Here is a 61,969-nt window from a genome sequence, read left to right as displayed (position 1 = left end):
AATTTCCCTCTTAACACTGCTTTTGTCGTGTCCCAGAGATTCTGGTACATTTTGTCTTTGTTCTCATTGGTTTCAAAGAACTTCTTTATTTCTGCCTTAATTTCATTATTTACCCAGTAGTCATCAAGAGCAGGTTGTTCCATTTCCATGCAGTTGTGTGGTTTTGAGTGAGTTTCTTAATCCTGAGTTCTAATTTGATTGCACTGTGGTCTGAGAGACTGTTCATAATTTCCATTCTTTTGCATTTGCTGAGGAGTGTTTTACTTCTTATTATTTGGTCAATTTTAGAATAAGTGCATATTCTGTTGATCTGGAGTGGAGAGTTCTGTAGATGTCTATTAGGTCTACTTGGTCCACAGCTGAGTTCAAGTCCTGAATATCCTTGTTAATTTTCTGTCTCGTTGATCTGTCTAATATTGACAGTGGGGTGTTAAAGTGTCCCACTATTATTGTGTGGTAGTCTAAGTCTCTTTGTGAGTCTCTAAGAACTTGCTTGATGAATCTGGGTGCTCCTGTATTGGGTGCATATATATTTAAGACAGTTCTTCTTGTTGCATTGATCCCTTTACCATTATGTAATGCCCTTCTTTGTCTTTTTTTATCTTTGTTGGTTTAAAGTCTGTTTTATCAGAGACTAGGATTGCATCCTCTGCTTTTTTTTGCTTTCCATTTGCTTGGTAAATCTTCCTCCATCCCTTTATTTTGAGCCTGTGTGTATCTTTTTTTCTTTTTTTGTAGACTGAGTCTCACTCTGTCACCAGACTGAAGTGCAGTGGCACAATCTCAGCTCATTGCAACCTCCACCTCCTGTGTTCAAGCAATTCTCCTGCCTCAGCTTCCCAAGTAGCTGGGAATACAGGCGTGCACCACCATGCCCAGCTAATTTTTATATTTTTAGTAAAGATGGGGTTTCATCATGTTGGCCAGGATGGTCTCGATCTCTTGACCTTGTGATCTGCCCACCTCAGCCTTCCAAAGTGCTGGGATTACAGGCGTGAACCACTGTGCCTTGCCCTGTATGTTTCTCTTTGCATGTGAGATGGGTCTCCTGAATACAGCACACAAATGGGTCTTGACTATCCAATTTGCCAGTCTGTGCCTTTTAATTGGGGCATTTAGCCCATTTACATTTAAGGTTAATATTGCTATGTGTGAATTTGATCCTGTCATTATGATGCTAGCTGGTTATTTTGCCCATTAGTTGATGCAGTTTCTTCATAGTTTCAATGCTCTTTACATTTTGGTTTGTTCTTGCAGTGGCTGGTATCAGTTTTTCCTTTCCATATTTAGTGCTTTTTTCAGGAGCTCTAGTAAGGCAGGCCTGGTGGTGACAAAGTTCCGCAGCATTTGCTTGTAAAGGATTTTCTTTCTTTTTCACTTCTGAAGCTTAGTTTGGCTGGATATGAAATTCTGGGTTGAAAATTCTTTTTGTTAAAAATGTTGAATATTGGCCCACACTCTCTTTTGGCTTGTAGGGTTTCTGCAGAGAGATCCACTGTTAGCCTGATGTGCTTCCCTTTGCGGGTAACCCGACCTTTCTCTCTGGCTGCCCTTAACATTTTTTCCTTAATTTCAATCTTGGCGAATCTTCCAATTATGTGTCTTGTTGTTGCTCTTCTCAAGGAGTATCTTTGTGGTGTTCTCTGTATTTCCTGAATTTGAATGTTGGCCTATCATGCTAAGTTGGAGAAGTTCTCCTGGATAATAACCTGAAGTGTGTTTTCTAACTTGTTTCCATTGTCCCCATCAGTTTCAGGTACACCAATCAAAGGTATGTTCGGTCTTCTCACATAGTCTTATATTTCTTTCTTTCTTTCTTTTTCTTTCTTTCTTTCTTTCTTTCTTTCTTTCTTTCTTTCCTTTTTGAGAAGGAGTCTCACTGTGTCACCCATGCTGGAGTGCAGTGGCATGATCTCGGCTCACTGCAACCTCCAACTCCCAGGTTCAAGCAATTCTCCTGCCTCAGCCTCCTGAGTAGCTAGGATTACAGGCACGCACCACCATGCCTGGCTAATTTTTTGTATTTTTTTAGTAGAGATGGGGTATCATCATGACAGCCAGGCTGGTTTCGAACTCCTGACCTCATGATCCACCTGCCTCAGCCTCCCAAAGTGCTGGGAGTACAGGCATGAGCCTCCACACCCAGCCACAGTCCCATATTTCTTGGAAGCTTTGTTCATTCCTTTTCATTCTTTTTTCTCTAATTTTGTTTTCATGCTTTATTTCATTAAGTTGACCTTCAATCTCTGATACCCTTTTTTCCACTTGATCGATTCAACTATTGCTACTTGCATGTGCTTCACGAAGTTCCCATGTTGTGTTTTTCAGCTCCATCAGGTCATTTATGTTCTTCTCTAAAGTGTTTATTCTAGTTAGCAATTCTTCTAACCTTTTATCAAGGTTCTTAACTTCCTTGCATTGGGTTAGAACATGCTCCTTTAGCTTGGAGGAGTTTGTTATTACCCGCCTTCTGAAGCCTGCTTCTGTCAATTCGTCAAACTAATTCTCCATCCAGTTTTGTTTCCTTGCTAGCAAGGAGTTGTGATCCTTTGGAGAAGAGGTGTTCTTGCTTTTGGAATTTTCAGCCTTATCTACCTTTGGTCTTTGCTGTTGGTGACCTTTGGATGGAGTATTTGTGTGATCTTCCTTTTTGTTGATGTTGATGCTATTGATTTGTGTTTGTTAGTTTTACATCTAATGGTTAGGACCCTCTCTTCTGCAGATCTGCTGGAGTTTGCTGGAGTCCCACTCCAGACCCTGTTTGCCTGCATATCGCCAGCAGAGGCTGCAGAATAGCAAAGACTGTTGTCTGCTCCCTCCTCTGGAAGCTTCATTCCAGAGGGGCACCCACCAGATGCCAGCCAGAGCTTTTTTGTATGAGGTGTCCATTGACCCCTGCTGGGGGGTGTCTCCCCGTCAGGAAGCACAGTGATCACGGACCCACTTGAGGAGGCAGTCTGTCCCTAACCAGAGCTCGAGCACTGTGCTGGGAGATCTGCTGCTGTCTTCAGAGCTGGCAGGCAGGAATGTTTTAAGTCTGCTGAAGCTGCGCCCACAGCCACCCCCTCTCCTAGGTGCTCTGTCCTAGAGAGATGGGAGTTTTATCTATAAGCCCCTGACTGGGGCTGCTGCCTTTCTTTCAGAGATGCCCTTCCCAGAGAGGAGGAATCTAGAGAGGCAGTCTGGCTACCGTGGATTTGCAGTGCTACGGTGGGCTCTGCCCAGTCTGAACTTCCTGATGGCTTTGTTTACACTGTGAGGGCAAAACTGCCTACTCAAGCCTCAGTAATAGTGGATGCCCCTTCCCCCACCAAGCTCAAGCATCCCAGGTTGGCTTCAGACTGCTGTGCTGGCTGTGAGGATTTCAAGCCAGTGGGTCTTAGCTTGCTGGGCTCCCGGGGGGTGGGATCCACTGAGCTAGACCGCTTGGCTCCCTGGCTTCAGCCCTCTTTCCATGGGAGTGAACAGTTCTGTCTCACTGCCATTCCAGGTGCCACTGAGGTATGAAACAAAACTCCTGCAGCTAGCTCGGTGTCTGTCCCAAATGGTTGCCCAGTTTTGTGCTTGAAACTTAGGGCCCTTGTGGTGTAGGCACCTGAGGGAATCTCCTGGTCTGCGGGTTGTGAAAACCATAGGAAAAACGTAGTGTCTGGGCCAGAATGCACCATCCCTCATGGCACGGTCCTTCACAGCTTCCCTTGGCTAGGGGAGGGAGTTCCCCAGCCCCTTGCACTTCCCATGTGAGGCAACACCCCACCCTGCTTCGGCTCATCCTCTGTGGGCTGTACCCACTGTCTAACTCATCCCAGTGAGATGAACCATGTACCTCAGTTGGAAATGCAGAAATCATCCACCTTCTGCATTGGCCTCGCTGGGAGCTGCAGACCAGAGCTGTTCCTATTCAGCCATCTTGCTGGGGAATTCTCTATGCTTCTTTTAATAGGCATATTTGACCATTAATTACACCCCTCCCCCCACAAAGAGAATGAGAAATCCACTGGTCCTGGTTTGTAACTGATATTTTCAGTGTGTTCTCAGCCTCTTTTAAGAACTGAGAGTGCCAACTACATCTTTGGTTTCCCAGGGGCGTTAGTTTTATCTGATATATATTAACTTTGATCAAATTTAATGCCTTTTGTCATTACCTTGGGAATCTTCCATCTTTATTCTGATGGACTCACCACTGCATGTGGCCACTTCTTGTTTGACCAAGTCCCCTACTTCATTTCTCATTTGGCTGGCATGATAAAAAACCTCTATTTTTCTTTACTCAAAACATGTAAATATTGCTGTTACAATCAGCATAAATATTTAATCTTTTTATTTTATATCATATTATCTATTAGGCACTTGAATCTGCATGTGACATTTTAGAAATGACAATAAAGACCATATGTTCATGCTGGCAAAGAACCAGAAAGATTATGTGATTTATCAAAAACCAATTATAATACTGTAAATCACATTCTAATGTTTAACTTTTAAATTTTTAATTATTAAATATTTTGTAGCATATAATTGTACAGGAAATAATATGAAGAAACCAATTGCTGAGGTGTTTAATAGGTGATAATAGTTCGTCAATTTGTTTCAGACCTCAGTCTTTAAGGAGAAAAGAAAAGAGAAAGAGAAAGAATACTGATTTTTCAGCTCAATATTCTTTTTATTAATACCCTGCTGCCTGTCTCACAGCTTGCAATTATTGCTGATTTTATTTTTGTAGAAGGTTAGTAGTAAGTTTACTTTTCAAAGGGCTTTTATCTATTGGCACATTTGTTTCTCCTCGTATACTTGGGAGACAGTTAGGGCATGTATTACAACATGCACTTTATAAACCAGTGAGGCATAAAAATGTTAACTGATTTGCCTAAGATATCAAAATGGTTCAAAGGGAACTGGCTAACCCCTGACTGCCAACCTGCATGAGCCCTGGTGTCCCCTGCTGCGTAAGTCATAAAGTCACAACTTAGTATCAGAATATGAGAACACTATAAGGAGAAACATATTTTGAGGCACAGTTAGAATCCAAATTAAAAAAAAATTAAATTCAAATCTATCAGTATTTTACCATTATCAAAGTTGCAAACTCATCGAGAATACCATGCAGACATAAAAAAGAATGAGACCACATTCTTTGCGGGACATGGATGGAGCTGAAGGCCATTATCTTTAGCAAACTAACACAGGGACAGAAAACCACATACCACATGTTCTCACTTATAAGTGAGAGATAAATTATGAGAACACATGGACACACAGGAGGGGAACAACACACTGGGGCCTTTCTGATAGTGGAGAATGGGAGGTGGAAGAGCGTCAGGAAAAATAACTAATGGGTACTAGGCTTAATACCTGCGTGATGAAATAATCTGTACAACAAACCCCCATGACACACATTTACTCATGTAAGAAACCTGCACTTGTACTCCTGTACTTAAAATAAAAGTTAAAAAAAGAAAATTTTAATAATCCTTTCAGAGTCCCCCAAACTACTAAGTGTTTCTTTGTCTTTAAATATAATCACTTCAGGAATCCTACCAAGCAGGAGTTTGTTAGTGATTCTTTTAAAATGAGAAAGTTGAATAGCTGAAAAGTCATGTCGATGTCGGCTTAAACCAGTTGCCCTCGGTTTTTGTTGTATGTTTTGATTTTCTCTTTTGTGTTGGAATTATCTAAAAATCTGTGTACCATCATCACTATCACACACACATTCACACACTAGAAATTTCACAACTGACTTTCAGAAATATGGACACAACATATGCCCTTAATCTGGAAAATTCTTAGGCTCAGGTCACATCATATACCAGAAATATTGAAATCTCTGGGGATGAGTCCTAGACATCAATCTTTTAATGAATATCAGGTAATTCCAGATTTCCAGTTTGTAAAGCACTAGTTTAAGCAGCGGCTACATGACAGTTACCTGGTCCTCCTAGTCTAGAGTTTCTTTCTCCACAGTACAAAAGTGCATCACAGCTAATCTTCTATCTTTCCTTGGTATATCAACTACAAGCAGATAAGAAACTATTTTATAGGTAAGAAACTACTTGCCTTTAATTTTGATTATTCAGCCTATGTGTGGTTAGAAAAAGATCCTTATAAAAGACGTAATTACCATGACATTTTTTATCCTATATCAAGCTTCAAATGAAGTGCCAAGGTAACTGTGTAAGGTGCTGATCTTTAGTAAGTTAGATTCTACAGTTAGCGCACCTGGTTTATGGCCTATGAATTTATTCCTGTTACACACACACACACAGAAACTCCCCTCTCTTTTTAATTTGGATTTTGAATCAAATATAAAAACCTGGAACTCTCTCTGTACTTTGAAGATGGAAATAAGAAAGTTGTGAACCAAAGTAATAAACCTTGCTTTATCTACAAGCTACGGATACCAATAGAGTCTCAGATGAGTTCAGGAAACCACGGTACTTTCAGTTGCTGTACTATGATGTGTCCCAGGAAGTACTTCAGTACCTCCCAGGGCCAATCTCTAGATTGCTTATTAACAGTATTCTGAGAAACCTCAGCCCATGTGGCTCTCTCTCTCATTCTTGGATCATGAAAAGTGATTGGAAACCACATAACCTGGGCATTGTGTTCAAGAGACTGTAGCATCATCACTATCATACACACATTCACACACTAGAAATTTCACAACTGACTTTCAGAAACATAGACACACCACACTCCCTTAATCTGGAACAAGAAATTATGGCTAAGAAGATCTCCACTCTAGTCCTTCACCTCCTCGGATAATATAGGTCTAGAAATGAGAAGCTGCTAAACTTGAATACCTTTATTGATTATCTACTATTACTATTACTGAGGATCTCTGGTAGTAAACACAGAATTTAGGAATCTCAAGAAGCTTCTTAGGTTTACAGCGGCTTGAGAAAGAAGGTCAGATATTTTACCAAAACAAATAAAGAAACAATTTTACCACAGGCATTTCAGAATAATTTGCCCTACTTTACCAGTTGGTATGTTTTGGCTGTTATATATTTGAAGGCTTCTCTTTTCTCATGATGCAAATGTCATCCTTAAGATCATCATGTGCCTCACTGAACTTTCATTTCTACATTGGATAAGTCAATCTTTAGATTATCTAGTACTGAATTAATTTGCCACAGGGATTAACAGTAAAGTTATTGAAAAGTGCTTTAAATAATTTAACAATGCAAACAAATGGATCCCCTAATTTTGATATCATAGATCTTATGAATTGTAATCAATATAACATTGTCATGAGTCCAATACTCTGCATCGGGAGAAAATTTTAAATGAAAATCATAAAAATTATATTATTTAATGAAACTAGTACCAATATCCTCCTTTATAAAAGCTCATTTCTGGCCAGGTGCAGTGGCTTACACCTGTAATCCTAGCACTTTGGGAGGCTGAGGTAGGCAGATCACTTGAGGTCAGGAGTTTGAGACCAGATTGGCCAACATGGTGAAACCCTGTCTCTACTAAAATTACAAAAACTAGCCTAGTATGGTGATGCATGCCTATAATCCCAGCTACTCGGGAGGCTGAGGCAGGAGCATCACTTCAACCCAGGAGGCAGAGGTTGCAGTGAGCTGAGATCACACCACTGCACTGCAGCCTGGGTGACAGAATGAGATTCTGTCAAAAAAAAAAAAAGGAAGTCACTTATTACAGACTAGTATATAGACAAATGATTATGCATAAATAATATTTAAAATACATTTAAAATAAAATCCAGGTTTTCTGCATGGCATTTAATGCCCAAGTCCTTTTGCACATAGTCCATTTGCCACTTGGTTCTCAAATGCCCCATATTAAGTAATCCATACAATGCTCAGAGAGCTTTGATTTTCTCTTTCATTGTTTTCATAGTATTTATTAAAAGACAAAAGATATTATCAGATTTTAAAAGGTTATGTTATAAATATACTATATTAACCATGCAAATTAACTAGTTTATAAACTAATTAATATTGTCGATTATGATAGGGCCCTACATTTCCTTGCCCCCCCAAAAAAAGATAATTTTAATATGATAAATCCAGTGCATAGTAGAAGAACAGTAAATAGTTTCACTAAGGCATAGAAATTTTATAAGGTCTTTGAAAGGTAGAAAATACAGAGGTACCAAATCTAGGGAGAAATAAAATGAGAATAAGTATCTGAAACAAGTGCTGAAGAAACCTGTTTTTAAAGCTTGGAATGGCGTGTGGAGAAGCTTAAGGTCCAGAATCAGTGGCTGAAAGAAGTGGGGATGATGCTGGAAAATTTGTCATGATTAAGTGGAGGCTGCATTAAGAGAAGCTAGGTCATCTTACATACATGGGAAATTATACAAGTGAGCACTTGTAGGAGCTTTCATGCTAAGCAGCAAATAGTGGTGCAGTTACCTTCTGGTTATAACACAAGTGCAGGAACCAAAACCGAGATACAAGACAATTCCTCAGATAATCACTGGTCTCAGAAGGGGCAGCACAATGCAAAGGACCCAAGTCCCATCTTTCAGTTACCAATTTAGACTAAAGTAAACATAACAGGAAGGTTAAAAGAAACGGCCACATACAAATGTTAGTAGACCACCCAAATCCACAACACTGGAAAAAAAGTCACCACCACGTGAGATGACGGATACCCCATTTTCCTTGATGTTACTATTACACATTGCATGCCTGTATTACAATATTTCGTGTATCCCATAAATATAGAAACCTACTATGTACCCACAGAAATTAAAAACTAACAACAACAAAGCAAATTAACACCATAAAAAGAAGTTGTCAATTTCTACAGAAGGACTAATACTCAATGAAACAAAGTCAATAGAGACTTGAGGAAAAGTATCAATAAATGTGTTGCGTCTTTAGAAATATACAACAGGCTTTTTTCCCCATAATAAAAAATCAACATGACATGTTTTGGAAATCAAAATCTTTATTTTTTTATGCTGGGCACAGTGGGTCATGCCTGTAATCCCAGCACTTTGGGAGGCTGAGACGAGTGGATCACCTGAGGTCAGGAGTTCGAGACCAGCCTGGCCAAGATAGTGAAACCCCATCTCTACTAAAAAAAAAAAAAAAGAAAAAAAGAAAAAGAAATAATGCAAAAAAATTAGCCAGGCGTGGTGGTGTGCACCTGTAATCCCAGCTACTCAGGAGCCTGAGGCAGAAGAATCACTTGAACCCAGGAGGTGGAGATTGCAGTAGGCCAAGATTGTGCCACTGCGCTCCAGCCTGGGCAGCGAGACTCTCTCTCTCTCTCTCTCTCTCTCTCTCTCTCTCTCTCTCTCTCTCTATATATATATATATATATATATATATATATATATATATATATTTTAAAGCTCCACAGATGGAGTAAATACCAGCAGAATGGACAATCCAGAACACAAAATTAGTCAGCCAAAATGATTAAATTTAAGAATTATTTTAGGCAAAAGGTGAAAGAAAAGAAGTATGTAAGTGATAGTTAAGGGACATAGAAGCTATATCCAGAAAGCTAACAATCTCTCTGATATTTGGGAAGAGAAAATATAAAGAATATCGGAGGATGTGCAGGAAAGAAGTAAGAGAAGGAAATATATAATCCAAATCCTTTACCTTTTCCCTTTTAGTTTATTCTAAACATTGTCCTCTCTTTATTAACATCTTCAGCATAGTGTGAAAACTTCAAATAATACTAATTTATATTTCTGATTTTTAGTAGTTTTGTAAAATGGTAAAATTACACAATATTAAAGCTGATATTTAATTAAATGTCAGCATTTTATCTGCCTTGAGTTGACATTGTTCTCTTGGTCTCAAAGAGCTAAATGTAAAAGCTAAGTTCTCTTTAGCCAACATAGGAATTTTCATAAATTTTCTCCAATATAATCAAAAACTTAAGATTTCAGGCAAAAAAATACATGATGAATGGAATAGAATGACTGGATTCCATCAACCAAACATAACCAACGTACTGGGTAGAAAAAATTACATGCTGTATATGTGCCACAATTTCTTAATCCAGTCTATCATTGTTGGACATTTGGGTTGGTTCCAAGTCTTTGCTATTGTGAATAATGCCGCAATAAACATACGTGTGCATGTGTCTTTATAGCAGCATGATTTATAGTCCTTTAGGTATATACCCAGTAATGGGATAGCTGGGTCAAATGGTATTTCTAGTTCTAGATCCCTACACCATGGAATACTATGCAGGCATAAAAAATGATGAGTTCATGTCCTTTGTAGGGACATGGATGAAATTGGAAATCATTATTCTCAGTAAACTATCGCAAGAACAAAAAACCAAACACCACATATTCTCACTCTTAGGTGGGAATTGAACAATGAGAACACATGGACACAGGAAGGGGAACATCGCACTCTGGGGACTGTGGTGGGGTGGGGGGAGGGGGGAGGGATAGCATTGGGAGATATACCTAATGCTAAATGACGAGTTAATGGGTGCAGCACACCAGCATGGCACATGTATACATATGTAACTAACCTGCACATTGTGCACATGTACCCTAAAACTTAAAGTATAATAAAAAAAATTACATGCTATAAGGAGTGAAGACTTTCATATCTTAGCAAATTCTTCTCTTTCCCCAACATGTGATCTCATATTCTCATAAAATTAACGAATTAGTTTTTGCCTAAGGTAGGCAAGCCTTCTTTATGACTCTTAAAACTATTCTAAATATTTGTAAATAATAGATATCAAACTTCTTTGTCCTATCTCAATGATAAATAATTTGTTGTGCTTTTTTCTTATTACCTAAATTATGCTTAATATTTTATGGACTCTATGGCAAATACTCCATATAGCAGCAAAGATCCATTCCTGCATTTGTGTTGTTAGGACTGGAAATGCCATGTCAAGTATGTGCACTAATGTTCACAGCATAATCATGATTTATTAAAACTCCCCCACAGAGCCACATTGTATAGAATTTATAAACTGTAAAACAGCTATAAAGGTCACTTGAGATGCAAAAGTTTGACTCGGAATATCATGTTATGGTACAGAATCGCTGCATTCAATACTTGTTAATATAGAGAGCTTATGGATATTGAAATTTATGAACTCCAAAAAAAGTTTCATATTATCTAATATTTTACATATCTTTGGTTTCTTTAAGGTTTGTTCAGAAATCCATAATTTATCCTATGTATAAAACAGTGAAAAAAAGATATAAATTTGGTCTCGCTTTCAAAATTCACTGTTGTTTCATAGAGCATATTACTTTATTACTTAGCTAACTTCCAACATTTACCATTTCATACAACCATCTGTTTATTTATCTTCCAATACTAAGAGCCTAAGGAATGGATAACTTCTCCAGAGATATCACAAAAAGGAACAAGTTACTGAGTTTTTGTAACAGGAACATTTAGGAAGTCTTTCCTAAATGAGATTATGCATTATTTCCTAACTGGTGATTTTATTTTTGTATATAGACAGATATATGCAAAATTATATCAACCCAGGCAAATACAAAATAAAAATATCAACTATATAGAGAATTATAATTATGTAGTAGGATAAATATCATAAAATAAAAGTATAATAAAATAAAAAGACAGCATAAATAATAACGAACATTTTCAATGGATTTCTTCTAGCAAGATTTGTATTGAGAGGCAGTATAAAATGATTTCTCTATGTTTTGCTTATACATCAGAACCAATATCTATTACCAAAGTTTCAAAATATAGAATTGGAATATTATTTAATGTACATGAAATTTCTGAATAGCAAGGTGACAAAGCATAACTTTATCCATGGTGTTTACATTACAAACGTTCAGCTATAAAATTTTTTGCTCATTGCCTCATCAGTTAAAACATTGAAAATAATTGTTTCATTTACTGTGAAACACAAAATTGTCATGACCTCATATGACTAGATTCTTCCATGTTTGAGATAAAGATGGTAGAGATAACATGTCCCAAAAATAGCCAGAACCAGAACTTTCTGCCACCATGAAAAAAGTGTAGCTAAAATGTTTTGCATACTTATGATTTACTGAGCATTTTGCTAAATAATTCTTTGGACTTATTATTTTTCTTTCAATAACACTTTCTCAGAGATACTGAGAAAGTGTTTTCCATGTGGAAAGAACTGAACCTTAGTGGGTTTAAATAATGTGCATAAGGTGACACAGGCACACAATAGTGGAACTGACATTCAAACCATTGAATAAACCACAAAGCCTATGTTTTTAATAATGTATTGTACTCTATTTTACTGTATTTATGCTAGGGGTCAATTAGAACAGGCCTTGAGGATGCATGTAGACAACATAATCACAGGTTTTTATGGAAAATAGAAATGTTTCGATTGGAGAATTTTCTGTTCCCAAATATTCTGGGCATGTGTCTACCTGAAGTTGCAGATAATGTATTAAAGAATGGCAGATCAAAATCTGCCTCCAGTTCTGATGCCCACTGCACATTCTCCCCCTCTCACACAGTTGAGTGCACGCAGTGTCTTTGTGCTTTTGTGGTTCTCCCTATGTTTCTTCAGCTTCCTATACTAGGGTCACGCTTCTCCATCGAACATAACCAACCCAACAACACCTACCTTTTTGTTTTGAGAAATTTAGAATATATATATATATATATATATATATATATATATATTTACTAAGAGGTTCATGACTCATGTCAAAAACCCATCAGGATTATACTTTTTTCCTAGAATCTTCTCTATGCTACATCATTATGGATTGCAGTCTATCCCCTCCCATACACCAAGTTTCTGCTCTCTTTGCAATCTGATCCCATCTAATATTTGTACTAATTTCTAGAAGATACTTTTTGCTCCTTTTTGAACTGTAAAATTGTATATAATTTTTCTCACTAAAGCGCAAAACAATATTCACATACATTGGTAAATGGAGCACATTTTTATGCCCTCTTTGTATGCTCATTCTCACTAACATCACCTGAAGTACAGAGCTGTATAATGACACACAGAAATGCATGGAGATAAGGCAGTTAAATTAGGTGTATTAAGATTATCTGAGACAGATCATCTATATAATTTAAATGATGAGCTTTAAAAAATTCTAGATAGAAGGCAGAACTAACTGTTAGCAATTAGTATACTTGTTCTGATACAAGAAAATGCATTTAACCCAAATATTCATAAATCAAAGAGGAGTTAAAAGGTTGTGGCATAAAAGCAGAATGACATAGGAGGACTAACCCAATCGTGACCAGGAGAGAAGTTCTCTAGCTTCTGTCAAGTAACACTTCACCCTCACCCTAGGAGACAGATGCCAAGGATATGCTCGGTGTATTGCTGTTATTATGTACAATTCGTAGTGGATGGAGAACTTTATGACACACTGTAAATGTGACCATACTTATTCTCTATGAATATATTTATTTTCAAGTAGCCTTTGAATTACATTTTTAAAGTTTGGGTTAAAAAAGGAAACTTTAAAATGTGTCAGAGTGAGGTACCAAATCTCTGGAAGCTAATCAATGATTTTGAAATGCGACTGGATTTGGCTGACTCTGCAGCAACACTCTGGATTGGTGGTTTGCAGAGAAATTCCAACTTGAGGGTGAGGGAGGGAGTGATTGTGTATACGTGTGTATGTGTGTGAGTTGAGTTAGGGTGTGAGTGATTGCATGTATGTATGTGTGTGAGGGTGTGTGTGGGGGGGTATGAGTGATTGTGTGTATGTGAGGGTGTGAGTGATTGTATGTGTAAAGGTGTGTGTAAGGGTGTGAGTGGTTGTGAGTGTGATTGTGTGGGTGTACTTTTGTATGTGTGAGGGTGTGAGTGACTATGTGAGTGATGGTGTAAATGTGTGTGAGTGAAGGTGTGATTGTGTGTGAGGTGTGATTGTGTGTGTGAGTGTGGCTGTGAGTGATTATGTGTGAGTGTGATTGCATAAGGATATGAGTGATTATGTGTATGTGTGTGAGTGAGGGATGAATGATTGTGTGGGAGTGTGTGTGTGAGTGATTGTGTTAGTGAAGGTGTAATTGTGTGTGAATAAGGAGGTGAGTAAGTGTATGTGTATGAGTGAGGGTGTGTGAGAAGGGGTATTGCTGGGGAAAGGAGATGAATGTGAAAAGGAAGGGCAAGAACATTGGTGCCCCGATTGTTTTCCCTGAAACAGAAAGGCAAGAGACTGGTGACATAAACTGTCACCGTGGATTAAATGGAGTGGAATCAAAGCTTTTTGAACGACAGACACACATTGAGCAAGCAAGTCTCTGCGCTGGCAGTTCAAATGCGAGTCAACTCAAGGTGTAAAGCTTCAGTCAGGAAAAACCTTCAGGTTCTCAGTGTCCCGAGCCTGAGAAGACTCCCTCCCTCAAGTGAAAAATAAGCACAAGACCCAATTTCGCACTTCCCCAGGCTTGGACCAACCCCTAAATCAACTCAACTGCCAGTTCCCACTGCTAGTGGCTTCTATGACACTCTCAGCTCCTAGACTATGGGCCTGTAAAAGGAGAAAGACAAGAGGAAGTACTTTGGGGACCTTATGTACTTATTCTTACAATCTAGCAAGAAAATGTTTTCCTTTTAGTAAATTACCTTAAATGGGAAGATAAAATGCAGGCACCATTTTTAAGGCAATATGAAATCTGATTTCTGTACACTATTCATCACATTAATTTTTTCTTTTTTTGAGACAGAGTTTCACTCTGTTACCCAGGCTGAAGTGCAGTGGCACGATCACTGCCATGCCTTGAACTCCCAGACTCAGGCGATCCTCCCACCTCAGCTTCCTGAGTAGCTGGGACTACAGGCACGTACCACCACACCTGGCTAATTTTTTTGTATTTTTTGTAGAGATGGGGTTTTACTATGTTACCCAGGCTGGTCTCAAACTCATGAACTCAAGTGATCTGCTTACTTTGGCCTCCCAAAAATGTGGGGATTACAGGTGTGAGCTACCATGCCCAGCCTGAATTTTCAAATGAAGACAGATACTCACTTGGAAAACACTGATAAGGTGTGTAATACTGTCTGCATCAACAGCCAATTCTGCCAAATAAATGATCGACTAGTGACTGTGATTTCAGAAATAACATTTTGGAGAAACTTTTACCCTAAGATTACACAACTCAACATTTCTCATGTACCTGGCATACCTCCAAAGTACAATGTTACCAGCTATGAATTGCTAAGATTAGCTTTAAGAATTAAACTTTTAAAAGATTCAAAGCTCAGTTTCGGGTGAGGTATTAGGATTGACTGGGAGGAACAATGACAAATAGAAGGCCATGCTGATGAGTAATCTACAAGAGGAAGCACACCCAGGTTTCCATTGTCAACCATGACAGGAAGAAGCCTGAGTGAGGAATGCTAGTCCTGCCACAGTCCCCACCTCTCAGTCCACATTTCCCTCTACTTGCAGGGACACCTGCAGGGAGCCCTGAGTACTGAGCCACAACTCTGCTTCCTACAGTGCACTTCATTCCTACAAAACCCTCCCCCGTGCCCTCCTCACTCATCTAGCACCTAGGTGTTGTCTTTGACTCCTCTGCCGCCACCCAGTCCTGCTGCATACAACTCAACAACTTCCAGGTTTTGACCTATCTATGCATGCCAGTCCTCCAACATCCCCTCTGTGCCATTCTCATGTCTGCTGCCACAGTTGGGCTTCATTGCCTGTCTCTAGACTAAGGCTATAGCTTTCCCTGCTCCCTGCCACCATCTCTGTCTCTCCTAGGCGATGCCTCCTACTCAGCTCTGGAAGACTTATCTGGGGTTGTGTTCCTAATAAAGACTAAACTTCTTATTCCTGCATCTCCACAATCCATCCTTATTTGCCATGTTTCATCTTCATATTTGTCCAACCTGAATTCTCTCCTTCCCTGATGCTACGCTTATGCTAAATGTATTCTATTGGACTGAAACATCTTCTCTTATCTCTGTTGTTCAAAATCTTTCCATCCATCAAGAGTTGCTCACATGCCACCTTCTCCACCAAGCATCCCAGCAGAAAATGATCCCTTTCTCCCCAAACTCCTCCAATATTTTCCTTTTTCTAAACTTCTTATGGCACTTGGCAGGCTTTCCCCTCACTTATCTTACCAATTTCACACACTAAGTTCTAAAGGGCGGTATCCATCTTTATTACATTCTATGTTCCCCAAAGCTCTTAGCAGAGGGCTTGGCCCAGAATAGATGCTTGAAAAACACTGGTGGAATAAATCAGTACACTTATTCTTCTGAGCATCTAATACATGAAAGACAGAATCTACGGAGCTTCAATTACAACCATTTCTATTAACACCTTTAAACCAAGCATAATATAGCAAATACACATGAAAATTCATTCATTCATTCATTCATTCATTCATTCAGGTGTATTTATTAAGCATCTATTTAGCAGGCAGCAACAATGGGCTGCAAAGTTAAGTGAAACACAATTCCTGCCCTTTCAGAGGAAGAATAAGTACATACACACCAAGAATTAAAAACTCTAAGACATACTGCATAGCAGCATATTTCACACTGTACAGATACCAATGGCTCCTCATTGATGAAGGGTGATGAAATAGTGACTTTGATTTTAAGCAGTCAGACAGGGTGATCTGGGCTTGGGAAGAAGGGTTACTGTCCCAGTTACTGATACTTGAGATGCTGACTGCTCATTCAACTACACGATCACACAAAACCATAATCAGAGTCTCTAGCACAGGTCAATTTGCTCCTGAACACTGCCTGGCTGTGAGCCAAAACTGTTCCATCTTAGACAAGGCACATGCAAGAAACAGGGAGGCAAAAAAAGGCCAGAGGGGAGGATCAGAGCTGCTCAGGGTGGCAGGCTGAGCCAAAGGCACTAGAACCACCCAGTTATAAGATGAGTTGGGGCAAAATGAGTTAAAGTGCCCACAAGGTAAAATTCATATTTCTAGGAGGAATCCTAGTAGGTTTTTCATGAAGGAGATGTGTGTGCATGGATATACAAATAAGTAAGTGGGAAAAACAAGATTCTCTGCATCAGGGAAAAAGAACATCACCACAATTTCATTTATCCATTTTGAGATTATTTGTTATTTAATTCAAATAAGAACTTAGATACTGATAACATATTAGGGTGATAAGAGATTAAATATGCTTTGGTACCTATTAGATATAATGAACAAAATCATTATGCTAATTTCACAGCTGATTAGCAAACAAAGATAGACAAGAAGACACAGAGGGGGAAATAGACCCAGTTAAATAGACATCTCTTCACGTTGTACTTTCTAATTTTTTTTTCTGTCTTAAAATTCCTTGCCTCTAGCTCTGTCACTTCCCACTTTCTCTGTCCCCCAGTTCAAAGGTCACCCTCTCCCCTGATCTCTGGCCACTGATCACCAGATGCTGATCAAGCCAAAGTGTGGTGGAGCCTCACCCCAGGGAACTGCGATGCTGCCTTCTCTTTGACTTAAGCAGTGAGTAAGTCTGCTTTGCCAAATGATCTTGCCCACATGGATCCATCTAGAAGCCTGAAGCCAGACAGAATTTTTACACCATAGCTATTTTTCAGGAGCAGCCAAACGTCAATGGGCAGAATCTTTCAAGTTCCAGCCTCACAGATCTAGAAAAGAACAGGTCTTCCCAAGACTTGCCTCCAAAACCCTTAATAGAATTCAACTCACTTCAAAGATAATCAGCTTTTCCTTAAAAAAAAAAAAAAAATATATATATATATATATATATAATGTATATATCACTATATAATATAAAACATGACCAAAGGGTCTTACCTGAGACTTGCCTATATCATGTCATCTATTTGAATATGCCCAATTTATGAGAAACTTGAGAGGTAGAAGAGATGAAACTTTGAGATCTGGGGAGTTTTTCTTTTTAATTTGAAGAAATGCTGCTCAATCACAGAGTTAAATAGGAAAACTCAAGGCTCCAAAGAAAGCAAGCCACCTGTTCACCTTCTGCACAGCCACCTTGTCAAAGATTGGACAGTTGCAGAAAGACCTCACACCTCATTGTTTCAACTGAGGGCATTCTTAGCAGAGGTTGCAGCATTAACAAGGATATGCAAGTGTGAGGTAGCCTGCCAGTGCTGGAAGCTTCCAGCCACCTCTAGGAACTGGAGTCCAAGGCCTAGGACACGTGTATGAGGCAGTGTTGATGAGCAGGCATTCAAGAATGGAAAGTAAGATTTGGACCTGTGATGTCCCATAGGATAGACACTGTTCACATTTAAATTGATTAGACTTAAATAAAGTTAAACACTGAGTTCCTCAGTTGCATTAGCCTCCTTTCAAGAGCAATAGTCACATGTGTCTAGAGACTTACTGTATTCAGCAAAGCAGATATGCCCCTCTTCCATCAATGCAAAAAGTTCTATTGGGCAACATTTTAAATGGCTTTTTAAAAGTTTTCAGCAGCTTTATTTAAGTGTAATTGACATACAATATACCACACACATTTAAAGTATATAACTTGATACACTATGACATATGGATACACTTACAAAACTATCACTAAAATCCAGATTTTGAATGTACCCTGTCAACCTCAAATGTTTCCTTTTGCCCTTTTTGCAATCTCAGCTCCCTACTGCCAAATCTTGAGCAATCACTGATGTGCTTCTTTACCACAGAACATTGCATATTCTATAATTTTATATAGAGTGTATGGAATCTTCCAATTATACTCCTTTCCATTGGGTTTCTTGTGTAACTATTTTGAGACTGAGAGTAATTACTTTGAGATTCATTCATGTAGTTGTGTGTGTCAGTAGTTCACTTCTATTTCTTGCCATATACTGTTCCATCATATGGACATGCTATCGTTTGTTTAGCCAGACACCTGTTGATGAGCGTTTGAGTTGTTTCCAGTTTGGAAGATGCTATAGATGTGACAAATAAATATCCCATAATCATTTGTGGGGCTCTTTCAGATAATGCTCAGGAAGGCCTTTTTATAAGATGGCGTTGGAGCAGAGTGCAAAGGAAGCGAGGCAGAGAGCCATGTGAAGATCTGGGGATAGCGTACTCTGGGCGGATGGGCTCTAACACAAAGATCCTGGGACAGAAGTGTGCCTGACGTGTTCAAATGACAGCTCTCTGTGTTCTTTCTGAAGGCTGCTTATCTGAAATAATGGATACCCAGTCAGAAACTATTTTGGAAAATCAAAAGGTACTAAGTCAAATGGCCTGAATAAACCACCAAATGGCACAAAACCATTTTATTTCATTTAATCCTTACAATTACTCTGAAAAGTAGGTGCTGTGACCCCCATTTTGCAGGCATGGGAACAAAGAGAGGTGTGAGTCACCCACTTTGCCTCCAAATCACACAACTATTGTTGTCAGTTGGCTGAGAACTCTGAAACCAGAGCTCTTCCTATCAGTTCATTATTAAAGATGGTTGGACTTAAAGAGTCTTCTGCCCTCACAGGGCCAGATGACTTACATCTCCCATGAGGTCAGATCAGGATAAGCTGGGGCTGGGTACCTGCTGCCATCCCAAGTGCTATCTCCATCAAAAAGTCCTTCTATTCCCTTTACACAGAGTCCTTTGTCAGATTTGTATGAGGGAGCTTTAAACAGGCAAACCATCTTGGCCAAGTTTATTTTTGGTTTAAGTGAAGACACTTCCATTGGCCTATAAGCAGTGTTGCATTAATGTCTATCACAAATATACACACACCACATGTGCACACATATACACATGAATACAAGCACACAGATACACATGCATACAGGTACACATGCATACGTGCACATGAACACACGTGCACACACATGCAAACAAGCACACACACAAGCACACATGCACACACACACACTCCCAACTACGCACTCTCACAGAGGGCCCTCCTGAACAGATGTGCCCAACCCTACTGATGTAGGGTGCCAGGGTCTGTGGCAGCAGAGTCACTGATAGTTTGTTTAATTAAAAAGGAGAGTGGGGAAGCCCATACTGATCTTGAGTGTTTAACACCAACTGAAAGATCAAAACCAAGGAGCTGCCAAAAACACATTGGCAACTTCCACGCCAGAACAAGGAAGGGTATTGCTGGCCTGATTTCTCCTCTTAGTGTTGCATCTCTGTCAGTCAACTTTTCTGCTTTCAGACTCTAAGTGGAGAGAAAACTGGGCCCTGGGCCTCCTACTCCACTAGAATAAATGATGAGCTTGGACATATCAGTCAGCTATCTACAACCATGTTGACACTGCTGAAGGCTGATTCTGTGAGCCGAGGGGCAGCACCAGAGAATGCAGGACTCAGGCACCCACAAGTACTTCTCTTTTTTTGAGGTAGGGACTTGCTTTGTCACCCAGGTGGGACTGAAGTGGCCTGACCACAACTCACTGCAGCCTCAACCTCCTGGGCTCAACTCCCGAGTTCTGCTGGTGCTGCTGGCCCAGAGGCCACACTTTGAGAATCTCTGTTTCAAAGCACTGTTACTCAAGCATCCCTGTGCCCACTATCTCCTGGAGTTCTTACTGAAGATTCTGACTCAGCAGGCCTAGGGGAGGCTGAATTTCTAAGAAGCCCCAGGCAATTCCAATGATGCTCTGAGGGTGCAAGGCCAGGGGCCCTGGGGCGCCAGTGGAACAAACCCTGTCCAAACGCTTTGTGAGTTAGAACCTGGAATATATGGGCGCTGATGTAGGGTGCCAGGGTCAGGTTTTAAGGAATGATTAACAAACAGCTGAATGTTCCCAAGAAAGGGGAATGCACACAAACAAGCACATATTGAACTAATCTTTATAAATTTGCTGACAATTCCATCAGTGAGGCAGAGGCTTGACTCCTGGCTGAGCCCATCATCCAAGGACAAAGGGACTCAGGGTCTCCACAGCTCACAGCCCCTTGTCTTCCTTCCCATCAAGCTCTTTCAGCTTCCAGTTTCTTCACTGGGGCCCAGAAACAGGCTCAAACCCCTCTCCCACTAGAAGCCCTTGCCACTTGGCTTTTGTTTTCTGTTATCAACTTTCTTAGAACAGTAAACATGTAAGGTCCCCACGCCTTCACCTACAGCTGCTCTTCTGCCTTTAAGAAAGTCTGGGAAATGTCCCTGTCACCTCACAGGCACCCAAGCCAACAGGGCTGCTCTTCTGCACCCCTGCTGTGCACACAGCCCCCCCACCTCCTTCACCCATATTTCCAACTACTACAGCCCCTCCACCTCATACCTACATTCCGACTACAGCCCACCCACCCCATATCTACACCCTCCCTAAAGCCCCTCCGCCCCATATTTATACCCCCCTACAGCCCTCTCACCCATATCCATGCCCTCACTACAGCGCTTCCACCCTGTATCTATACCTCCTGTGTCAGTAGAGCCTCACCACCCTGGATCTACGCCTTCACTACAGCCCCTCCACACTGCATCTGCACCCCCAGGACATCCTGTCCATTCTGTGTGTACACCTCCACTACAGCCTTTCCAACCTGTATATACACTCCCCCAAAGCCTCTCCACCCCCTATTCACAGCCCCACTACAGCTCTCCTACCCATATCTACATCCCTTATAGCCCTCCCAACCCATGTCTACACCCCCACTACAGCCCCAGAACCCCATATCTGCATCTGTACTACAACCCTTTCATCCTGCCTGTGTACCCTCACTGCAGTCTCTCCACATCAACTTGTACCCCCACTACAGCCTCTCTAACTTGTGTCTATACCCCTCCTACAGCACTTAACCCTGTTTCTATACCCTGACTACACGCTCTTAACCTCATATCCACACCCCCCCCCATAGCCATTCCAATCCATATATACACCCCCACTACAGCCCTTCCACATAGTATCTTGCAGATTTAATAAACAATTTTTTGAAAGTTTGCAGTCCCCTGCATTGTGGCAGTTGTCCTTTCAATAGCCAGCAATTGAAAAACACACAATGACAAAAATGAAAACAAACCCTGATTTAGGTTCATTAATACTTTCAAACAGAAACGGCATGCCCTACATACATTTGAGCAATTTCGAAGACATTTGTTTCTAAACCTTGCAAGCATGCTTGTGTGCAGATGGATGCTTGGAATAGCACCATGCCTTTCCACCCCCAGGGATCCGGGGAACCAGGGATCCAAGGCCTGGGTTAAGGAGTCACTGCTCCCTGCTACCAATGCTATACCCTCAGGTCTCCGTGGGCTGCCAGTGGCTGTCACACACCACACCGCATTCTAAGAAAGGCATTTGTGTCTCCTGCCCAGGCTGGAGTTACAAGAGCTTGCTGCCCTGTACAGCACCAGGAGGCACACAGTATTCATTTCTCTGAGATCTCCCTCTCATGTCCAAGGCCTTGCTATTCTATATTTGCCCACTATGGATTTTCCCAATTTATCTGACCTCTAGAAGTCAGTGGACCATGGGGGTTACAATGGCATAGCATTGCCCCAACCCCCAAAAGAAATAGTGTCTAAGTCCAATGTAAACCTATTAATTACATGGCTGTGCTACAATCAAAACATAGATCTCTGACGTCAGCCTTATTGTTCTTCATTGTGTTGATCAAGGTAAGCATGTGCTTTCATCTTTAGTTAAGAGATTCATGAGTATAGGACACAGCTTAGTGTTTAAGTCTTTTGAGTCTTAGACAAGGTATTTCCAATTATAAATGAAGCCGTACTAAAACATAAATGGCAGAGGTTTCTGGGTATCCTGGGTGTCCAAAGTGACTGTCAGCAAGTTTATTCATGTTCTGTCTCTCTCTTCCTATAGAAGTGCCCTAGCCCTCAAGTCCTCCTCACTCGAAGCCTATGGACTCCTAATTTGCACACAAGTCTAACAAGCCACATCATCTTGTTTTTCAGGTCATAGCACTGTGAAACAGGAGACATGAGAGGCAAGCATTGATAGCAGTAAAAAGGGCAACCATTAGGAAAGAGTCAGAATATTAACAAACAAATGTCAGAAATGGAAGTCAAATAGTCCAGGACTAATCTAAGGGCAGATATTACCATATACAATAAGCCATTGGGATGTCTCTAGATTTCAGCATAGTTCATTAGTTTATGCCCAAAACAGTGACTTAAATCTTCCTCCCAAAAAGATGAACTTGTGATTATTGTTCAATATAAAATGTAATACATTAAAAAATATGAGACTTTTTTTTGAGACAGAGTCCCACTCTGTCGCCAAGGCTGGAGTGCAATGGTGAGATCTCGGCTTACTGCAACTTCCCCCTCCTGGGTTCAAGCAATTCTCCTGTCTCAGCCTCCCAAGTAGCTGGGATTACAGGTGCCCACCACCACGCCCGGCTAATTTTTTGTATTTTTAGTAGAGATGGGGTTTCACCATGTTGGCCAGGCTGGTCTCAAACTCCTGACCTCAGATGATCCACCTGCCTCGGCCTCCCAAAGTGCTGGGATTACAGCCGTGAGTCCCCGTGCCTGGCTCGGTGCAGCTGCCAGTATGGGGCTGAATGGCCTTTTATTAAAAATATAAGACATTTTTAATAAAAGAAGTTAAAAAGTCTGTGGAAGTATTGAGGGTGAGAATCTCTGCTAGCTGGATCTCTATATTAAGTGATGAGATAAGCTTTATTAAAAATGAGAATCAGTTCATACTTAACCTAAGCCTGACAGTGCTGGGCAGAGAGTCCTGCTGTACCACTACCAATGGAGCCAGGCAAGGATGCCTCTCTGCTAGACACAGCACATATGGACAAAGCCACAAGCTATGGCTCATCCCAATAGAATCTTACTAGTTCCCTGGTAAGGTTAGCTATAATGTCTTCTAACTCACATCATTTGTATTAAAAAAAGAAAGAAACAGATGATGACTGATACACATGTTGGTTGGTAGAGCTTTCAGGTTCCTCTTTCCATGTAGTTGAGGAAATTCCTCAGCCCATTGTCACCTCGGATCTCATGCTGCAACTCCATCCTTAGCTCAACACCCACTGGCCCCTGCTTTCAAACGGTTGCTGGTCTTCAGGTAGAGCAGGTTCTGCAGATCAAAGGACATTTTTCACTAAAAATCTCTGACATCAGAGACAGAGACTACATATCTATAATGAACCTTTCCGAAACCTGTCCATTAGAAAGCCACTTCTCAGTACAGAGGTGGCCCTTGGAGTCTTTCCAGGATTTTCACATCCATCTGCGAAGAGGAAAAGAACTCCTGAAACTGGGCTGACTTCATAACCAGTTTAATTTCACACATCTCACCTTTCTGGAGCTGCCTTGTTTTTCCCTTCTTGCATCACTGCAGAGAAAATTCATGGACTTCCTAAAGGTGAGACTCTGACCCATTAGTAAGAAAGTCTTGCTTTATATTAAGTTGGCTTTCTCTGGAGATCTCCTAACTGCTTTATAAACATTCTTTCACACCTCCAAGCAGGTAGGTGGTAACTCATATTCAATTGTTACTTTAGTTTCAGTGATCCCCAGGATCACTGATCCCCTGACCAGATGCCATGGAGGCTGCTAAGTCAGGTAGCTGGCTGGGCTGTGGAACAATGGGCAAAACCACAGCTCAGCCCCATTGTCTTTGGCTGCAGATTACCCAGCAACAGGGCCGCTCTCCAGATGCAGGTCAAGGAGCAGTGGACCCTGAGGCCTGGCAGCAGGCACACTTAGCTACCTGGAGGCCTTCTGAGGGAAGCCCCATATCCGGAGCCAGTACCTGAGCTACAGCCGCTACGTGCAGGTTGCGCACTGATAGAAGTGGCCCTGCAGCCTCCAACTTCCCGCTTCCCCTCTGGGCCCCAGCAGCGCAGACTCCCATGTCAGATGCCACTGCTGCGCCTAAGTCAGGTGGTCCGCCTTGCAGCAGCACGAGGGCGGGAAAAGGCCACTCAGCCTCATACTGGCAGCTGCACAGTGCCCAGAACCCGCCACTTCGTGCCAAGGAAGAGCACACCCTAGAATGGGAGGTTGGGCACACCCTAGAATGGGAGGAGCAGCAGAGCCTAGAATGGGAGGCTGGTGTCCTCGGGGACCCTAAGGCTGTCTGGGACCAGCCCTGCCAGCCTCCACCAAGGACTCTGCTGCAGCTGTCACCTGAACATAGGGCTCGGTAGCAGAGATGGCAACCCCCAACACTGCCCGTGCCACCAGCAGTGAAAAATACAAGGCCAGAGGCTACCACGCCTTTAATTCAGGCGGTTGGCAGGACAGCTGCAAGAAGGGAACCGGCAGCTGCAGGAAGAGAACCTGGCGGCCACACAGTTTCCAGCGCACACGACCCGGGGCTCAGGGCGCGGGAGAAAGAGGAGCTGACCGTAGGGTGGGAGGGAGGTGCACTCGGCGACCCTCAGGCTTTCTGGGACCAGGCCTCCCAGCCTCCGCCTGGGCTCAGCGGCAGCTGCCACCTTCACATGGCGCGAGGCAGCACAGATGGCAATCCAATACCCTGCCCGCACCACCAGCCCTGGACCCCAGGGAGAGACACTGCCACTTCAACTAATTCAGGCGGTCCGTGCCGCAGCTGCCGGAGGATGGGAACCGGTGCTCAGCCCCATCCCAGTGGCTGCACAGTGCCCAGGACCCATGACGCCGAGCTCTCGGAGCTGGCCAAGATTCCATATCGGACCCTATGGTGAAAGGGCCATGCAGTCGGTGACATTCAGGACGTCTGGGACCAGCCCAGTCGATCTCCCCCATGGGCTCAGTTGCAGCTGCCACCTGCACAAGGCACCCTGAAGCAGCGGTGGCAATCGCTGCCCTGCCCACTGCCACCACCAATGAGGATCCCAGGGTCGGCCGCATAATTCACCCGGTGGGCCCTGCAGCTTCAGGAGAGTGAGAAATGTCCACTCAGCCCCATCCCGGTTGCTGCATATTGCCCAGCTCCCAGGACCTCACACTCTGTGCGTGGGACAAAAAAGAGTGGAACCTGGGGTTGGAGGGATGTACACTAAGCGACCCTCAGCTGTGTGGGACCAGCCCTGCCAACTTCCATCGTGGGCTCAGCTGCAGCTGCCACCTGCACACGGTGCGGGGAAGCAGCGATGGCAACCTTTCACCGTGCCCGCGCCACCAGCAGCGTGAAACCCAGGGCCAGACGTCACCAGGAGCCTAATTCAGGCGATTGGCCCGGCAGCTACAGGGCGGGAACTCGCTGCTCAGCCATCGGATTTAGGCTGCTGCACAGTCCCCAGCACTGGCGACCTCGTTCTCTGGGCGCAGGGCAAGGAAGAGAGGACCCCAGTTGGGAGGGTGGTGCACTCGGAGACCTGAAGGCCCTCTGGGACCAGCCTTGCCAGCCTCCGCCTTGGGTTCAGCTGCAGCTGTCATCTGCATATGGCGCGCGGCAGCAGGGGTGGCAACTCTCAACGCTGCCCGAGCCACCAGCAGCGCGGACCCCTGGCCAGATGCCCCAGCAGCGCCTAATTCGGGCGGCCGGCCATTCAGCTGCAGGAGGGGGGAACCAGTGGCTCAGCCTCATGTAGGCGGCTGCACAGTGCCCAGCACTCAAGACCTCGCGCTCAAAAGAGGGCAAGGGAGGAGCAGCTGCAGGGGGCAGCGTCGTTAGGCGGGCCCTGAGACAGCTGGGACCGCGCGCTCGGCTCTAGGGAGCTCGGCCAGTCCACAGGCGTCTCAGCAGCAGCTGCCACCTGCATGCGGTGCCGGCGAGTGCTCGGCTCAGGGCGGTTTCTGGCCACACGCAGTTTCTGGCCAAGCGCAAGGTGGTTGCCTTTTGAGATCCCATGGGCGCTGGGGCCCAACTGCTCTGCTCCGTATATTATTTATTCTCCGAGAGGTTGGAGACGTCCCTGTCCGAGAAGTTGGAGGGTCCCTGTCTGAGGTCTGGGCCAGACTGCCTTGCTTTCTGGTGCTGGGCCGGATTGGGGCCGGGTGGGGGCTGGGCTGGGGGAAGGGCGAGGGCGAGTTGTGGCGTCTCTGAAGCCAATAGCTGGGCCATGAAGATGATCTTGGCTGTGGAGAGCCAGAAGGGCCAGGTGCGCCTGAGCTCCTGGAGTAACTGCATCTTCTCTGACCCCTGGTACCAGACCCCGGATGAGGATGTCGGGATGATACACAAAGCTGCGTCCAGGGGAACGCGTGGGAGCTGCAGCGGAGGCTCCCGCTGAAGAGAATAGACCAGTCTGAAATCTACAAGAACAGGTGTCGGGAACTGCGGGCTGCGGGCTGGGGGTTGAGGGAGAAGGTGGGCAGGTGGGGAGAAGCACCTCCTTCAGAGTTGGGGGCTTGGGGAGTGGGGGCCAGGGGAGGCGTGGAAAGAATAGTGTGTGCGGGGTGGGACGTCCTCGTCCCCAGGGCGCTGGGCTTTCTTCCTAGGAGGACTCCGCAGCGCCTGGGATGTGGACGCCTTGGGGGTGGAGGGCCCAGGCCATCTTTATGAGCAGCAAAATAAACCCAAAACTTTAGCTGGTTCCTCCACCCGCAGTTCCTCTTACAGAGCACTTTAGAGAGAACTTTAAAGTGATTTAACAAAATTAAGTATATATTGTTTTATTTTTAATGCACACATTTTAAAAGATAATGTTAGGTACATTATAGAAAGGTACATAATGAAAGAAATAATTCCCATAATATATCACCTTCTGGGCTAAGAATTTTTTGGCTAAAATCCAATATTTTATATCAATGAATACCTATGTAAATATGTTCTTTGCTGAGAGACCTTAGAAGGAAACTTTGAAGTAGGAAGAAGTTTCACGTTCTTAAATAAGAAGACTCATTTTTCTCGAGGTGTGAGATCTTTATTAATTTTACACAAATCAAAGTTATCAAAGTTAATATTTTTGAATTACACATGCTGTCTTTTAATATTAAGATGGCTTAACATTTTTGTAATGGAGAAAAAAAGTCTTGCCTTTCAAAATGTGCTATTAATTTGCATAAATAGTTTGCTAACAGCTGAAAAGATAGATAAATGAATGCAAGAGAATAGAAAATCCAGGAACACCCAAATATATGTAAGAATGTATAACAGGGTAATGGTGAGACTTTATACTAGTAAGAAAAGTGAAATGCCTGCTTTTTCGAAGAAACTAGCTAGATTTTTATGTCACAAAAATAAGTTTCTCATTGAATATAGATTATTTTAAATATGCAAAATGAGAAAAATACCAGAAGAAAACGCAAATGCCTATTTATACAAATACATTTTTGTGTTGACAAAGACCTTCCTAGGAACCTCTCAAGCAAGCATTCTGAAAGTTTATTTAGCAAAATTAAAATTAAATCACACTGCATATGAGAAAAAGATAAAATAAAAGACATCATACTTATATAATATTTACCACGTGTTTTTGTGTGTGTACATATAAAAAATGGCTATTCATTTTACAGAGAATTCTTCCAAATCAACATGAAAATACCTCTAAAACTGGGCAAAGTACTTTTTCCAGCTCTGCAAGTCACCTATGCACATAGGAAAAAATACTTAATGTGTCTGATAAGAGAAGGAATTTAATTTAAAAAAGGAATGAAATGCCGTTTTCTATCCTAAGTTTGTGAGGATGAGGAGCAGTGATATTTACAATTCTGCTTAAAGTTAAGTTGCTGATGACTTTTCAAAAAGACAATTTGGTGGTAAGTACCATGTTTAAACTATGCGTATGCCCTTTCTTGATCAATTCCATTATAGTAAAATACATTTAGGAAACAACGAGAGATACATGCAATTTGTTTTTCTCAGCAGTGCTTAAAATATGATTGTATTAAAGAGAATCCATATAACAAATTTCATAAATAAATTTCAGTGAATATATAGTATGGGATAATATGAGACCACTGAAAGTAATATCTACAAAAGTATGTTGACATATGAAAATGTATTTTGGTGTATCAGGTGAAGATAACATTCAGTTTGATTACACATACAAACTGACTATGTTCTTGCTTTATCTGAAAATATGTACCAAATGTGATAAAATTTGTTATTTTGGGACAATTGTATTATAATGAACTGTTTTTCCTTTTTAAGATTTGTGATTTCTTCACTGAGCAGGGGCTTGGGGATCTGTGGTATATAGCATATAGCATAATTATTACTAATGAAATAATCCTTAGGAAGAGCAGAAATATGAATTTTGCAGATAAAAGTAATTTCTCACTTTCTATTTTTAAATTTTTATTTCTATGGATTAGTATAGTCTGTGAACTTTCAGTGTCTTCAGAAGTGAAGATAAACTTTATCTGTGATAGTGGTTTTATATATGTACATATTTTATTAAACATATTTTTATTATGTATAGATTTATTACATATATGCCAATAATTATATATTAATCATTTTAGTTTAGTGTTAATATTATGAAAATAAAAATAGTGAATGTAAGTAACTATTACCATTGCAAAAATACCACTTTATTTGTAGCTGTTTTAAAAATATTAAACTTCCTAACTGTATTTATTCATTTTTAAAATCTATTTATTCATCAAATACAAGCTGAATACCTGTTATGTAAAAGACACATTATACTAACTATCAAGACCCTTCCATTCTTAAAAATTTCATGTGTATCTGCCCAGCCTGAGCAAGCTGAGAGATTTAAAATTAGAGAATCAGGACTGAATCTCAACTGAAGCTTGTCCTCTCATCTTTCAAAAAAAAAAAAATTTCTGATGTGGGAAAGTAGTGCAAGATAACATCAGCAGCCACTTTGAAAATGTATAGGTCTTAAACAGTGATATTAATTATCATAAATACTTACCCTACATGCATTTTATATATGTAAATACTAATTGACATACATGCATACATTTAGATTCTGTAAATCTAAATATTTAATTAAATGAGCCATATTTATTTATTTGAATCCTGTCTTCTATTAGGCTTAAAGTTTTTAAAAATGAAGGAATTGCTTTGTTTTAAAAATTTGCTTTTATTTCAGCGCTCCTTTTCCGTAGTACATTTAAGTGCTTAAAATTGATTTAAATGTTAATCATACGACTAGGACTTCCATTGTCCTGTTGTATATACCGTATTCCACTTGATGTAGCCACCATGGATTGTGTGATGCTGCCTTATTTTATGTATCAATAAAATAATGTTTAAAATGCTGAAAAATATAGTTGTAATAAATAATGAATTATAAGTAGCATTTCAATGTCAGAGATGTTGAAATATGAGAAAATGAGAATCTTAGAATCATTGAAATACAGTCTTATCTCGAACCTTTAAATCATAGCACAAAGGAAGTATAATGGTACCATTTTACCTAATTAAAATGTTGTCTTTATTAAGTAGTAGTAATAATTATAATATCTAGCAAGCGAAAGATCTTAAAATAGTATTCAAGTTCAAGGTCAACTAAACCGAGAGGCCAAGCTCTTTCTATCCAAATAGTTCACTCTTTCATTGATGCAGTGAATAATAAGAGCTAATAAATGTTGTCCCTTTTCAGGAGGAAATTAATATTTGTTTTGAAAGCAGAGGAATAGCATGCTATTTATTGTTTACAATTACGTGAATCATTGTATGTTTTGAGATAGTGGACTAAACTTCTCTCAATGTCTTCTCAATTTCGTAGGATGGCTCCACATTTGGCCTGTGCCAATGGCTGCCCAGAAGTGGTAACTTTTCTGGTGCACAGAAAATGCCAGCTTAACATCTGTGACAGTGAAAACAAGACACCTCTAACGAAGGTATATAGTAGCCAGTTCTTTCAGCATGAGATGGATTTGGCTTAAATACATAAATACAAAAAAAAAAAAAAATGAATTTGTCTCATTGAAATATAACTAGTTTGTGAAACCTGTGGAATACTTATTTTAATTTCCTACAATTTACAATTTATTTCTTGTTCTAATACTGACAGGCTATAACATGCCAAGAAGATGTGAAACTATTCTGCTAGACCTTGGTGCTGATCCAAATATTACAGATGTCTATGGCAGCACTGCTCTCCATATGCTGTCTATAATGAGAATATGTCAATGGTAGCAAAACTGTTTTCACACAAGACAAACGTCGAAGTGAAAAACAATGTAGAGCAACCAACGTTATTTTCAAAATATTTGAAATCCACTTGTTTTAACATTGACATATGTAAGGGTCAGTTTTTCCTATTTGGAAGCTTAAGCAATCCCTGAATAAAAATAATTTGAAATAACAGTCTAAGATTTTACCTTAAATACTAATATCTTTAAAAAAGTATTAGAGAGTATGGCTTTCTTTTATGCATTTATGGTACATATTTGAATTTGTTATAGGTAAAACTTTTGTTTTCAATTTTTTTTTTGACTGAAGTATTCTTTTTCTTTCTAACTAGTGTACAACAACACAGGAAAGCAAAGTTGGCCTGCATAAATTAAGCCAACGTGTAAAATTTAGGAGACCTGCAAAAATCTGTATTTCAGGCTCCTCTTAAATAGTGAAATCTGGTTTCCCTTGAGCCCATATTACTGTTTGGTGTGCTATGAAGAGGCTGTAGCTTCACGCAAAGTCTGTGGTCTCCAGTTTGCCGCTGTGCCCACCTAGGGACTTACTCAGGTCATACCCTTTGCCTCTGTAAATATTTTAGTTAACAACTCCTGTCATATAGTATATTTTGGTAAAGATTTCAAGGTTTTCAAGACAGTTGATAGTTATTTATAATATATAGCCTATATTTTGTATTAATTCCTTAATAATGGGTTTGACTTTTAGAATTTAGAAGTTGTTTTTTAAATAATGATTTTTCTTTATATATACCATAAATAATAATCACATTGGAATGCCTATATGCCTTTTTAGGTTAATTATGGTTATATTTGGATAGGTTATGCATATTGCAGAACACATTTTATCTTTCTCCTCAGCATTGTCTCTGAAAATGGAAGTGATTTAGTGGCTTTTATTACGCTAAAATAACCCATATAGTTCAGCTAGAAATTGTATTGATAAGCCATTGCATTTGTTATTTCTGATATTTTGCCAAAAATAAAAAATAATTTTAAGTAGCAATGAAAAATGGAAACCAGAATAAAAATGGATTAATGCATTTTAAGAAGTAGATTTGCATTAGGGTCCTAGGATTATAAATATCATTATAATTGAGAATAAAATTTCATACTGAACTTTGTAACAGCTAAAATTCTGTGATCCTGTAATAGGAGAAACCCAATGGACCATTTAATAATAAGCAATCAAAATTCATTTGAAGCCTATCTCTTTTAATTTAGAGCCCATTTCCTTAGTGACCTACTTGGAGCAGGAGTGCCTGACTTTGGCAGCTGGGATCCTGGGCCCATTGATAGAAAATAATCAAGTGAGTTTCTATCACTTGGAGGAAACCTCTACCTTTATTGGAAAGCTTTAAAAACTGTAATCCTGAAATTTTAATTCCTCAAATGTTAATATTGCCACAAAACCTATTGTCAAATAAGGATTAGGCAAAGTTCAAGACATTTCTTGAATACTGGACATATAATTCACAGTTTTATAATATTTCTCAAACATAGATGATCATAGGATCTTCCTATTCAGGTACAGTCTTTAAATTCTGGCAAAGTAAATATTCTTTGGAATATAGTTTAAGAAGTACTACTCTAGAGGTAATAATTTAGATCATTAATTTAATAAAAATACTTAAAGTATTTACTACTATGTCATAGGGTTTGAGGATAAACAGATAAAAGATACAGCAGCTGCCCTCAAGAATCTGTTGGTTTAGATAGAAATCAATAAAATTATTACAATATACCACGTGAAATGCTGTGCTAGAAACAAAGATTATTGAAACCAGTGACTGTTTCAAATCATTTTTGGAGCTGACCAGAGTTAATGTGAGTCAGAGGCTGGATGTTTTCAAGTGGAGGAGGAGTGCATGGGAAAGCACAGAGGAGTGAGAAGGAAGGGACAGATTTTATTTGCTTTCTATTTTATGTGTTTAAGTTCATAAGACCTTATATAAGGTATTCAGCTCAGCTGACAAATATGTAATTTTATGAATTATAAATTGTTTTTGCCGTTTTACAGGATGGCCTCATACCACTTTTACTTGCCATAACTAAAAGAAGACAGCAAATGGTATAATTTTTACTAACAAAAAATGCAAATGTAAATGCAGTTGATAAAGGTTTAGTCATTTTTTTAAAGTGAGTGTTGTTCTAGAGTCGTAACATTCAAGTTGGAAATATTAAATTAATCAGCAGATTAGCTTATATTTATTGGATTATAGTGGAAAATATCAAAACAAATCACCAGTTAGGTAGAAAAGCAATTACTTGGACTGGGCAACATAAAGAACATATGTATATGATAGGATTTATATTCTCTTATTATATTGGCTGATGTTATTTGCAATCTGATGTTTTTGGTCACATTATCTTCTATTAGTAAAGGGTTTTGTATTAGTTTTATAAAATATGAACTTTAACTTTCAGTTTGCTTATTGATTCAATATTGAATTATTAAGTATTTTATAGTGTTTCTCTACCTTCTGCTTTTTATAGACTTTTTCTATAAAATGTAACATGAATCATAAACAGGAATTGAAAATTATTTTGTGTTTTGGATGACTGTTTGCTTTAAGGTGATTTATTTGAAAAATATTAATGTTAGGTTATCCCTAAGTGACTATTAATTGTTACCACCACTGTGAATTCACCATTTTATTTCTTTTTAATTTATGGTGTATTTTAATTTTTTAATTTGTAATCGGTATGTGTAGAGGGAAGAAAGATATGTTTAATTAAATTAACTTTTTATTTAATGAAGGTAAGCTGTAGGTGAGTGATAGAAAAGAGGCCTTAGATTCACAAAAGACAGGTTTTAATTTCTAGCTTCTTCACTTGTTAGGGGTGACCTTGCAAACATTACTTAGTACCAAGTATGCTTTCCTATATGAAAATGAGGATAATAATATTTCTTTCAGGGGTGATTGTGTGGAGATTAGATTATGTGTATACAGCATTTAATTCAGTTCTTCACACATGCTTATCAGTATCATTAACTGAACAACTACTACTAATATAATTATTCTTTACACTATTGTTTTCAGCCTGCAGATTGCTCTTATTTATCTGACTCCTAACGATTTTGAATTACAATATATCAGACTAGAGAAGAAATGGATAATTCTTCACTTAAATCTTTGCCTCCTTTAGATGAGTGACCTGAGCATAGTCTTTTGCCCATCAAAGGACTTTATGTTAACCACTTCTACTATGCCATACCCCAGTGGGACATGAATTTTTTTTTGTCCCTTCCTTCAAGCCTTTGTGGTTATTTACAAAGATGAACACTTGAGCACCCAGGATGCTTATGTTTGTTAGTTCATGTAAATGTTTAATTCTACACTGACAGGCACATATTAAGTTTGTAAAGTTTCTAAGAATGAAGTTCTCTCTCTGTTTAGCACAGCCCTCATGCTTGCAGTATGTCATGGATCATCAGGGATAGCATTCTTCTTCAGAAAAATATTGACATATTTACTCAAGATATGTGTGGAATGACTGCAGAAGATTATGCTGTTGTTAATATTTTTAATTTACGTTTGTACATGTAAAGTCTAGGTGAGATTTCACAGCTTGGCTCAAGTAGTTTTTGAAGGGCAGTGAGTTAATTCACTTCATCAGCCAGAAATCAGGCAAAAAGCTGGACGAGTTAAAAGGAGCAGCGGGTCCAGGATTCTTTGTTTTAGGGCTTTTAACACATTTATCCCTACAGATACCAATGCTGTCTAGTTGATCCCAAGTATAATCCCAATGCATGGGGTAAACATAATGTCACATTTTTAATTTTTTAAATTAGTAATTTGGGTCTTAAAACGTCCACTTTAGCAAAAAATTTAGTACTGCCTCTGGGCGCTATCCTCTATACCCTCCTCCTTGAATTTTTAAAGGAACTTAAGGGGTTCCCTAAGTCCAAGGGAGACAGTCTTCTTTTACAGTCAGGATGAGGGGGGAGAAAAGACCCTTCTAATCATTGTGTTGTTCCCTCTGATTCTGTTGCTGCATCGTTGCCATTGAAACTGCTTCTTCAGTCTGTTAACAATTGACCTTTGCTACCAGGATGACCTCACTTATCTGGATCCCTCAGTCTTCCTGGTGATTCACATATAGACTTCAAAGTTATTACTTTTTGTTTTAGTTCACATAGATATTCTCAGCCATTATTTCCAAAGTGCCTGTATGCCTGCTCTGACAGTTGGGCCTCCTAGCTTTAGCCACACTCATAGTGACCCTTCTTCTCACACTCAAAACCTGATATGAAACCCACGTCTTAGCTTGGACTTGTCCTGGACCTTCAAGGTAAATTATCCTCTGAATCCCTTGGAATAGTTTGAAACTGTGAGGTCTAAATAATGTTACAGGAAGAAATCAGAGATTCCTTTCTTCTTTGCTACCAGATCTATGCCCTTGGCCCCTTTAGATTCTGTGTGGCACCATTTTGTAGGTAGTGGAGGGTCCCATATTATTCTGGAAGGACCCATATTCTGCTTCCCCAGAGTAGTGGTTCTTCCCTCAAGTGATCTGTTTTCCGTAAAAGTAAAAATCTCCCAAACTACTTGCGTCTCTATCTTGAGTTTTTAAAATATTTTAAAATTCTACCTCACAATGAAGCCATTCAAAAGAATTCATGAAATCTCAAGTAAGTTAGATTTAACAGAGCTAAGCCTCATCCATGACTCATCAGTATCCATGTATGAAAGTAGAAGTTTGTGGCTGGGCACAGTGGCTCACGCCTGTAATCCCAGGAATTTGGGAGGCCGAGGTGGGTGGATCACGAGGTCAGGAGTTCAAGACCAGCTTGGCCAACATGGCGAAACACTGTCTGTACTAAAAATACAAAAATTAGCCAAGCATGGTGGTGGGCACCTGTAATCCCAGCTACTCGGGAAGCTGAGGCAGGAGATTCACTTGAACCCGGGAGGTGGAGGTTGCAGTGAGCTGAGATTGTGCCATTGTACTCCAGCCTGGGCAATAAGAGCATGACTCCTTCTAAAAAAAAAAAATAGATGGAAGCACATCCACTAAAATTGAAACAATATAGAGAAGATCAGCATGATCCCTGCACATGGGTGACACACAAATCTGTGAGGTGTTCTATATTTCTTGCAGTCCCCAAAAGGACATTGGACTACTATCTTACTAGCTCCAAGGAAATGGTGTGAGTCAATGAAAAATGGTGACACCCAATATTGAAATTGTGATTTTCACACAAAAATATTTATGTAAGGTGATCTATGGAATGAGATTGTGCCAGGAAACACATGGGATGTTCTGTGCAATATATTGCTAGTAGGCATCTAGGAAATGAGAAAATATCAGCTTGCATCCCCTTCATGGAACTTAAAAAAAATAAAGGTAAGCTTTTGTCTTCCACAGCAGTTGGAGATGAACATGGGGAGTAAGCATTATTTCAACAAAGATTTGTTGGTTCAGAGTTTGGGAAGGTTGGTAAAGAATATTAGGAGTCCAAGCCAGGTCTTGACATCCAATAGTTTTCTGCCCTGGGTGTGATTGATGAACTCAGCAACAGGAGATAATCATGTCATCTGATTTGATGAATTAACATTTTTATAAATAATTTTTATTACAAATTATGAAATAGATGCCCTGAATTACAAGCCACAAAGAATAGAACATCTAATAATCAAGAGTAGGACTTAATAACAGTTTCTGAAAACTGCAATATTTGAATACCAGAACCTATGAAGACACACACTTTTTTAAAAATTTATTTTTAATTTGTAGAGATAGGGTCTCCCTATGTTGCCCAGGCTGGTCTTGAACTCCTGGGCTCAAGCAGTCCTCCTGTCTCAGCCTCCCAAAGTGCTGGCATCACAGGCATGAGCCTCTGCATCTGACAAACACATTGGGTTTTATTTGGGATTTTAAAATAGTTTCAGCAGTAAGTTTCAAGAATAAATTATTCCATTGCTTCACTACTTCTCTGAGCGTTTTTTCAAATGCTGTCTTGTGAAGTCTTTATAATAACCTAGTTAAATAAGGCACTACAAGTTTCACTTTTAGAGGAAGACACTGAGACTAAGAGAAGCAACTTGATCAAGAACAAATTGGTTGCAGAGCTAAGATTTATTCTGAGTTGAGGACATTTTCCGTTATGTCATCCTAACTCTAGTTCATTTACTGAGCTATATTGCCCTCAATTCATGAGTATTTCACCTCACTTTCTTCTTTAACTAAAAGATTAAGAAGTTCACAGAGCTCACAAATTTGAAGCCTATGAAATGAGTAAAGTTCTCAGATTAGCTCTAATATTGTCTGGAATACTCTAATAATTTAACATATTCAGTAAATTTTTTCATATCAGTGTTAAAATAGTACTTTTATTGATTGCATATTTCTTTTTTTCAGCATTTTCACTGAATTTTTTTAAATTATACTTTAAGTTTTAGGGTACATGTGCACAACGTGCAGGTTTGTTACATATGTATACATGTGCCATGTTGGTGTGCTGCACCCATTAACTCGTCATTTAACATTAGATATATCTCTTAATGCTATCCCTCCCCCCTCCCCCCACCCCACAACAGGCCCCAGTGTGTGATGTTCCCCTTCCTGTGTCCATGTGTTCTCATTGTTCAGTTCCCACCTATGAGTGACAACATGCGGTGTCTGGTTTTTTGTCCTTGTGATAGTTTGCTGAGAATGATGATTTCCAGTTTCATCCGTGTCCCTACAAAGGACATGAACTCATCCTTTTTTATGGCTGCATAGTATTCCATGGTGTATATGTGCCACATTTCCTTAATCCAGTCTATCATTGTTGGACATGTGGGTTGGTTCCAAGTCTTTGTGAATAGTGCCACAATAAACATATGTGTGCATGTGTCTTTATAACAGGATGATTTATAATCCTTTGGGTTTATACCCAGTAATGGGATGGCTGGGTCAAATGGTATTTCTAGTTCTAGATCCCTGAGGAATCGCCACACTGACTTCCACGATGGTTGAACTAGTTTGCAGTCCCACCAACAGTGTAAAAGTGTTCCTATTTCTCCACATCATCTCCAGCACCTGTTGTTTCCTGACTTTTTAATGATCGCCATTCTAACTGGTGTGAGATGGTATCTCATTGTGGTTTTGATTTGCGTTTCTCTGATGGCCAGTGATGATGAGCATTTTTTCATGTGTCTTTTGGCTGTATAAATGTCTTCTTTTGAGAGGTGTCTGTTCATATCCTTCGCCCACTTTTTGATGGGGTTATTTGTTTTTTTCTTGTAAATTTGTTTGAGTTCACTGTAGATTCTGCATATTAGCCCTTTGTCAGATGAGTAGATTGCAAAAATTTTCTCCCATTCTGTAGGCTGCCTGTTTACTCTGATGGTAGTTTCTTTTTCTGTGCAGAAGCTCTTTAGTTTAATTAGATCCCATTTGTCAATTTTGGCTTTTGTTGCCATTGCTTTTGGTGTTTTAGACATGAAGTCCTTGTCCATGCCTAAGTCCTGAATGGTATTGCCTAGGTTTTCTTCTAGGGTTTTTATTGTTTCAGGTCTAACATTTGAGCCTTTAATCCATCTTGAATTAATTTTTGTATAAGGCGTAAGGAAGGGATCCAGTTTCAGCTTTCTACATATGGCTAGCCAGTTTTCCCAGCACCATTAAATAGGGAATCCTTTCCCCATTGCTTGTTTTTCTCAGGTTTGTCAAAGATCAGATAGTTGTAGATATGTTGCATTATTTCTGAGGGCTCTGTTCTGTTCCATTGGTCTATACCTCTGTTTTGGTACCAGTACCTTGCTGTTTGGGTTACTGTAGCCTTGCAGTAGAGTTTGAAGTCAGGTAGCGTGATGCATCCAGCTTTGTTCTTTTGGCTTAGGATTGACTTGGCAATGTGGGCTCTTTTTTGGTTCCATATGAGCCTGAAAGTAGTTTTTTCCAATTCTGTGAAGAAAGTCATTGGTAGCTTGATGGGGATGGCATTGAATCTATAAATTACCTTGGGCAGTATGGCCATTTTCATGATATTGATTCTTCCTACCCATGAGCATGGAATGTTCTTCCATTTGTTTGTATCCTCTTTTATTTCCTTGAGCAGTGGTTTGTAGTTCTCCTTGAAGAGGTCCTTCACATCCCTTGTAAGTTGGATTCCTAGGTATTTTATTCTCTTTGAAGCAATTGTGAATGGGAGTTCACTCATGATTTGGCTGCCTATTATTGGTGTGTAAGAATACTTGTGATTTTTGCACATTGATTTTGTATTCTGAGACTTTGCTGAAGTTGCCTATCAGCTTAAGGAGATTTTGGGCTGAGACGATGGGGTTTTCTAGATATACTATCATGTCATCTTCAAACAGGGACAATTTGACTTCCTCTTTTCCTAATTGAATGCCCTTTATTTCCTTCTCCTGCCTGATAGCCCTGGCCAGAACTTCCAACACTATGTTGAATAGGAGTGGTGAGAGAGGGCATCCTTGTCTTGTGCCAGTTTTCAAAGGGTATGCTTCCAATTTTTGCCCATTAGGTATGATATTGGCTGTGGGTTTGTCATAAATAGCTCTTATTATTTTGAGATACATCCCATCAATACCTAATTTATTGAGAGTTTTTAGCATGAAGGGTTGTTGAATTTTGTCAAGGCCTTTTCTGCATCTATTGAGATAATCATGTGGTTTTTGTCTTTGGTTCTGTTTATATGCTGGATTGCCTTTATTGATTTTCGTATGTTGAACCAGCTTTGCATCCCAGGGATGAAGCCCACTTGATCATGGTGGATAAGCTTTTTGATGTGCTGCTGGATTTGGTTTGCCAGTATTTTATTGAGGATTTTTGCATCAATGTGCATCAAGGATATTGGTCTAAAATTCTCTTTTTTGGTTGTGTCTCTGCCAGGCTTTGGTATCAGGATGATGCTGGCCTCATAAAATGAGTTAGGGAGGATTCCCTCTTTTTCTATTGATCGGAATAGTTTCAGAAGGAATGGTACCAGCTCCTCCTTGTACCTCTGGTAGAATTTGGCAGTGAATCCATCTGGTCCTGGGCTTTTTTGGTTGGTAAGCTATTATTGCCTCAATTTCAGAGCCTGTTATTGGTCTATTCAGGGATTCAACTTCTTCCTGGTTTAGTCTTGGGAGGGTGTATGTGTCGAAGAATTTATCCATTTCTTCTAGATTTTCTAGTTTATTTGCACAGAGGTGTTTATAGTATTATCTGATGGTAGTTTGTATTTCTGTGGGATCAGTGGTGATATCCCCTTTATCATTTTTTATTGCATCTATTTGATTCTTCTCTCTCTTCTTTATTAGTCTTGCTAGCGGTCTATCAATTTTGTTGATCTTTTCAAAAAACCAGCTCCTGGATTCATCGATTTTTTGAGAGGTTTTTATGTCTCTATTTCCTTCAGTTCTGCTCTGATCTTTGTTATTTCTTGCCTTCTGCTAGCTTTTGAATGTGTTTGCTCTTGCTTCTCTAGTTCTTTTAATTGTGATGTTAGGGTGTCAATTTTAGATCTTTCCTGCTTTCTCTTGTGGGCATTTAGTGCTATAAATTTCCCTCTACACACTGCTTTGAATGTGTCCCGGAGATTCTGGTATGTTGTGTCTTTGTTCTCATTGGTTTCAAAGAACATCTTTGTTTCTGCCTTCATTTCGTTATGTACCCAGTAGTCATTCAGGAGCAGATTGTTCAGTTTCCATGTAGTTGAATGGTTTTGAGTGAGTTTCTTAATCCTGAGTTCTAGTTTGATTTCACTGTGGTCTGAGAGACAGTTTTACATAGTATTCACCAACAACTTTTGGAATAAAAAATATGTCTAAAAATCCTCAAAATTTCAATCCAGGTAAGACTTCTGACAGTAAACTACTCTTTTTGACACTACCATAAGGTTGTGGAAGTTTTGATCACAAAAGAGCAATTAAAAATGTATAAATAGCATGTGTGTATAAATTTAAATATATGTAGACATATAAAAATTTCTTTGATTTAATTTTTTGTTTACAATTCACAATTAGTTAACAATGTTGTCTTAGGTAGTTTATAATCTCAAGCAGTATTGTCTGAAAAAAAAAATTTAATTATGGTCCCTAAAATTCTATATAGTGTTTTTGTATGAATAAAAAATTTTAAGTTCTCATGTTATATGTTTCTTCTATAGTCATAAAAAAGTAGGCTTGTTGTACAATATATCTTCTATTTAATTTTTATAGTAAATGGTTTACATTTAGCAAATGAGAATTACAAGTGTTTAACAAATGAGAATTACAAATGTTCAAGTTACCTCTTGAACAACATGGGGATTAGGGTGCTGATCCCCAGTGTAGCTGAAAATCTGCATTTAACTTTTGACTCTCCCAAAATGTAACTCCTCATAGCCTAGTATTGACCTAAAGCTTCACTGAAAACATAAACAGTTATGTACTGTATACTGTATTCTTGCAATAAAGTCATATGTATTGTACACTGTATTCTTGCAATAAAGCAATCTGAAGAAAAGAAACTTATGAAGAAAATTATAAGGTGGAAAAAATATATTTACTGTTCACTAAGTGGAAGTGCATTATCATATGTAAAGGTCTTCATTCTCATTGTGTTCACATTGCGTAGGCTAAGGATGAGGAAGACGAGAAATTTGTCTTGCTTTCTTAGTGTGGCAGTGGGAGCGAAGAAAATCTATATATTATAAGGGGGGTCCTGCAATGCAAACCCTTGTTCAAGGATCAACTGTATGACATCATGATTTGTGTCACTAAAAAAGGAAATTTCTTTAGAGCTTGGAACTTAATAATAATTTTCTGGTACCATAATCATATGTCAGTAAGAATAGTAAAACTTATTCGGGTGCATAAGTACCAATAAGAAATTAGTTTTTAAAGATACCTGCTTAGTGCAGAAGTCAGAAGAGCAATATTTTGTTGAGTAGCACAGGTTGTGGTACATACTCTTGTAGCAAGAAGGTCTCATTATTATTGGCTTCATTAACCCTCAGTTGAAACCAACTGAGATAATATTTACTTCATTAAAACAAGATGTGTTGTTTTATCTGGTGGGTAATTGTCATAATAGAAATTTTGTTACAACAAGATATGTTCTGTTACTACTAACCAAAATATTATTTTAATGAATATTAAAATAGCCTAACTCTAGGCTCAATAAATTACAATAAAAGTACAAAATATTTTACAATAAGAAAAATGGTATTATACTGACTGGATGTAATACAATGTACAATATACAATGTACATTGTACAATATGAACTGTATGACCATACCTCTATTATATATTTATCAAAGAAACTTCTGTAAGTAAGGTTTTGCATGTCGCAGGGATAAAGAATACACATAGTCTGAATCTTTAATGTGCTCATAAGGCAATAGAGCTTTCCCTATTTAATTTTCATGCTTTTTCAATAGAATTGTCAAAGGAAATGCCTTTATTCATCTATCCACTTCTCCGCGTAGACATAACTGTAAAGTATCTTTAAGGTACTAAGCATTTTTATCTTGTTACTATCATTGTCATTTTTTATTATTTACTACCATATTCAGTGCTTACTCTGTGTCAGCTGCTTGCTGGGAGTTTACAATTATTATTTTTTGTGTATTTGTCATATTTAATGTGGGACAGACACTTTATGTCCAAGGCAAAGAATTAAAGATTTAAAAAGATTGGTAGGATTTAAGGAAAGCATGCAGTGTAAGTAGAAGTTTTCCAGGTAAGGAGGCAGAAGAATGAAATTTGGCAAAAAGGAAAATCTAACCAGACTGTGTGTTAGGCAGAAGGAACGTCTGACAAGATTGCATGTTTGGCAAAAGGAACAGCAAGTACGAAAGGTCAGACTCTTGAGTGAGTTTTGTAGGGTTTATGTTAAATTCAGTGTTGCTAGTGGAAATAGTGTGGTATAGGAGTTGTTGGAAATGAAGTGAATATCTAGATATGGCAAGCTTAGGAAAGACTTTTGAATAGTATAGAACGGAGTAGATCTTATTCAGTAGGCCATTGAAAAGTTCCCAGAATACATCTGGCTATAAATACTAGATGACCTAACTAACAATGGCTAAAACCATAGGCACCAAAGTTGTTCTGTTGGTTCAGGGATATCATAGTGTCACATGTGTGTTTCCTTTTTTAGCTGTGCTATTGGCAGTATTTTGTTAATGTCTCTTTTCATGGTTGGCTAAGTAGCCAATGAGTAGCCAGTCATTATGTTCTCTCAAGACAATATCTGAAGGCTGGAAGGGTTGCTTTGTTTCATGATTTTTTTGTTTGTTTTTATTTTTAAAACAGGGAGCCAACTCAGAAGTTTGCAGTGATCTTCCTGTAACACTTTAGTGGCTGGATGACACCACATGCTCATTCCTAAACCAGTCAGTAGGAAAACAAACGTAATTCCTATGATTAGCTTAGAACAATCATTTCTTTCTTTTTTTTTTTTTTTTTGGAACTGAGGTGGGATAATGGAATGATAAGTATCCAAATAAACTTGTGTTTCTCCAGTGAGAAAGAAGGAAGAATGGCCATAGATAGGGAGCCAGTGAGGTTTTCTGCAGGGATTCATGGGAAGATTTTGGGCAGGGGAGTCACAAGAGGAGATGTGAGTATTAGGGCATTCTGATTACTGTATAAAGCAGGGATTGGCAAGCTTTTCCTGTAAAGGGCCAGATAGCACACATTTCTAGGCCTTGTGGTCTCTGTTGTATGTTTTCAACCCTGCTGTTGCAGTGTGAAAGGAGTCAGAAATAATATGGAAGCAAATAGGCATGACCGTGCTCCAGTAAAGCTTCCTTTCCTGAAGGATTTGATAGATATAACAACCTTTAAAGTTGTATTTCTTTCCTAAGGTTCCTTTCACAAAGCTTTCTCATGACTCACACAGACCATCTACAAGATGCTTGAACTATCTTAAATTTCCTATGATCCTGAATAGGGCATCCCCCCATTCATCCTTAGTATTCTGGAGCAAATCGTTCTTACTGTGTGTCCTTAACCTTGGTCCCATCTCATCACAATTACCCCCTTGAGAACATAAAACATATGAAGTGAACAGAGGACTCCCTGTTTATTCTTGGGGTTCCAGAATGAACCAGTTTTACTGTGTACCGCTAACCTTGCCTTCATCTTCTATCCTGGGACCAATGCCCTCAATCTTGGCCTGGCCTCTATCCATGTCTCCATGACCTTAGAGTGACTCTCACTCAGAGCATTCTAGCAGGAAAATGATGATCTCTTTACTCAAATTCCCATTTCTCATCTTCTTTAACCAGATGAGAAGCCTGTTTTTCAGCTAGCTGCTGCAAGGGGACTTGACTTTACTCCGTTTGAATTTGACCTTGAAAACCTTGATGCATATCGAGAAGGGCATAGAAGTGATTAGAGAAATGGAGGCTACAGGAGCAAGTGGGAGGAAGCGAGTGAGGAATACCCATGGAAAGCCTCCCTGTGCTCCCCAAAACAGCCACCCTTGAATTTGAGAGGGCTATGTGTATTTGCCCTCTTGACGTAAGGTAGTAACCTCCAGAGGGTTTGGGCCTTAGGGTAAAAACTCCGAAAGGGTAGAGGAAGAATTTCCCTCCTCCCATAGGGGTACTATTTCCAAAAAAAGCAAGTAGGTAGGGTTCTTAAAAGGCCACAGAATGAGGCTGTATGCAGGTGAACAAATGGCTTCAAAAACCACTGAAGAACTGGGCCGTGAGCATAACAGCAAGGAAAAGCATGTGGTAAGTCATAAGAAACTGGCAGAGCCCCGGGGTTCCAGTTAACATCTTTCCCAGCAATGTGCCAGCAGATAGGGAAAGGCTTGAACATCATCTGAGCTGGTGAAAACAAATATAAATCTCAGGGAATATTCACAAGGGAATATCTCATGAGCAGAGCTCATGTCTCTGCTTTCGAGCCAACACAGCAAGAGTCATGGGCATGCGAGTGTCCAGGAGCATGTGTATTTCAGGCAGAGAAGTCACATGGTATGCAAAGTGAAACCAGAGAAAAGGCAGACTGGCCTCCATGGGAAAAGGTATGGTGGGTGACAAGGCCTTTTGAGAATACACAAAGAGAAAGGAGGGAATAGGTGGTGTGGACTTTTTGGAAAGAGCTGATTTTAGTTGTAAAAGCTGAGAGGAAGCCCCAGACATTGCACAGTCTTAGGCTTTAGCTTCACATCTCTCATGAACATCCTGTCCAGGAGGGCCATTAGTGCCTTGGTTCTATGTGGTACAGACTCCAAGTTCCTTCCCACTCCTGTAAGCCACTTATCAGGGTGAGCTGAGATCGGCCGGGAGGAGCAGAGCCACTTGTGGCTAGTGGAATTGTTCTAGGGGTGGTTTAGAAAGCAGGAGATTGAAAGGAGAGACAAAACCCACGTATATGAGCTGAATTCCTTTGTCCGAAGAAGATGAGGTGTAGAAGTGTCTCACCATAGGGGACTGTACTTGAGTCAAAACAACACAGCATTGTTAGTAGCAGTGAATCTGTAAAGTTCTGTAGCAATTCTTGCCTCCTCAGAAGAAAGAATTCAACTGTGGGGTGTAAGGCAGAGTGACAGACTGAGGCAAAGTTCAGAGCAGGAGTAAAATTTCTTAAAATTTTCAGAGCCGGAGTGAAAGGAAGTAAAATACACTTGGAAGAGGGCAACACAGGCAACTTGAGAGATCAATTGCATGGTTTGACCTTTGATGGGGTCTTATACATTGCCAGGCTCCTAGGTTTGTGTTATTTTTCCCCTGATTCTTCCACTGGGACAGGCTGTCCCTATGCACAGTGGATTGTCAGCACTTGGGAGGGGCCACATGTACAGCGTGTTTACTGGATTGCATGCCTGCTCACTTGAAACATTCTTGTACTGGTAGAATGTTCCCAGAGAAAAGTCAGAGAGCAGTTAAACTCTGGCAGTTCTCCTTTTAGGGCACGTGTGAACCCACTCAACTAACTCCTAAGATCTTATGGGGAAGCTGCTGGTCAACAGCTTCCAGTGTTTCTGTGTATTGGGAGACTGCATTTCCTTGGCATTGAGTGTGACCAATTATTATTTTGGAGAGGCAGCTTAAAAACTGCCTGACCATCATCTCATAGTCGCCTGACATTACTGGTGGTGGGACACTCTTTCTTGCCCTGCTCATGCCTGACTAGCTACCTACAGTAACAAGAACATCTGACAAGATTGAATGTTTGGCAGAAGAACATCTGACATATTTGAACTTTTGGCAGAAGAAACATCTAAGTCATATTTGGCAGAAGAGACATCTAAGAGGATTGCATGGTCAGCAGGAACCCCGAGGGAGATGGCATGGTAGGCAGAGGGAGTATCTGAAAATTGCACGGTCTGCATAAGGATGACCTAGGAAGATTGCATGGCCTGCAAAAGAAACATCTGAAAAGATTAAATATTTGGCAGGGGAAACATCTGACAAGGTTCAATGTTTGGTAGTAAAAATGTTAGCGGTGACAGATTTGCATGTGTCGGCAGCAAACTGAAGTCTTGCCTCCCCAGAAGAAAGAATTCAACTGAGGGACATATGGCAGAGTGAGAGACAAAGGCAAGTTTTAGAGCAGGAGTGAAAGTTTCTTAAAAAGCATTAGAGCAAAACAAAAGAAAATAAAGTACACATGGAAGAAGGCAAAGTGGGTGGCTTGAGAGATCAAGTCCATGGTTGACCTTTGACTTGGGGTTTTATACATTGGTAGCCTTCTCAGGCTGCGTTATTTCTCCCCTGATTCTTCCCTTAGGGTGTGCTGTCCGTACATGCAGTGGCCTGCCAGCACTTGGGAGAATGCATTTGCAGTGTGTTTTTTGGAGTTGCATACCTGCTCACTTAAGGTGTTGTTTTTTCACTTGATCTTAGCCAAAAGGCCGAGAAGCAATAGGGTGTTGTTTTTTCAAAATGTACGGTGTTCTCAGAGACAGGTCACAAATCAGTTAAAATCACCATTTTGCCTCTTACTGCACACATCTAAGCCCACCAGCTCAAATCCTGAGATATTATTATGAAGCTGCTGATCACCAATTTTAGGTGTTTCTATTTATTGGAAAACTGCCTTTCCCTGGGCTGGCTGCAACTAATTATTATTTTTAAAAAGTAGTTTAAGAACCACCTCATCTTCACCTCATGGTTTTCTTATATTCCTGGTGAAGGTGGGAGGGGGGCTTTTCTGTCCTGCTCATATCTGACTAGGTACCCAATGTCATGGGAACATCGGACAAGATTGACTGTTTGGCAGAAAAAACATCTGATAAGTTTGCATGTTAAGCAGAATAAACATCTGAGATGATTTCACGTTTGACAGAAGGAAGAGCAAGTGCAAAGGGTTGTATGCTTGATTCAACTTTGTAGTGTTTATGAGCAGTTACACTTTGCTAGTGGAAATAATGTGGCATGGGAGTGGTGTGGAATGAATATCTACATAAGGCAAGCTTCAGAAAGCCTTTTAAGAGTATATAAATGAGTAGACCTTATTCTGTGGGCCAGGGAAAAATTCTCTGAATGCTTCTGGCTGTGAATACTAGCAGACCCAACTATAATAACAGTGGCTAAAACCATGGGAACCAAAGTTATTTTGGTGGTTCAAGGATATCATAGCATAGCACTTACTTTTCCTCTTTCAGCTGTGCTATTGGCAGTGTTTTGTCCATGGTTGGCTAATTAGCAATGACTCCAGTCATCATGTTCTCTCAAGACAATATGTGAAGGCTGGAAAGTCTGCTTTTCTTCACGTTTCTTTTAAATAGGGAGTAAAGTCAGAAGCTTGCAGTGATCTTCCTGTAACAATTTAGTGCACAACATGCTAATTCCTAAACCAGTCAATATGAAAGCAAATGTAGTCACTTTAATTAGCTAAGAATAATCTAATAAAATGTTAAGCGGGGGAGTCACAAGATTAGGTTTGAGTATTAAGGCATTCTTGGCATTGTATAAAGTAGGGATTGGCAAGCTTTTCCCATATAGGGCTCAATAGGAAACATTTTAGACCTTTTGGTCTCTGTCATATCTATTCAATTCTGCCATTGCAGTGTGAAAAAAATCATAAAGTGTAGTAAGCAAATAAGCATAACTGTACTCCAGTAAAACTTCATATACAAGGCTATATTGAAGGCTGCATTTGACCTTTGGCCTGTAGTTTTCTGACTCTTCATATGGAGGGTAGCCATGTAAAGAAGTTGAGAAACAAAGGAAGCTTTTGCAGTAGTTCATGCTATAGTTTGTTTGTTTTGTGTCACCAGTTTGTGCATTAGTATCAATCTATTATAAAATTTTGACCCATCCAGGGTAAAATAAATAAGTTAGAAGCTAAGATTATACATTTAAACATGTGGGATTTTTTCTTGGCATTATTCTATTTTCATTTTTTTTTTGCTGAATTTTTTTAACTTAAGAAATATGAATAATAATTGGTACAATGTGATAGATTAACTTATTTCTATACATGTTGAGGTCAAAGAAATATTCATGTAGGATATTTTCAGTTGGTAATTGGATAATAGGCATTTATAGCTGGAGCTAGACTCTATGGTTGAAGTTGCAGACTTAGAATGATTTTATTATAATTATTAGACAAAGCCATAGATCTTAATGAGCTTGTCCATAATGCAGAATATGTAGAAGAAGTAGAAGAAAGCCCTTGACAAAACCCAGGGAATATTAACATTTTTCAGAGGAAAAAGAGTTGGTAAAAGAGACTGAGCAGTGGCAAGAGAAAAGTAGGAGCAAAGTCAGAGGGAGTGATGTTGCAAACATTTTTGGAAGGATGAGTATTTCTAGCACGAAGTATCAATACTAACAGCAATAAGTAAATCGGATTTAGCTTTTAAAAGTTCTTTGGTGGTACCCTTTTTTAAAAAAAATTTAGAGTTCTTAGGTGTACTATTAATATGATTGATACTTCTGATGGTCAAGAATCTACCAAGATGCCAAAAGTTACCAACTTCTTTGCAGCTACATACACAGGGTCAGAGAATGTTATCTAGACTAAAGAGTACATGTGTCAACATTTTCCAGGACTGTCAAAACCTAAGGGTCAGGTGTGAAGAAAGATCTTGTCTTTCTTAGCTGCTTCTTGTGGAAATACTTCATTTGTATTTCCTGAAAGAAAGAATGCTTTCAGTCACTCTAAAAGAAAAACCTGGTACCAACAACTAGAAGCTACTGTCAGATGCACATATACCCCTCCTCAATACAACTGTGTTTTGAGAGTTTCACATTTGAATCAGAAGTAGTTTACAAACCAGCAGCTTGGAGAAATTGACATTTTAATAATAATATATTGCAGACAACTAATATAATGTCATATGGAGAGATATGGAGGGAAATATGGAGATATGCTTTATATACTAGTTTTCAGTATTCTGGGAATTTTAGGGATATCTGTAGAAAAGTTAGTACCTGTCTTTTTGTTAGTGCAATTCGCCTTTATTTTGCTATCTTCTGTTATCTCTGCTTTTACTGCTTCCTTTTGAATTTCATCCTTGAAGAAAGTACTTTTAGAACACATTTTTAAGATATGTATATTTGACAAATATGTATTATTTCCTTTTAAAATAACAGACTCCATATCCTAAAGTATATCTGGTATTCTATGTTTCTAAAACTGAATTTCTTTATATGCATACCATAGTGACAGTGTCACTGATAATGCTCTGCCAAGATTTTAAGTGTCTTCTCAATTGTCAAGCTCAAATTGTTTTATCTGAAATAGTTTTAATATGAAGTTTTTTTCTGGTATTATATTTCTTCAGAAATTGGTAATCTGTGATTTAACTAGATTATGAGGTAAAATTCAATTACCATATTTATAAATAAGTTGAAAGTTTGATTGATTTTTGATGGTTAAATCCACAATTTACGGGGAGCAGTAGATAAATCATCTTACATTGTGGAAGGAATTCTTTTGCTTCTTTGACTTTTCTGAGAAGACTGCCTTAAACAGGTCCACTGTGTTTTTAGTGTTATAAAAAATTAAGAAAAAAGTTAAAAACAAAGTGATTTATGTTATTAGTTAAACACTATTATATTTTATTCAGTGGATATATGTTTTTCTACAATTATCTCACCTATCTAAATTAAGCATACTTATTGCTGTACATATGTAGGTATGTATGTATTTATTTATTTACTATTTAAGAGACAGGATCTTGCTATGTTGCCCAGGGTGGAGTGCAGTGGCAATTCACAGGAGTGATCATAGGGCACTATAGCCTTCAACTCCTAAAGTCAAGCCATTCCCCAAACTAAGCGAGTCAAGTAGTTGAAACTATAGCCATGTGCCACCATGCCTGCTCTTATGCACAATTATTATGAAAAGGAAATTAACCCTGCTGAGTTGTAAAATATTGACTTAATCTTCACACTTTTTAGTAGAAATGTTTATACTGTAGAACATACTGTGCATCAGGAAAATTTTTTTTCTGGTTGAAGTAGGATTTGTGCATGTTTCCCTTTTTTTATACATCATTGTTTCATTTATCTGTTTTATTCTGCTATTGCAACAAATATAGAAAGGCAGAAATTTGAGAGGCAAATATCAAGAAAAACAGATTTTAAAACTATTATGTGAAATAGCCTTCTGATGGTAGTCACATTTAACACATCAAATTAATTAAATAAAGAAATCTCACATAATGCAATTTTGTCAGGGGTTCCTAAGACCACCTCCAGGTTTGGTGTTACACTAGAGGGGCTCACATTTGAGATGAATGTATGTTTAGCAAAAGAAAGCTGACAAGATTGAATGTTTGTCAGAAAGAACATCTGACAAGAGTAATTTTTTGACAAAAGAAACAGCTGACAATATTGAATGGCTGAGAGAAAAAAAAACACCTGAAAAGGGTCATTGTTTGGCAGAAGGAGTATATAGATCTTAGAAGACTGCATGGTCAACAGGAGGAAGACCTAGGAAAATAGCATGGTCTACAAAAGAAACATCTGAATAGATTGAAGACTTAGGAGAAAAGGCATGTGATAAGATTAAATACTTTGCAGAAAAAACACTTGAAAAGACTGAATGTTTGGAAGGAGGAATTTTAGTGTCTGTGGATGGATAAAGGTCTGCTCTAACCTAAAATCTTGCCTTATTAGGAGAAAGAATTCAGCTGAGGAGCACAGGGCAGAGTGAGAGACACTGACAAGTTTTAGAGCGGGAGTGAAAGTTTATTAAAAAGTATTGGAGAAGGAATGAAAGGAAGTAAAGTACACTTGGAAGAAGTCCAGGCATGCAACCTGAGAGATCCAAGTGCACAGTTTGACCCTTGACATGGGTTTTTATAGGTTGGTAGACTTTGGGGGATGCATTACTTCTCTGATTCTTCCCTTAGAGCAGGCTCTCACATGTGCCGTGGCCTGTCAGCACTTGGAAGGGGCCACTTGTACAGAGTCTTTATTAGAGATTTATGCGTGCTCACTTGAGGCATTCCACCTTTACCTGTCGAATTTTTTCTGAAAATTGTCATAAACCAGTTAAACTCTGCCATTTTGCCTCTTAATGTGCATGCATGAGCCCATTAGCCCAACTCTTGAAATCTTATCAGGGAACTGCTGATCACTAGCTTCAAATGTTTCCCTTTATTGGGAATCTGCCTTTTACTGGTGCTGGTGGCAACCCATTATTATTTTAGAGAGGCCTGACTATCACTTCATGGTTGCCTGACATTCCTAGTGAGAAGAGGCCCTCTCTGCCCTGCTAATGTCTGACTAGCTACCTACTGTAATAGAAACATTGGTCAAGATTGAATGTTTGGCAGAAGAAACATCTGACAAGATTAAATGTTTGACCAAAGAAAGACTGGACAAGACTGAATGTTGGTTAGAAGAAACATTGGACAAGATTGAATGTTTGGCAAGAGAAACAGCTGACAAGATTGTATGTTTGGTCTAAAAGAAATCTGACAAGATTGAATGCTGGCGTGAAGAAACATCTGATAAAATTTAACACATGGCAGAAGAAACAACTGGCAATAGAATGGTTGACAGAGGGAACATTTAAGAAGATTGCACATTTGGCAGAAGGAACATCTGAGAAGATTGCTTGGTCACAGCAGAAACATTTAAACAGATTTCATGGTGGGCAGAAATAGTATCCAAGAAGACTGCGTGGTTGGCAGAGAGAAAACCTGAAAATGTGCATGACCTGTAAAAGAAACATGTAAAATAATTCAATATTTGGCAGAAGAAAACATCTGACAAGATTGAATATTTTCCCAAGAAAAATGCTGACAAGATCTAATGTTTGGCAATAGGAATTTTAGTGATTGTGGATCAGTAGAAGCCTGCTGAAGCCTCAATTCTTGTCCCCTTAGAAGAAATAATTCAACTGAGGGGCATTAGGCAAAGTGAGAGACCCAGGCAAGTTTTAGAGCAGGAGTAAAATTTATTAAAAAGTAAGAGCAAGAAAGAAACGAAGTAAAGTACACTTAAAGAGGGCCAAACATGTGACTTTAGATATCAAGTTCATGATTTGACCTTTTACTTGGGGGTGTATAGGTTGGCAGGATTCTGAAGTTGCACTACTTTTCTGACTCTTTTCTTGGACCAGTCTGTCTGCATGCATAGTGGCCTATCAGCACATGTACAGTGTGTTTACTGGAGTTGTATGCACGTTCAATTAAGCTTTCTTTATTCTTTTTTAATCATTTTTTATTGATTTTTTTTCTTTTTTGCCAGTTGAATGTTCCCAGAGAAAGGTCATAAATGTTTTAAACTCCACCATTTTGCCCCTTAGTGTGCATGCATAAGCCTATTCACTCAACTCTTGAGATTATTGGGAAACTGCTGATCAACAAGTGTAGGTGTTTCTATCTATTGAAAGACTGCCTTTCCTTGGTGCGACTAACTATTATTTCATAGAAGCAGTTTAACAACTACCTGTCCATCAACTCGTGGACAACCGACATTTTTGGTGGGGATGAAAAAGCTTTTCTGTCCTGATCACATCTGACTAGCTAACTACTGTAACAGAAACAGCAAACAAGATTGAATGTCTGACAGAAGAAACATCTGTAAAGGTTGAATGTTTGGAGAAGAAGCATCTGACAACCTCACATGTTTGGAAGTAGAAACAACTGATTAGATTGCATGTTAAAGAGGAAGAACATCTGAAAAGTGAAAAGTTTGAATATTTGGCAGAAAATACATCTGAAAAGTTTAAATGTTTGGCAAAAAATCACATCTGACAAGGTAGCATGTTTGGCAGAAGAAACATCTGACAAATTAGAATGTTTGACAAAAGAAACAATTGATACAACTGAATGTGTGGCAGAAGAAACATTTTAGAAAATTTCAGGTTTAGCAGAAGGAACATTTAAGAAGACTGCAGGTTTGACAGAAAAAAAAACATATTAAAACATAGCATGGTTGACAGCAGAAACATTTAAGCAGATTGTGTGGTGGGCAGTAGAGAGACCTAAGAAGATTACATGGCTTGCAAAACAGACAACTTAAAAGATAAAATATTTGACATAAGAAACCACCTGATAAAAAATGTTAGTAAGAAGAAACATTTGACAAGGTTGTATGTTTGGCAGAAGGAACATCTGAAAAGTTTTCACATTTGGCAGGAAGAACATCTGACAAGCTTGCACGTCTGGCATAAGAAACATCTGACGAGGTTTCTGTTTGGCAGAAGAAATATTTGATAAGGCTGAATGTTTGGCAGACATCATCAGACAAGGTTGAATGTTTGGCAAAAGGAATATGTAAGAAGTTTGAATATTTAGCAAGAGAAAGATCTGATTCAACTGAATATTTGGCACAAAATTTGTTTACAAGACTGCATGTTTAGCAGAATAACTGCATGTTTGGTGGTAGGAACATCTCAGAAGATTGCACATTTGGCAGAGGGAACATCTGACAAGGCTGCACGTTAGGAAGAAAGAACATGTGACAAGTTTGAACGTTTTGCAAAAGGAGCATCTGAGAAGGTTGCATGTTTGGCAGAAGGAACTTCTAACAAGTCTGCATGTTTGGCAGAAAAAAGTCAAGATTGAATATTTGGCAAATGAAACATCTCCCAAACTTGCATGTTTAACAGAAAACAAAACATCTGAGAAGACTGCATGTTTGGCAGAGACAACATCTGAGAAGGTTTGATGTTTGCAGAAAGAATTTCTGACAAGCTTACATGTTGGGCAGAAGGAGCTACTGATAAGGTTGCAGGTTTAGCAGAATGAACATGTGAAAACATTGCATAAGTTTGGCAGAGACAACATCTGAGAAGGTTTGATGTTTGGCAGAATGAACATCTGATAATATTACATGTTTGGTAGAAGTAATATCTGATAAAGTCGCATGTTTGGCAGAAGAAAAAATTACATGTTTGGCAGAAGTAACATCTGACAAGTTTCAATGTCACCCAAAAGAAACATCTGAGAAGATTGCATGTTTGGCAGGGAGAACATCTGACAGGATTGCATGTTAGGCAGTAGAAAATGTGACAAGCTCTTATGTTGGTAGAAAAACAATTAGACAAAAAAAAAAAGACAAAAATTGCATGTTTGGCCAAAGAAACATCTGACAAGCTTGCATGTTTGGAAGAAATAAAATCTGACAGGCTTGCATGTTTGGCAGTAGACAAATCTGACAAGCTTTTATGTTTAGCACAAAAAGTATCTGACAAGGTTGCATGTTTCCCATAAATTATTTGAAAAATTTTGAATTGTCCTGTGAAAGGTGGAAGATAATTAACGTCTGCTCTGAAAAGGTGCAGATGGCAAGTTTCATTGCTGAGAGTATGGAGATAATGAAGTCTATTTCTGAGAGGCTGTAAAAGGTGAGTTTTTTCTCTAACCAACTGGAGATAAGAGGTCATTCTCTTAGAAACTGATAACTGTGAGTTCTTCTTAGAAACTGGAGATGGCAAGTTTCTCATCTGAGAGGCAGGAGAAAGTGAGGTCTTCCTCTGAGAGGCTGGAGGTGGTGAGACTCTCCTGAGATGTGAAAGAAAAAAAAATCATGCTTTAAAAGCCTGGAGAAAGGAAGTTTCCCTGCCAAAAAGCAAAAGACAGTGAAGTCATATTCAGAGGTGAAAAAAAAAAAAAAACCACAAAACATTCTTGTGAGAATCTGGTGAGATCCTCCTTTGAAAAATTGGCAACAGTGAGTTTCTCCTCAGAGACAACATCTGAGAAGGTTTGTTTGCAGAAAGAAAGAAGCTGGACATAGTGAGAAGCCTGGGACTGTGAGGTCCTCCTCCAAGAGGCTGGAGACTGCAGGTTTTTCTGCTGAGATGCTGCAGACTGGGAGTCCCCCTTCTGAGAGTGTAGAGAAGGTGAGGTTCCCTTTCGAAAGGCTAGAGATGTCTAGGTCTTTCTCTGAGAGGCTGGAGATGGTGAGGTCCTTCTCTGTGAGACTGGAGACTGCAAGGTCCTTTTCTGAGAGCCTGGAGATGGTGAATGTCCCTGTCAAATGTCTTGGCCAGACTGGGTTTCTGCTGGTGCTTGACAGTGTGGGGGAGATGGGAAGGCCGAGGGTGAGTGTGGTGTCTCTGAAGCCAGTAGTCACAGCCATAAAAAAGTTCTTTGCTGTGGAGGACCAAAAGGACCAGTTGCCTCTGAGCTTTTTCAGTTACCATGTCTTCTGAGACCCTTTGTACTAGAGCTGTGTTGATAATCTCTGGAAGAGTTACAAAAGTGTCGTCTGGGAGAAAATATGGAGGGTACACAATTGTATGTGCCAGAGACAGCCCTGGAATGAAACAGACAATAATAAAAGATAACAGGAACTGTGTGCTGAGCACTGAGGACTGAAAGAGGTGAGCAGATGTGTGAGAAACACCTTTTTCAGAGTTGGGGGTCTCTTGGGGAGTGGTGGTGAGGGAAGGATGTGGAATAATGGGGTGGAGGCAGGGAAGCACTCCTGGCCTCCAGGGCTTTGATTCTCTTCTGAGATCCTGCACATGGCCAGGTCTTTTGTTGAGAGGCTAAAGATGGCAAAGTACTCTTCTGAGGGGCTGGAGATGGCAAAGTCCTGGAGATGGTGAAGTCTTCCTCTGAGAGCCTGTAGAGGTTGAAGTCTTTCTCTAGGAAACTGTAGAGAGGGAGTTGCTTCCCTGAGAGGACAGAGACAATGAGGTTCTCCTCTAAGAGTCTGGAGATGGTAAATTTTACCTCCAGGATGGAAGATCCACAAGGTGCTCCTCTGAGAGGCTGGTGGTGATGACGTCTTTCTCTGAGAGACAGGAGACTGACAGTGAGTTCTTAGTCTGAGAGGCTGGACATGGTGAGTTTCTCCCGTGAGAGGCTGAGGACCCTGATGTCCTTTTCTGAGATGCTTGACATGGTGAATTTCTTCTCTAAGAGACTGGAGGTGGTGAGGTCCTAATGTCAGAGGCTGGAAACAAAAGGTTTCTCTTCTGAGAGTCTCCTCTAACAACAAGATCCTCCTCTGAGAGGGTTTTGATGATGACTCTTTTCTCTGAAAGGATAGACATGATCAATGTTTCTGTTGGAGCTATTGGCCAGAGAGCTTTGATTGCTGATGCTTGGTTGGAGATAGTGTGGTGAAGGGGAGGGTGAGTTTGCAGAGTCTTCAGCTGGTAGCCAAAGCCACAAAGAACATCTTTGCTGTGGAAAGCCAGAAAAGCCAGGTGCCCCTGAACTTCTTTAGTAATTGTGTCTACTTAGACCCCTGGTTGTGGAGCCTAGATCAGGATCTTGGGAAGCCTCACAAAGCTGCCATCCAGGGGAAACTATGGAAGGTGCAGCAGATCCTTGTCCTCAATAGAAGCACTTGAATGAAACAGACCATGGAAAGAGGTAAAAGGAACTGCCTGTTGGGGGCTGGGGACTGCAGGAGTAGCTGGCAGCTGTAAGAGTAGCACCAAATTCACAACTTGGGAACTATGAAGGAGTGAGGATGAGGGGAGAAAATATAAAAGTAGGGTGGGAGCAAGTGCACTGTCCTGGCCCCATGGACCTGGTCCACTTCTCTGATGCTGCACACAGCAAGGTACTCCACTGAGATGCTGGAGATGGCGATCTCTTCCTCTGAGAGGCTGGAGAGGTTGAGGTCTTCTTCTGCAAGACTGCAGACATTGAGTTTCCATTCTGCCATGCAGGAGACAATGAGTTCCTTATTTGAGATGCTGGAGAGGGCTACTCTTGGAGTTGCTACTTGGAGAATTGCATGGACTGAAGAAGGAAGATCTGACAAGGTTGCATGTTTGGCAGAAAAAAAAATATGACAAACTTGCATGCTTGGCAAAAGAAATACCTGACAAGGCTGCATGTTTGGCAGAAGAAACATCTGAGGAGGCTGAATTTCTGGCAGAAGAATTATATGCCAAGGTTGAATTTTTGGCAAAAGCAACATCTGATGAGATTAAAAATTTAGCATGAGAATCTCTGACTCAATTGAACATTTGGCACAAGAAAAATCTTGTAAGATTTTATGTTTGTTAAGAGAAACATCTGCCAAGACTGAATGTTTGGCAGAAGAAACATCTGAAAAGCTTGCATGTTTGGCAGAAGGAACAACTGAAAACCTTGTATGTTTGGCAGAAGGCACATCTGAGAAGATTGCATCTTTGGCAAAGGGAATATCTGACAAGGTTTCATGTTTGGCAGAAGAAACACCTGACAAAATGGCATATTTGGCAGGAAAAAAGTCTGAGAAATGTGCATGTTTGGTAGAAAATAATATGTGTCAAGAGTGCATGTTTTGCCGTAACTACATCTAACAAGTTTTAATGTTTGAGAGAAAAAACAGCTGAAAGGTTTTAATATTCTATAGAAAGATCACCTGACATGCTTGCATGTTTGGCAGAAAGAACATCTGACAAGGTTGTATGCTTATCAGAATTAACATCTGACAAGGCTGAATGTTTGGCACACAGCTCAGGTGAAGAAATTGAAAGTTTGAGTCAGGGACATCAGGCAATTTTGAATGTCTGACGGAAAAAAATTAACACATCTGATCCAGTTGAATGTTTGGCAGGAGTTCTATTTAAGAATATTGCATGCTTGGGACAAGGAATATCCAACAAAGTTACATGTTTGGCAGAAGGACCTTGTGACAAGATGTCACGTTTGGAAGAAAAGACATCTGAAAAGGTTGGAAGTTTGGCAGAAGAAAATTTGAGGAGATTGTGTGTTTGGCAGAGGGAAAATCTGACAACGTTGCATGTTTGGCAGAGAGAACATGTTACAAAGCTGTATATTTTGTACAATAAATACCTGACATGGTTGAATATTATGCCAAAGAAACATCTGACAAGCTTGCATGTTTGGCAGAGGAAATATGTCACAAAACTGCAAGTTGAACATATTCTGCCAAACATTCAATCTCCTTTGAAGAAGAATCATCTGTCAAGATTGAATGTTTGGCGGAAGAAACATCTTACCAGCTTGCAGGTTTGGAACATCTGACTTACTTGCATGTTTGGCAAGAGAAACATGTGCCTCAGTGGACAGTTTGGTAGAACTCACACTTAATAAGATTGCCTGTTTAGCAGAAAGAACATCAGATAAGCATGCATGTTTGGTAGCAGGAACATATGACAAGGTTACACGTTGGGCACCAGTAGCATCTGACAACGTGGAATGTTGTACTGTCTGACAATTCTGAGTGTTTCACACTAGGATCATGTGACAAGATTGAAAGTTTGATAAAAGGACATCAGAGAATTTTGAAAGTTTGGCCAAAAAGAAGAAAAACATCTAATCCAATTGACTATTAGGTAGAAGTTCTATTTAAGAATGTTGCATGTTTGGGATAAAGAATATGTGACAGGGTTGTGTGTTTGGCAGAAGAAACATCTGTCAAGATGGCATGTGTGGCAGGAGAAACATCTGTCAAGATTGATTGTTTGGCAGAAGAAAGAACTTACCAACCTACAGATTTGGCAGAAGGAACATCTGACATACTTGCATGTTTGGCAAGAGAAACATGTGCCACAGTGGAATGTTTGGTAGAACTCACACTTATGAAGATTGCAGGCTTAGCATAAAGAACTTGTGACAAGCTTGCATGTTTGGCAGCAGTAACATCTGACAACATTCAATGTCTTACAAAAGTAACGCTTGAAAGCCTGGGTGTTTGATCCACAAATTACGTGGTGAGATTGACAAAGAGATATCAGAGAGTTTTGAATCTTGGCCAAAAAAAGAAAAAAAAAAATCCGATGCAATGGAATGTTTGGCAGAAGTTCCATGTAAGAATATTGCATATTATAGATAAAGAACATCTGACAAGGGTACATGTTTGGCAGAAGGAAAATCTGACAAGAGTGCATGTTTGGCATAGGAAACATCTGTCAAGATGGCAGGTTTGGCAGAAGAAACATCTGACAATATTGCAGGTTTGGCAGAAAGAACATCTAACATGCTTACATGTTTTGGAAAAGAAACACAGGCCTCAATGGAATGTTTGGCAGAACTCCTATCTAAGAAGATTGCATGTTCAACAGAAAGAAGATTAGACATCTGACAATGTTGAATGCTTGATAGAAGGAATATCGAACAAGTGTGAATGTCAAAAGAAACATCTGTCACAATAGACTGTTTCACAGAAAGAAAATTTCAGAAGACTGCTGAGAAAATTTCAGAAGTAACTGCTGAGAAAATTGCATGGTCGACAACAGAACTGGAAATGCCAGGATGTCCAGCAAAAGTCTGCTGCAGGGGTGGAGCCCTCATTGGAGAACCTCTATAAGAGCAATGCAGAGGGGAAACGTGGGGTTGGAGCCCCCACACAGTCCCCACTGGGGCACTGCGCAGTGGAGCTGTGATAAAAGGGCCACCATTCTCCAGACCCCAGACTAGTAGATTCTCCAAAAGCTTGCACCGTGAGCATGGAAAAGCCACAGGTACTCAACATCAGCCCTTGATAGCAGCCATGGGAGCTGAATCCTGCAGAGCCACAGGGGTAGAGCTTCCCAAGGCCTTAGGGGCCCACCCCTCGGTCAGTGTTGCTTGGATATGAGACATGGAGTCAAAGGAAATTATTTAATGACTTTCTTGCTGGGTTTTGGACTTGCATGGGGCCTGTAGCACCTTTGTTTTGGCCCATTTCTCCCTTTTAGAAAGGGAATGTTTACCCAGTGCCCATACTCCCATAGTATCTTGAAAGTAACTAACTTGTTTTTTATTTTACAGGCTCATAGGCAGAAGGGACTTACCTTGTTTCAGATGAAACTTTGGACTGTGGACTTTTGAGTTGATGATTAAATGAGTTAAGACTAGGGAACTGTTGAGAAGGGATAAGTGTGTTCTGTAATGTGAGAGGAAGATGAGAGTTGTAGGGGCCCCGGGTCAGAATAAATAGTTTGGATTTGTGACCCTGTCCAAATCCCATGTCAAAGAAAGGCCTAGTGGGAGCTGATCAGATCATGGGGTTGGACTTTTCCCTGCTGTTCTCATGATAATGAGTGAGTTCTCACAAGATATGGTTGTTTAAAAGTGTTTAGCACCTCCTACTTCACTCTCTTCCTTCTGCTCTGGCCACGTAAGATATGTCTGCTTCCCCTCTGCTTTCTGCCATACTTGTAAGGTTCCTGAAGCCTTCCCAGAAGCAGAAGCCTGTACAGCCTACAGAAGTGTGAGCCTATTAAACATCTTTTCTTTATAAATTACCCACTCTCGGGTAGTTCTTGATAGCAATATAAGAATGGATTAATACATCATCTGAGCACCGCTTGCTTCTCCAATGTCATCTTCTGATGTTCTCCTCCACTTTCCTGAGCTTTCCTCATAATGAACTACTTGGGGCTCCCCCTCAACTTGTTGTCTTCTCTTTTACTTCCCAGCATTTGTACACACTCCTCTCTCCTTAGAATATCCTTCCTGCCTCCTCTTGACCCCAGACTCATACTCTGATTTTGCAAGTTGACTCAGAGGTGTCTCCTCCCTCTGAGAATGTCTCTGATGCCACCCTTCTCCCACTCCAGAGTAGGCAGGTACTCATCCTAGATTATCCTATAATGCCCTGTGCTTAGCACTTTCATATAATAAAATTGACTGAACACCTACTATGCACCAAGTATTAATGATACAAGGGTGAGGAAAAAGGACAATGCCCATGCCTTCATGGAGTTCACAATGTAGCAAAAAATGATCTCCTACACAAACACAAATTCACTAGGAAAACAAAAGCCCAGCACTCACCACATATGCTGCACTGCTTTTTCACTTGTCCAGCTCTGCCTCTAGACCAGCTCTGTCCACTATAATAGCTACTAGCACATGTGTCCTCTGAGCACTTGGAATGTGTTTAGTGGCTCATGATAAAATACTATATCGGATATCTTAGGTTGCAGAAATTATCAATAAAATTAATTTTACTGCTTCTTTTTGTTTTTTTTTTTTATGCTCTACTCTAAGGTCAGCAACTGATGTTTTTTCATTGTATCCCCAATGCCTACTAGAGACCTTGCCATAGAACAGGACTCAAGAAGTAGTTAAGTAAAGGAATATGAGCCCAAAAGACAGACAGGGACTCAAATTCCAGGCAATGGTGCCACCCAGATGGGAGAGGGCAGAGCTGTGCTTGAAGGTTACTCAGGCCACTGGGAGAGTAACAGATCAGGGCAGTAGGAAAAGCATTCAGGGAGAGGCTACCCACAGATAAGGAAAATGGCTGGAACCCATGCTTCGAAAGCCATTCAAGGCTAATGCTGGACAGCAGACACTCTGGAAAAGCCAACCAGGGAGATATATTCTGCCTTTGCCAAATTTCTGCTATCCTGCCTCTGATACTCCCATAGGTGACAGAGTGATCTTGTCCCTATAGGAGTTTGGCTCAACCATGCTAAAAAAAACATAAGGACAAGGCTAGGTGTGGCGGCTCACACCTGTAATCCAAGTACTTTGGAAGGCCGATGTAGGAAGAATGCTTGAGGACAGGAGCTTGAGACCAGCTTGGGCAACATAGTGAGACCCCATCTCTACAAAAAATAAAAATAAAAATTAGCCAGGAATGGGGGCATGCACCTGTAGTCCTAGCTGCTCAGGAGGCTAAGATGGGAGGATTGCTTGAACACAGGAGTTCAAGGCTGCACTGAGCCATGGTTACACCACTGCCCTCTAGACTGGATGACAGAGAATGACCCTTCCTGTAAACACACACACACACACACACACACACACACACACACAAACAAACAAAAAACATGTAACTGGAAATGGTGGTATATTTCAATGTGGAAAGCTGATCAGAGACAACATGCACTTAACACAAGTGAACTCTGACAAAATTCCTCCCATATTACATAATGGGAGACACTCCTCCCTGATCATTTACTGCATA

The 61,969-nt window shown here is 39.9% G+C and overlaps 1 long non-coding RNA gene and 1 pseudogene across 2 annotated transcripts; both read left to right on the top strand.

Moving 5' to 3' along the window:
* The first annotated feature begins 25,794 nt into the window (after nt 1-25,794).
* Nucleotides 25,795-33,327, top strand: LOC101128499 (uncharacterized). 2 transcript variants are annotated; one of them, XR_002007040.4, is made up of 4 exons: nt 25,795-27,013; nt 28,205-28,447; nt 30,391-30,505; nt 30,679-33,327. It is a non-coding gene; the product is annotated as an uncharacterized lncRNA (long non-coding RNA). The 2 variants fall into 2 exon arrangements; XR_008667779.2 differs by having other exon boundaries at nt 26,768-28,447.
* A 2,474-nt stretch (nt 33,328-35,801) lies between these two features.
* LOC115935645 (uncharacterized) lies at nt 35,802-35,900 on the top strand (annotated as a pseudogene).
* The last annotated feature ends 26,069 nt before the right edge of the window (nt 35,901-61,969 follow it).

This window comes from Gorilla gorilla, chromosome 7 (genome assembly GCF_029281585.2).
Source record: "Gorilla gorilla gorilla isolate KB3781 chromosome 7, NHGRI_mGorGor1-v2.1_pri, whole genome shotgun sequence".
NCBI classification, from domain to species: Eukaryota; Metazoa; Chordata; class Mammalia; order Primates; family Hominidae; genus Gorilla; species Gorilla gorilla.
The sequence above is the reverse complement of the archived record's forward strand: the minus strand, read 5'-3'. Positions and strand labels throughout refer to the sequence as shown.